Consider the following 72,089-nt stretch of genomic DNA (forward strand, 5'->3'; position numbering starts at 1 on the left):
GAATTATGTTGCAGGGCAGCACTGCCTCTACGCCGTATACCATAAAAAATGGTGTGAATCCGGTAGTGCGATTCGGCGTGGTCCGCAGCCCCCAGAGTACGGAGTCGAGCTCCTCTACCCAGTGCGTGTTAGATTCCTTGAGGGATCGCACTAATCTGGGTTTGATGCCTCTCATGATTAGACCGTTGGCTCGCTTGACTTGACCGTTAGTTTGTGGGTGATAGACTGAAGCGTAATCGAGCTTAATGCCCATGTTTTTGCACCAGAGTTTAACTTCACGGCCGTAAAGTTTGTGCCGTTGTCAGTAATGATGCTGTGAGGGACGCCGTAACGGTGTACAACCCCAGATATGAAGTCTATCACCGGTCCGGATTCGGCCGTCTTAACAGGCTTGGCCTCTATCCATTTGGTGAATTTGTCCACCATGACCAGTAGATATTTTTGCATGTGGGTTCCTCCTTTGAGGGGTCCAGCCATGTCAAGCCCCCAGACCGCAAAAGGCCAGGTAATGGGTATGGTTTGGAGGGCGGTAGGCGGCATGTGGCTTTGATTAGCGAATAATTGGCAACCGACGCATCGCTGGACTAAGTCCTGAGCGTCTGCGCGGGCCGTCGTCCAATAAAATCTGGTATGGAAGGCCTTGCTTACAAGGGCTCGGGCTGCGGCATGGTGCCCGCCGAGTCCGGCGTGAATTTCAGCCAGAAGGTTTCGCCCTTCCTCTTCGGAGATACACCTTTGAAGGACTCCGGTGGTGCTTTTCTTATAAAGCTCTCCTTCGTGGACTTTATAGGCTTTAGATCGCCGCACTATGCAGCATGCCTCATTTTGGTCCTCGGGAAGTTCCTGCCTAGTTAAGTAGGCTAAGAATGGTTCTGTCCACGGGGCAATTACTGCCATTATTACGTGGGCTGAGGGTGTGACTTCATTGACGGAGTCTTCAGTTGTGTCAGGGTGTTCGGGGTCAGGTGGTGCGGCCAGGTTCGGATTGTTATTTCCGGATTCCCCTTCCCACTGTACGGATGGCTTGAATAGCCTTTCTAGGAAAATGTTGGGGGGGACTGCATCGCGCTTTGCGTCGATGCGTGCCAGGACGTCTGTTGTCTGATTATTTTCCCGGGCTATATGCTGGAATTCCAGCCCTTCGAACCGAGCTGACATATTTAGGACGGCGTTGCGATAAGCTGCCATTTTCGGATCTTTGGCATCATAGTCCCCGTTTATTTGGGATATCGCGAGGTTCGAATCCCCACGCACCTCTAGGCGTTGAATGCCCATGGAGACTGCCATCCGGAGGCCATGTAGCAGGGCCTCGTATTCGGCTGCATTGTTGGAGTCTGTATACATTATCTGGAGTACATATTGGACTGTATCTCCTGTTGAGGACGTCAGGACGATGCCAGCCCCCAGACCCGCCAGCATTTTGGAGCCGTCGAAGTGCATGGTCCAGTTGGAATATGTGCCGTACTCTTTAGGAAGTTCAGCTTCAGTCCATTCAGCGACAGAGTCGGCCAAGGCTTGCGACTTGATGGCTCGTCATGGCTTATATGTTATGTCAAACGGGAGGAGCTCAATGGCCCATTTGGCAATCCGGCCCGTTGCGTCGCGGTTGTTTAAGATATCATTAAGAGGTACTTCGGAGGCTACTGTTATCGAACACTCTTGAAAGTAGTGTTGTAGCTTCCGGGATGCCATGAACACTGCGTATGCTATCTTTTGGTAATGCGGGTACCGGGACTTGCATGGAGTGAGGACAGTGGAAACGTAGTACACTGGTTTCTAGACAGGGCATTTGTGTCCGTCCATTTCTCGTTCGACGACGAGGACTGCGCTTACAACTTGGTAAGTTGCCGCGATGTATAACAACATTGGTTCGCCGATGTTAGGCGCGGCCAGGACAGGGTTTGTTGCTAGTATGGCTTTTATTTCTTTGAGTCCGGTCATGGCGGCATCCGTCCACTCGAAGTGTTCGGTGCGCCGGAGGAGGCGGTAGAGGGGTAATGCCTTTTCCCCCAAGCGGGAGATGAAGCGGCTTAGAGCCGCCATGCATCCAGTCAATTTTTGTATTTGCTTGAGATCCTTTGGAATATCCAATTGTGACAGAGCTCGGATCTTGGCTGGGTTTGCTTCAATTCCTCTACTGGATACGAGGAAGCCCAAGAGCATTCCAGCTGGTACGCTAAAAATGCATTTTTCCGGGTTAAGCCTAATGTCATATGTTCGGAGGTTATCGAACGTGAGCCTCAAGTCGTCTATTAGAGTTTCGACGTGTTTGGTTTTGACGACCACGTCATCCACGTACGTTTCAACCGTTTTGCCGATCTGGTTGGCCAGACATGTCTGAATCATGCGCTGATATGTTGCGCCGGCGTTTCTGAGCCCGAAGGGCATTGTGTTGAAGCAGAATGGGCCGTATGGGGTGATGAATGCCGTTGCGGCTTGGTCTGACTCTGCCATCTTGATTTGGTGGTAGCCAGAGTACGCATCGAGGAAACACAATGAGTCATGTCCTGCAGTGGTGTCGATGATTTGATCAATATGTGGGAGGGGGAAGGGATTCTTTGGGCAGGCCTTATTTAGGTCTTTCAAATCGACGCATAGGCGCCAGGATTTGTCCTTCTTTGGTACCATTACCAGGTTTGCTAGCCAGTCTGGATGTTTTATATCTCTGATGAATCCGGCTTCCAGTAGTTTGGCTAGATCCTCTCCCATGGATTGTCTCTTAGGTTCGGAGAAATGCCGAAGAGCCTGCTTAACGGGCTTGAATCCTTTTAGGATGTTCAGGCTGTCCTCGGCCAGCCTGCGTGGGATTCCTGGCATGTCTGAAGGGTGCCAGGGAAAAATGTCCCAATTTTCGCGTAGGAATTCTCTTAGTGCGGTGTCTACATCAGAGCTTAGTTGTGCCCCGATGGAGGCCGTTTTTGTAGTGTCCGTTGGATGGACTTGGAACTTGACTATTTCGTCTGCCGGCTTGAAGGAGGTGGACTTGGATCTTTTGTCGAGTATCACGTCGTCCCTGTCCACCATGGAGCGCAACACAGTTAGTTCCTCTGCTGCTAGGGCTTCGGATAATGCCTCGAGGGCCAGTGCGGCTATCTTGTTTTCGGCGCGGAGCGCTGTGTCCGGATCACTAGCAAGAGTGGTGATTCTGTTGGGTCCGGGCATTTTGAGCATCATGTACCCGTAATGGGGTATATCTTGAAAAATTGTGAATGCTTCTCGCCCTAACAGAGCGTGGTATCCGCTGCTGAACAGGGCCACTTGAAATGTGACCTCCTCGGATCTGTAATTATCCGGCGTGCCGAAGACCACATCCAGTGTGATTTTTCCTGAACAGCACGCTTCCCGACTGGGGATTATTCCTCTAAAGGTTGTGTTGCTTCGCTCAATGCGGCTCCAGTCTATTTCCATTTTGCGTAGGGTTTCCTCATAGATGAGGTTCAATCCGCTGCCACCGTCCATGAGTACCTTTGTAAGCTGAAAGCCGTCCACTATCGGACTGAGGACCAATGCGGCTGGTGCTCGGGCTGTCCGGAATTTAGGTTCGTCACTACAATTAAAGGTAATAGCTGTGTCACTCCATGGGTTTATTGTCGCTACTTGGTAGACTTCGGTAAGGCTACGGAGCATTCGTTTCCTCGCATTGTTTGATGCGAAAGTCTCGAAGACTGTTGACACCGTACTGGTGTTTCTGGGGTGGTGCTCTGCGGATTCTGGAGTTAGAAGCTCCTTGCCACTTCCGGCCACCTGCCGGAGTATCCAACATGCTCTAAGGCTATGAGTTGGTGTGACGCCCTCTGTACTATGAATTTTACAGGGTCCATTGAGCCATCCCTCCAGTACGGTTCCATACCCTATAGAGGGTTTTTGTTTTTTGCTGTTTGGCCCAGGTGCCTGGCGATAATGCGCCCTTTTGTTTCGGACTGGGATTATATTCAGGGTCGGATTGTCCTAGAATTTTGTTTCGGTTTTCCGAACGCTTTCTGTCGCACAGTACTTTCGTACTATGGATGTCAAGTCGGTGGAGCGTGTAATTTCGTGGCGACATATGGCGTTGAGGATTCCGATGTCCGTGCAGTTATTGCAGAAGAATGAAATTGCATCCCCCTCGCGGCAGTCCTTTATCCTGTTCATAACCAGGAGGAATCTGGCCTAGTAATGGTGTACTGATTCCCTGGGCTCTTGCCGAATTTGGGATAGATCCCTTATATTTGGGTGGGCGGGTGGATTTAAATCCGGAACCTCGCCCGATCTAAGACTCAGGGGCCAAAAAAATTCCGAACTCGGAAGCTTGTTTTCTTGGATGTTATCCAATGGATCAGGCCCGCTGCTTGGCTTTAGGTTCAGGGCTTGGGTGACGTCCTCCCCTCCACGGATGTCCGGCTTGGGGGGATCAGGAATCCGGACACATCTGGTCCTTAGGATGGGTGAAGATTCGCCGCATTGTTCCTCCACCACTTCAACTTGGTGGGTGACCTGGTGTAACGCCCCGGACCCGATGCGCTAGTTGTCAGCCAGTTATTCGCCGTCGTTGCCACGTCATTTGCTTGCGTGTTGAATTTCATCATGTCATCATGTGCATTTCATTTTGCATACGTGTTCGTCTCATGCATCCGAGCATTTTCCCCGTTGTCCGTTTTGCAATCCGGCGCTCCTATGCTCTCCCGCGTCCCCCTCTTCTCTCTCTTCGTGTGCGGGTTTTAAACGTTCTCGGGATGGACCGAGGCTTGCCAAGTGGCCATGGTATAGCACCGCTAGACCGCCTGTCAAGTTTCGTGCCATTTGGAGGTCGTTTGGTACTCCAACGGTTAACCGGGTGACCGTAAAGCCCCTCTCTCTTTACAGCCCAACACCCCTTCCAAACTGGCCCAAAACCCATCTAACTCCCCTCCATGCTCTCGGTCGTTCGATGACGATCGTGTGTGCGAAAACCGCTCCTCACTTGGACTCTCCTAGCTCCCTCTACCTATAAAACTAGCCCCTCCCCCGAAATTCGCGGTGCAACCCTAGCTTCTTCCTCCTCCCGCCGACGGACACGTCCACCCGCCGTCCGTACATGTCCGCCCCGTTCCCCCCGTCCAACCACAGCGCGACACATCGCCACCGCCGGCCCCCTCTCTCTCCTCCGTCGCCAGGGCCCGCGCGGCCCAGATCCGGCCCGCGGGGCCCGCGCCGCCGCCCGCCGCCACCCGTCCGAACCCGCTCGTCGCCGCCGCCCCGCCCGGCCGGCGCTGCCGCGCGCCCGCCTGGCCTTCCCTTCCTCTGCCGGCGCCGCCATCCGCCGCCGCCCGGATGCACGCCTCGCCCTCCTCCCGTCCGGCCCCGTCTCGCCGGACCGCGCCGCCTCGCCTCGCCTCCATGGTCGCCGCCGCGGGAGCTCCAGCCCCGGCCGCCCGTGCCCAGCGCCGCCTCGGCCTCCTCCGGCCAGATCCGGGCCGGCACCGCCCGGATCCGCCCCCCCCCCCCCTCGAGCATCCCGGCCTCCCTCCGGCGAGGTTCCGGCGAAACCCGGCCCTGCCTCGTTTTCCACGCCCGCAGGTTGACTTTCCTCCCCCCTCTGAAAAATTGCCAAGTCCCTGATTTCCAGTAGAAATCATGCCATGTTCTTTGTGCTGTAACTCTGCATCCGTAGCTCCGTTTTGCGCGTATAATATGTTGAATTGTTCGCCTCGAAGAGTACGTCATTTCATTCCATTGCATCATATTCATTTAAGGTCATCTAGATGCCTGAATCATCGTTGCAAGAGTGCTTCATTTTGTTTTCTGCTGTCTGTTTACAGAACGAGCTCTTTTGTCATTTTTGCCATGATTGATGTGTGCATCCTATGAGGTTGATTCCTACATGTGTTTTGAACTAGGCTATGTCTTCTTTACAGTGGTGCTTACCATGTATTTTTGTGATCAACGTGGTGACTAGCACAAGCATGCAAACTAGGCTTCGTGTTAATGCTGATTTTAGTCCCTGTTCTGCTGTAAATTTGATGCCATGTAAACATGTTGTTACAGAGAGATCCATGCATAATTTGAGATACTTCAGTAAGGGTGGTTTGAACAATAGGTTATTGTCCATCCATCCATGGTCCTGGTTGCAATTATGGAGTAGTCTAGCATGCCATTTTCGAGCTCTACTTTTGCTTCATTCTGTTTCCTGGCAGATTGTTTACATGTTATTCAATTTGGCCAAGGTCGCTATAGTTGATCCTTGCATGCTATGGACTTGTTCTTGCCTTGGTTTGCTTCACAAACATGCCTTCTTACTGTTGGGTGCCTTTCCATGCCATGTATTGCTCTGTAGTGAGTTGCACAAGCTCATTTAGGTGCCTTCATTTTTATTCCAATGTCATGCTTTGTTTGCTGAAATCTGTTAACGAAACTTGCTATGTTTACGTGGGTGCCATCATATTTTCTGATCCTTTTTGGCTTATGGTCAGTAAGGGTCTCTTTTCCTATGCAATTAGTAGATTCATGCCATGCCTTTGTTTGCCATGATAGGTTCCTGTAACATGTTGTTTGATAGCTCTAAACATTGCATCGTGCTGTTATTTTCTGCAAAGTCTGAAATTGTTAAAACTTGCAATCTTACCATGTGTGTTTGAGCATGTTCTATCGATTTCTAGATTTAGCTCAGTGTTCATGTTTTGTAATGCTTTACCTGTACTTCATGTCCATGCCTTTTGTTATTATGTTGGGGTGCTGTAGCATGTTGTTTTGATGCTTGCAATATGCCTAGTCACTGTTTTGGACAGCTTGTCCTTTAAACATGCATAGTGTGCATGTGTTGAACCGTTGCTCCGTTTTGAGTGCGCTCTATATGATACTTGCTTAGAATTGCATGTAGTTTCATATTATCATGTTGCATCCTTGTTTTGAGGTGTTTTCTTGATGTTTGGGTGCATTTTGCATCAATGCCATGTTTAACTCGTGTTGCTCATATCTCCTAGACCGTAGCTCCGAACTAAATGAACTTTATATGTAACTTGACTAGAATCTCGTGTAGATCATCTTGGTGCATCTTAACTTGCTGTTTAACAACTTGAACATAAGGTTTATTCAGATCTGGACCAGCTTCAAAATATGCATATGAGGACTTACCGGAATTGTTATGTGTTATTCCCGGCCTCATTTAAACTTGCCTTGATGTGTGCTCTTGTTTGCATCGTCTCTTGCCATGAGTAGCTTCATGTAGTCTTGTCTTGCATCATGCTTGGTTGTGCATCATGCCTTGTTCATGTGTGGTGTGTTACTATGTTGTGTGCTTCTTTTCGATAGTTCCTGTTTCGTTGCGATCGTGAGGATTCATTCGTCTACGCTTGGTTCGTCTTCTTCATGGACTCGTTCTTCTTCCTTGCGGGATTTCAGGCAAGATGACCGCTACCCTGGATCTCACTACTATCATTGCTATGCTAGTTGCGTCATTCTATCGCTTTGCTGCGCTACCTATCACCTGTTTATCAAGCCATCCCATATTGCCATGAACCTCTAACCTTTGACACCGTTCCTATGCAAACCATTGTTTGGCTATGTTATCGCTTTTGCTCAGCCCTCTTATAGCATTGCTAGTTGCAGGTGAAGTTGAAGATTTCTCCATGGCGGACAGGATTTTGGTTGGGATATCACAATATCTCTTATATTATTAATGCATCTATATATTTGGTAAAGGGTGGAAGACTCGGCCTTTTGCCTAGTGTTTTGTTCCACTCTTGCCGCCCTAGTTTCCGTCATACCGGTGTTATGTTCCCGGATTTTGCGTTCTTTACGCGGTCGGGTGATTTATGGAACCCCCTTGACAGTTCGCTTTGAATAAAACTCCTCCAGCAAGGCCCAACCTTGGTTTTACCATTTGCCTACCTAAGCCTTTTTCCCTTGGGTTCTGCAGACTCAAGGGTCATCTTTATTTATCCCCCCGGGCCAGTGCTCGTTGTGAGTGTTGGTCCAACCTGTCAACCGTCGGTGGCCACCAGGGGCAACTCTGGGCTGGCCTACCGGAAGTTTGGACAATCCGGTGTGCCCTAAGAACGAGATATGTGCAGCTCCTATCAGGATTTGTCGGCACAGCGGGAGGCTTTGCTGGTCTTGTTTTACCATTGTCGAAATGTCTTGTAAACCGGGATTCCGAGGCTGATCGGGTCTTCCTGGGAGAAGGTCTATTCCTTCGTTGATCGTGAGAGCTTGTCATGGGCTAAGTTGGGACACCCCTGCAGGGTATAATCTTTCGAAAGTCGTGCCTGCGGTTATAGGCAGATGGGAATTTGTTAATGTCCGATTGTAGACAACTTGACACCAGATCCGATTTAAAACGCATCAACCGTGTGTGTAGCCGTGATGGTCTCTTCTCGGTGGAGTCCGGGAAGTGAAGACGGTTTCGGGGTTATGTTTGACGTAAGTAGGAGTTCAGGATCACTTCTAGATCATTACTAGTTGACAACAGATCCTTTGCTTCTCTTCTCGCTCTTATTTGCGTATGATAGCCACCATATATGCTTAGTCGCTGCTGCAGCCTCACCACTTTACCACTTCCTTTCCTATTAAGCTTTGCTAGTCTTGATACCCATGGTAATGGGATTGCTGAGTCCTCGTGGCTCACAGATTACTACAACACCAGTTGCAGGTACAGGTTTCACGATGATCATGACGCGAGAGCGATGCCTGCTTGCGTTGAGTTCTTCTTCTGCTTCTTCTTCGATCAGGGATAGGTTCCAGGTCGGCAGCCTGGGCTAGCAGGGTGGATGTCGTTTGAGTTTCCGTTTGTGTTTCATCCGTAGTCGGATGATGATCTTTGTATAATGTATTGTTGTATTCATGTGGCATTGTATGCCTTATGTATGTATCCCCATCTATTATGTAATGTTGATGTAATGATATCCACCTTGCAAAAGCGTTTCAATATGCGGGTCTATCCTTGGTGGGACCTTCGAGTTCCTTTTGGATAGGGTCGCATATTGGGCGTGACAAGTTGGTATCAGAGCCTCGACCGACCCTAGTAGCCCCCTTGATTGTTGGCCGTTGTTGATTCTAGAAGAAAACTATTTTGAGTCTTAGGATTATATATATCGGAGAGTAGGGTTCTTTTTACTCCTCAGTCCCTTCGTCGCTCTGGTGAGGTCTCCTGACGTAGATGTTTTGACTTTCCTCTCCTCAAATTTCACTAAATTTTTTTTTAGGATCACGCGGGTATCTTGGAATCGTTCCGATGGTTTTGTGACGAGAACATTGTTCTTGGTGCCTCCTATCTATTTATGTGGCTTTGACCCGGGGAGTTGAGCTCTGAGGTGTTGTCGTCACAATTTTATCATTGCAGTTCTGGAATACCTGAGATTTGCCGACATCGAAAATCTCTTTTATGCAGTTGTTGGTGAGATAACCTCGACGTCACCCAGTACTGGGGAGTTTGGGAGTATTGCCATAGCTCGTATAACGGATGCTTTTCGAAGGTTGAGGTACACGATTTCCGAAGGTTTCTCGGTTATGTGTTGACGGATGGATACAGCTGGATGTAGGTATTGTTAGTCTGCGTGAGATATATTGCTTCCCCTGTATCCCCAACACCAGATTGCATAACCAGAAAGTTTCGGGAGTTTTATAGGTGGGAATTCAAGTAGCTCTAGTTTTATCTTTCCAACAGACACATGATACGATATGGGATCTATCATATGTTTATTTCCAGCTTATCCTACAAGCCAAATACTTTGTTTTGTTTTGAGTTGTGGTATTCGAGTTGCTTCAATGTCAAGTGTTGATTCCATACCTTTCCTAAACGGTGTTCTCATATTGCTATGTGAGTACTAATCTTTCTTGATCATCGAGGTCGTCATGTTAATTCTTTTTCAACCGGTGTTCTTCTCTTCAAGTGGATCCAATCATTTCAATTTTTGCAAGATCAATTTTCTCAACGGTGCTTGTTTCATCCGTCCCAAGTTGTCTTTGTTTTTTCCCTGCCCTCCCACACTTTTTCTTCAAGGACCCAGATTTCTTAATCAAGTATCCATTTATTCATGTGAAGTCTCTTCATTCTTTTCTTTCAATGTTCTTATCCGGTGATTTCCCATGAAGATGCTCAACAGTTGCAAGTTCATCATTCTTCATTCTCGTATTCTTCTCCAGTGGATCCAATTCAAGCTTTCAGTGTTGATCATATTCCTTTCCTCGTGTCAAATGCTTTCTCATACCGGTGCACCTCTTAATCTTTCATTTCTCGCTATTCATTTGTTTTGGAGTGCGGAAGATATCTCAGAAGATTCGTTTGTGTTCCAATTAATTCGAGGTCATCACCTCATTCAAATATTTCAATTATTCCGGTGCATCATCTATCTTTCCATCAATCATTTCCTACGGTGTTTTCTTTTGAGTGGGTCCTAACCCACAGGTCTTTTCCCAGGATCTTACCTGACTCTTCTAATTATTCCGGAGCTATTCCAAATTATTTTAAGAGTTTGATGTAAGAATGAATTATCATCAATCATACGTCTTTCTCCAAGATCTTTCAAATTCTTTTCATTATTGCCTCAACCCCCCTTCGCTTGTCATTCTTCCGGAGTATCTAAGTAATTTTGGTGGTGTTTCTCGTCGTCATTTCAAGATCGAAGAAGAATTTTCCCTCTCAATCTTGTCCGTTCTCTTGAATATTCGTGATTCTAGCTTCATGCCATCCTCTCGAATCATTTCAGTTTGTCAGATATTCTTTCTTAACTATCCGGAGCATTTCAGAAGTTGCTTTCTCTCTCGATCATCCGGAGTGTGCCAGAAGTTGTTTTTCCCGTTTCTTTTCACCGGAGGCCATCATTTCAGCTACCGTTATCCATTTATCCCGGTGCCTCGTTCAAGTGTTCTTTAATCATCTCATGATCTCCTTGTCCTTTTGCATCTGAATCCCCTCTAGCTTATTCGTCTTATAATTCTTCCCGGTGATTCATTCTCTTTCGTCATTCAATTTTCGAATTTTAACGGTGGTTCGTTCAAGATTTCTCTTCATTTGCTACCGTATCATTTCATCCGTTGTATCAATCCTACCGGTGGTTCCTTGAAGACCTTCACAAGTTTGCGCTATATCCCTCTTAATCCTTTCTACGAGAATAAGTAGTAAGCCAAATCCATTGCTTGTCATCAATTTAATTTGATGAAGGATAAGCACACAATAAATCTTATTCTTATTTCCTCGAGGTGATTCAATTCTTTTCTTCTGGAGATTGTTCATGATGAAGTAATTCTTGGTTCTAGTGATCATCTTTTCTTTTCCGGAGTTCAGTTTCCTCGGCTATTTTGTCGGAAGCTCCATCTAAATCATCGCAAGGCTTCACCTTGTGTTTTCAACTTCTCTTTCTTTCTATCATCCTTTCATTACCGGAGTTCTTCACGGTGGTTCTTCATGATTTAATTCATTCTCCCAAGTGTTCATCAAGATTCTTGTCGGTGGAGTTCAAGTATCTTTTTTCTCGCGTCTCGAAGTGCAATTAAGTCTCTGTATTCATCTGAAGTGGAGTTTTGGATTTCTTCGTTCTTCTCAGCTATCCAATCATTTCCGTTTGTGGCCGGTTGTCACCTCCTAATTTTGAGATGTTTGCCATAAGCCCACTACAAGCTTATTCGTTTCGTTGTTAGTTTCCAACAACTCCGCTATAACCTTTTTGGAAGGGTGCTTTCCAAGCTCATTTGGGGCAAAAGTTGGTATTTTCCTTCTCCATTCTGTTATTCCAATGATCTATCTTCTATTCTTTCTTTCGGAGGCAGTGTGATGTTGCTCTCTTCACTCATCATCTCGATTGTGAGGATCATGTTCTTTTCTTGCTTATCCATTTAACCGGCATGTTGTGTTTTCATTCGAGTTCTCTCATCTTATCAAGTTTTGCCTCCTTCCTCAACCGGACAGCTGTCTGAAATCCTTCTTACCCATTGTGCCATTCTTTCAATAGTTCCGAAGGCAGTGTGTTGTTGATTTCATCAAGTATCATCCCATCTTCTCAAGTTCATGTTCAATTCCTTCCTTTTATAGTCGGAGTGCTATCAAAAATTATATCATTCTTATTCATTCTTATCTCGTTTCAACCAGAGTGGTTTCAATTCCTTCTTGTCCATTGTACTCGCCATTCATAGCTTTGCAACATCCAAGGTTCACATGGTGTTCCTTGTTTCTATTTTCTACCGCAGTGCTCTCAATTGTGTTCAACTCCGTTGTGTTCTTTCTTTCAACTTTTCAAACTCTCAAGGTTCGTGGTTTCACTCATTCGTCAAAGAAGCAACTTGGTTTTACCGCTTCTCTTCCTCTTCCTTTCCCTCCGGCGCCATCCTATATCTCGGGACGTGATCCTCTCGTAGTGGTGGAGTGTTGTAACGCCTCGGACCCGATGCGCCAGTTGTCAGCCAGTTATTCGCCGTCGTTGCCACGTCATTTGCTTGTGTGCTGCATTTTATCATGCCATCATGTGCATTTCATTTTGCATACGTGTTCGTCTCATGCATCCGAGCATTTTCCCCGTTGTCCGTTTTGCAATCCGGCGCTCCTATGCTCTCCGGCGTCCCCCTCATCTCTCTCTTCGTGTGCGGGTTTTAAACGTTCTCGGAATGGAGCGAGGCTTGCCAAGTGGCCTTGGTATAGCACCGCTAGACCGCCTGTCAAGTTTCGTGCCATTTGGAGGTCGTTTGGTACTCCAACGGTTAACCGGGTAACCATAAAGCCCCTCTCTCTTTACAGCCCAACACCCCTTCCACACTGGCCCAAAACCCATCTAACTCCCCTCCATGCTCTCGGTCGTTCGATCACGATCGTGTGGGTGAAAACTGCTCCTCATTTGGACTCTCCTAGCTCCCTCTACCTATAAAACTAGCCCCTCCCCCGAAATTCGCGGTGCAACCCTAGCTTCTTCCTCCTCCCGCCGACGGACACGTCCTCCCGCCGCCCGGACATGTCTGCCCCGCTCCCCCCCGTCCAACCGCAGCGCGACACATCGCCACCGCCGGCCCCCTCTCTCTCCTCCGCTGCCAGGGCCCGTGCGGCCCAGATCCGGCCCGCGGGGCCCGCGCCGCCGCCCGCCGCCACCCGTCCGAACCCGCTCATCGCCGCCACCCAGCCCGACCGGCGCCGCCGCGCGCCCGCCTGGCCTTCCCTTCCTCCGCCGGCGCCGCCATCCGCCGCCGCCCGGATGCACGCCTCGCCCTCCTCCCGGCCGGCCCGTCTCGCCGGACCGCGCCGCCTCGCCTCGCCTCCATGGTCGCCGCCGCGGGAGCTCCGGCCCCAGCCGCCCGTGCCCAGCGCCGCCTCGGCCTCCTCCGGCCAGATCCGGGCCGGCGCCGCCCGGATCCGCCCCCCCTCGAGCATCCCGGCCTCCCTCCGGCGAGGTTCCGGCGAAACATGGCCCTGCCTCGTTTTCCGCGCCCGCAGGTTGACTTTCCTCCCCCCTCTGAAAAATTACCAAGTCCCTGATTTCCAGTAGAAATCATGCCATGTTCTTTGTGCTGTAACTCTGCATCTGTAGCTCCGTTTTGCGCGTATAATATGTCGAATTGTTCGCCTCGAAGAGTACATCATTTCATTCCATTGCATCATATTCATTTAAGGTCATCTAGATGCCTGAATCATCGTTGCAAGAGTGCTTCATTTTGTTTTCTGCTGTCTGTTTACAGAACGAGCTCTTTTGTCATTTTTGCCATGATTGATGTGTGCATCCTATGAGGTTGATTCCTACATGTGTTTTGAACTAGGCTATGTCTTCTTTATAGTGGTGCTTACCATGTATTTTTGTGATCAACGTGGTGACTAGCACAAGCATGCAAACTAGGCTTCGTGTTAATGCTGATTTTAGTCCCTGTTCTGCTGTAAATTTGATGCCATGTAAACATGTTGTTACAGAGAGATCCATGCATAATTTGAGATACTTCAGTAAGGGTGGTTTGAACAATAGGATATTGTCCATCCATCCATGGTCCTGGTTGCAATTATGGAGTAGTCTAGCATGCCATTTTCGAGCTCTACTTTTGCTTCATTCTGTTTCCTGGCAGATTGTTTACGTGTTATTCAATTTGGCCAAGGTCGCTATAGTTGATCTTTGCATGCTATGGACTTGTTCTTGCCTTGGTTTGCTTCACAAACATGCCTTCTTATTGTTGGGTGCCTTTCCATGCCATGTATTGCTCTATAGTGAGTTGCACAAGCTCATTTAGGTGCCTTCATTTTTATTCCAATGTCATGCTTTGTTTGCTGAAATCTGTTAACGAAACTTGCTATGTTTACGTGGGTGCCATCATATTTTCTGATCCTTTTTGGCTTATGGTCAGTAAGGGACTCTTTTCCTATGCAATTAGTAGATTCATGCCATGCCTTTGTTTGCCATGATAGGTTCTTGTAACATGTTGTTTGATAGCTCTAAACATTGCATCGTGCTGTTATTTTCTGCAAAGTCTGAAATTGTTAAAACTTGCAATCTTACCATGTGTGTTTGAGCATGTTCTATCGATTTCTAGATTTAGCTCAGTGTTCATGTTTTGTAATGCTTTACCTGTACTTCATGTCCATGCATTTATTTATTATGTTGGGGTGCTGTAGCATGTTGTTTTGATGCTTGCAATATGCCTAGTCGCTGTTTTGGATAGCTTGTCCTTTAAACTTGCATAGTGTGCATGTGTTGAACCGTTGCTCCGTTTTGAGTGCGCTCTATATGATACTTGCTTAGAATTGCATGTAGTTTCATATTATCATGTTGCATCCTTGTTTTGAGGTGTTTGCTTGATGTTTGGGTGCATTTTGCATCAATGCCATGTTTAACTCGTGTTGCTCATATCTCATAGACCGTAGCTCCGAACTAAATGAACTTTATATGTAACTTGACTAGAATCTCGTGTAGATCATCTTGGTGCATCTTAACTTGCTGTTTAACAACTTGAACATAAGGTTTATTCAGATCTGGACCAACTTCAAAATATGCATATGAGGACTTACCGGAATTGTTATATGTTGTTCCCGGCCTCATTTAAACTTGACTTGATGTGTGCTCTTGTTTGCATCATCTCTTGCCATGAGTAGCTTCATGTAGTCTTGTCTTGCATCATGCTTGGTTGTGCATCATGCCTTGTTCATGTGTGGTGTGTTTACTATGTTGTGTGCTTCTTTTCGATAGTTCCTGTTTCGTTGCGATCGTGAGGATTCGTTCGTCTACGCTTGGTTCGTCTTCTTCATGGACTCGTTCTTCTTCCTTGCGGGATTTCAGGCAAGATGACCGCTACCCTGGATCTCACTACTATCATTGCTATGCTAGTTGCTTCATTCTATCGCTTTGCTGCGCTACCTATCACCTGTTTATCAAGCCATCCCATATTGCCATGAACCTCTAACCTTTGACACCGTTCCTATGCAAACCATTGTTTGGCTATGTTACCACTTTTGCTCAGCCCTCTTATAGCGTTGCTAGTTGCAGGTGAAGTTGAAGATTTCTCCATGGCGGACAGGATTTTGGTAGGGATATCACAATATCTCTTATATTATTAATGCATATATATATTTGGTAAAGGGTGGAAGACTCGGCCTTTTTCCTAGTGTTTTGTTCCACTCTTGCCGCCCAAGTTTCCGTCATACCGGTGTTATGTTCCCGGATTTTGCGTTCCTTACGCGGTCGGGTGATTTATGGGACCCCCTTGACAGTTCGCTTTGAATAAAACTCCTCCAGCAAGGCCCAACCTTGGTTTTACCATTTTCCTACCTAAGCCTTTTTCCCTTGGGTTCTGCAGACTCAAGGGTCATCTTTATTTATCCCCCCCGGGCCAGTGCTCGTTGTGAGTGTTGGTCCAACCTGTCAACTGCCGGTGGCCACCAGGGACAACTCTCGGCTGGCCTACCGGAAGTTTGGAAAATCCGGTGTGCCCTGAGAACGAGATATGTGCAGCTCCTATCGGGATTTGTCGGCACAGCGGGAGGCTTTGCTGGTCTTGTTTTACCATTGCCGAAATGTCTTGTAAACCGGGATTCCGAGGCTGATCAGGTCTTCCTGGGAGAAGGTCTATTCCATCGTTGATCGCGAGAGCTTGTCATGGGCTAAGTTGGGACACCCCTGCAGGGTATAATCTTTCGAAAGTCGTGCCTGCGGTTATAGGCAGATGGGAATTTGTTAATGTCCGGTTGTAGACAACTTGACACCAGATCCGATTTAAAACGCATCAACCGTGTGTGTAGCCGTGATGGTCTCTTCTCGGTGGAGTCTGGGAAGTGAACACGGTTTCGGGGTTATGTTTGACGTAAGTAGGAGTTCAGGATCACTTCTTGATCATTACTAGTTGACGACCGTTCCTTTGCTTCTCTTCTCGCTCTTATTTGCGTATGATAGCCACCATATATGCTTAGTCGCTGCTGCAGCCTCACCACTTTACCCCTTCCTTTCCTATTAAGCTTTGCTAGTCTTGATACCCATGGTAATGGGATTGCTGAGTCCTCGTGGCTCACAGATTACTACAACACCAGTTGCAGGTACAGGTTTCACGATGATCATGACGCGAGAGCGATGCCTGCTTGCGTTGAGTTCTTCTTCTGCTTCTTCTTCGATCAGGGATAGGTTCCAGGTCGGCAGCCTGGGCTAGCAGGGTGGATGTCGTTTGAGTTTCTGTTTGTGTTTCATCCGTAGTCGGATGATGATCTTTGTATAATGTATTGTTGTATTCATGTGGCATCGTATGCCTTATGTATGTATCCCCATCTATTATGTAATGTTGATGTAATGATATCCACCTTGCAAAAGCGTTTCAATATTCGGGTCTATCCTTGGTGGGACCTTCGAGTTCCTTTTGGATAGGGTCGCATATTGGGCGTGACACCTGGGGAGAGTCAATCTCTCTCAGATCGGGTTTAAGCCCAATCTGGCCATAATCTGTAGCGACTCCCAGGGCAGCGATGCAATCCAAGAGTTCATTTAAGGAAGAGAGCTCCATTGGATCTAACTGCTAGGCAAGTTCCGAGCTGATGTGGAGATTGCTTTCGATGACCCGAGAGGTCATCGTCGCCGCGGCGGTCGAACAGGCGGTCATTAAAAAACTGCCTAGACGGAGAGTTTGGCCGACAGCCAAAGCTCCTTTAGCAATAGCACCGTCTTTAAAGACGGGGTGCGGCATCCTTCCTGACGGTGACGACACAGAGGAACTCTCAATGAAAGCACCAATGTAGGTATCAAAACCGGCGGATCTCGGGTAGGGGGTCCCGAACTGTGCGTCTAGGCAGATGGCAACAAGAGACAAGGGACACGATGTTTTTACCCAGGTTCGGGCCCTCTCGATGGAGGTAAAACCCTACTCCTGCTTGATTAATATTGATGATATGGGTAGTACAAGATTTGATCTACCACGAGATCAGAGAGGCTAAACCCTAGAAGCTAGCCTATGGTATGATTGTAATTCGTCCTATGGACTAAAACTCTCCGGTTAATATAGACATCGGAGAGGGCTAGGGTTACACAGAGTCGGTTACAATGGGAGGAGATCTTCATATCGAATAGCCAAGCTTGCCTTCCATGCCAAGGAAAGTCCTATCCGGACACGGGACGAAGTCTTCAATCTTGTATCTTCATAGAACGGGAGTCCGGCCAAAGGTCATAGTCCGGCCATCCGGACACCCCCTAATCCAGGACTCCTTCACCTAAGGTATTTTAAGTGTGTAATTATGTACGCGTGGCACGAATTTCACCGCTTGACTAGGACTAGGACGGAGGACGGATTGCTAGGCAAGCTCTGTACGTGCTGTACGATCCTGTTGCAAAGAACTTCAGACCCGCTTAACGGTGTCCGGAGGCTTTATAGACAAATTGGAGGTCTGCCTAAGAAGGCTGCTCTGTACTTCTACTGCGAGGGCCATAGTGTGCTCTTCCGTACAGAGGGAGCGCTCTGTGTTTCCATTGACTGTTATAACCCCGTGAGGTCCGGGCATCTTGAGTTTGAGGTAAGCATAGTGCGGCACTGCATTGAACCTAGCGAATGCGGTTCGTCCGAGCAGTGCATGGTAGCCACTACGGAAGGGGATGTTGTCGAAGATTAATTCCTCACTTCGGAAGTTGTCCGGAGATCCGAAGACCACTTCCAGTGTGATTGAGCCCGTGCAAAAGGTCTCTACACCTGGTATCACACCTTTAAAGGTGGTTTTAGTGGGTTTGATCCTTGAGGGATCGATGCCCGTTTTGCACACTGTATCCTGATAGAGCAGGTTCAGGCTGCTGCCACCGTCCATAAGGACTCATGTGAGGTGGAATCCGTCAATGATGGGGTCGAGGACCAGTGCGGCCGAACCGCCATGACGGATGCTGGTCGGATGGTCCCGACGATCAAAGGTGATCGAACAAGAAGACCATGGGTTGAACTTTGGGGCGACTGGCTCCATCGCGTAGACGTCCCTTAGTGCGCACTTCCTCTCCCGCTTGGGAATGGGTTGCGTATATCATATTTACCGTTTTTACTTGGGGAGGAAATTTCTTCTGTCCTCCTGTGCTCGGCAGTCGGGGCTCCTCGTCGTCATCACTATGCGGCCCCTTTTCCTTGTTTTCGGCGTTCAACTTGCCGGCCTGTTTGAACACCCAACATTCTCTGTTGGTGTGGTTGGCTGGTTTATCAGGGGTGCCGTGAATTTGACATGAACAATCGAGTATGCGGTCCAGACTGGATGGGCCCGGGTTGTTTCTTTTAAATGGCTTTTTTCGCTGACCGGGCTTAGAGCCACTGAATCCGGCATTGATGGCCATGTCTTCGGCATTATTGCCATTATTGCGACGCTTGTGTCCGTTGCGTCAGGTCTTGCCGTTGCTATCTCTGGCATCTGAGGTGCCAGGATTTCTTGATGAGCTGTTGCTACGAGCCAGCCAGCTATCCTCGCCCGCACAAAAGCGGGTCATGAGTGTTGTGAGGGCTGCCATGGACTTCGGCTTATCCTGGCCGAGGTGTCGGGCAAGCCACTCGTCGCAGATGTTATGCTTAAAGGCCGCTAGGGCTTCGGCATCCGGACAGTCGACAATTTGGTTCTTTTTAGTTAGGAACCGAGTCCAGAATTTCCTGGCTGACTCTCCGGGCTGCTGGGTTATGTGACTTAAGTCATCAGCATCCGGTGGTTGCACATAAGTGCCCTGGAAGTTATCCAGGAATGCGTCTTCCAGGTTCTCCCAACTTCCAATGGAGTTTGCCGGCAAACTATTCAGCCAATGCGAGCCGGTCCCTTGAGTTTTAGTGGGAGGTACTTGATGGCATGCAGATCATCGCCGCGGGCCATGTGAATGTGGAGAAGGAAATCTTCAATCCATACTGCAGGGTCTGTTGTTCCATCATATGATTCGATGTTCACGGGTTTAAACCCTTCTGGGAACTCATGCTCCATTACTTCGTCAGTGAAGCATAGGGGGTGTGCGGCGCCTCTGTGCAAGGCTACATCACGACAAAGTTCAAATGAGTCTGGTCTGTTGTATTCGGCCCGGCGGATTTGTATTTAGTGTATCCGGCATGGCAGTCATCGTCACGTGTTGGGGCACGCCCCCGTGATCCGTAGATCAATCTTGACTGTCCTTCTTTGTTTTCTAGTTCGTTTCACAGGTCTTGCATGTAGCCCCTGGCCTTCGTCTTTTTATTTGTTTGGCGACGGGGTGCGAGCTCATGTTCGGGCTGATACGCCACCTTATCTCAGCCACGAGGCGGCCGGTCGACCGCATCCTGCGCTGGTAGTGTAGGCTCTAGTGCCTCCTCCTCGAATTGAGGTAACAACCCGCGCTTTGGGTAGCTTTTGGTTGGGCGCTCGAGTCCGTATTCCTTGGCTGGTAGGACCTCAGTTCATCTATCAGTTAGCAGATCTTGATCAGCTTGAAGCTACTGCTGCTTTTTCTTCAGGCTTGTTGCAGTGGATCTAAGCCGGCGCTTGAAGCGCTCCTGCTCGACGGGATACTCAGGCACGATAAATTCTTCATCACCGAGGCTCACCTCGTCTTCAGAGAGGGGCATGTAATTTTCATCCTCCAAGTCTCCATTCATTGCCTGTTTATTAGGGCTAGCTTGCCCATCCTCCTGTCCAGCTTGCTCGAAGCTTGGCTGGGCAGGATTGTTTTTGTCTTGGGCATTATCTGGAGTGCTATTGTCTCTTGTGCTGGTATGGCTGCTTTTGCTATGGCGGGGCTTAGAGCGGCGCCGCTGACGCCGGCACTTAGATTGCTTCTCAGGGGGTTATCCTCCGTTGCCTCATCGTCATTGCTTTCTTTGGGTGTGTCCACCATATATATATATATATATATATATATATATCATATGATGAGGTGGCTATCCAGCGCCCTGTGGGCGGTGGTTCCTGTTCTTCTCCGGCATCGTCGTCCATACCGTCGATGTCTTCGGAGTCGAAATCAAGCATGTCGGTTAAATTGTCGATAGTGGCTATAAAGTGGGTGGTGGGTGGGTAACGAATTTCTTCATCGTCTGCTTCCCACTTAAGCCGGACATAGTTCGGCCAAGAGTATCCTGACAGGGTGAGAGATTTTAAAGAGTTTAGCACGTCGCCCAAGGGCGAGTGCTGAATACATCCGCGGAGGTAAATTCCATGATCGGTGCCCAATCAGGTTCGATAGGCACGGATGCGCGCGGTTCGGAGCCTATGGCCGGAGACGAGTCCGAGGGTCTGATGACACATACCTCATTGGAGGCGAAGTCTGTGTTTGGCTCTATCGCTGATGAGTGTGCGGCCTCTGTGGCGGGGTCCTTCCTTGGATGGCATGACCTACTCCAGATCTAAGGCCAGGGCAGCTGCGGGTGCGTTCTCCTGAATACCGTCCGATGGCGGATCTAAGTCATGCTCATCGCGACTGTACGGCGCACCTGTCATGGGCTCGAATCCGTTGAAGATCAAGTCTCCGCGGATGTAGGCAGTGTAGTTCAGGCCTATCGATCTGCTCCATATGGCCAAGCGAGTTGGCCCGCAATGCGAAGCCGCCAATACAAAGATCTGTCCGGGGAGGAAAACCTCACCCTGGATCGCATCATTGTGGATGATTGAAGGAGCCAATAAGCCTTATGGTGATGATACAGTGGAACTCTCAATGAAAGCACCAATGTCGGTGTCAAAACTGGCAGATCTCGGGTAGGGGGTCCCGAACTGTGCATCTAAGGCTAATGGTAACAGGAGGCGGGGGACACAATGTTTACCCAGGTTCGGGCCCTCTCTATGGAGGTAATACCCTACTTCCTGCTTGATTGATCTTGATGATATGAGTATTACAAGAGTTGATCTACCACGATATCGTAAAGGCTAAACCCTAGAAGCTAGCCTATGATTATGATTGTTGTTGTCCTACGGACTAAACCCTCCGGTTTATATAGACACTAGAGGGGGCTAGGGTTACACAGAGTCGGTTACAGAGAAGGAAATCTACATATCCGAATTGACGAGCTTGCCTTCCACGCAAAGGAGAGTCCCACCCGGACACATGACAAAGTCTTGAATCTTGTATCTTCATAGTCCAACAGTCCGGCACAAGTACATAGTCCGGCTGTCCGAGGACCCCCTAATCCAGGACTCCCTCAACTGGAACCTCGGATCCGTCTCCGGTCATAGGTTCCGAACCGTGTGCTTCCGCGCGCATCTAACCTGATATGGCGCCAAGCGTTGAGTTCAGCTTCACGGACATCTTCCGGCACTCACCATTAGGCGATGTGCTAAACTCATTAAAAGCCCTCTCCTTGTCAAGGGACTTTCAGCCGAACTATATCCGGTTTGGATTAGAAGCTGATGACAGAGAATTCCGCTTCCCACCCACCACCCACTTCATAGCCACTGTCGAAGACTTAACCGACATGCTCGATTACGGCTCCGAAGACATCGACGGTATGGACGACGATGCCGGAGAGGAGCAGGCACAAAAACCACCGCTTACAGGGCGCTGGACGACCACCTCCTCGTATGACATATACATTTTGGATACACCCAAAGAGAACAACATCAACAATGAGAAGGATCCAGTCGAGGGTAAGCCTCCTGAGGTACAGCCAAAGCACCAACGTCAGCGGCGTCGCTCTAAACCACGCCGTGGAAAATATAGCAATACCGGCACAGGAGAAAATAATACTCCGGGCGATGCCGAAGACAACGAAGACCACGTTGAGACAACTTCCGAACATGATGAACGGGAGGATGGGCGAGTCAGCCCTAATGAACTGGCCATTAATGAAGACTCGGAGGATAGTAATTATCTTCCACTCTACGAGGATGAGGCGAGCCTCGGCGATGAAGACTTTATCGTGCCTGAGGAGCCCATCGATCAGGAGCGCTTTAAGCGCCGGCTAATAGCCACTGCAAGGATCCTGAAAAAGAAGCAGGAGCAGCTTCAAGCTGATCAAGATCTACTCAATGACAGATGGACTAATGTCCTGGCATCCGAGGAATACGGCCTCGAGCGCCCAATCAAAAGTTACCCAAAGTGCAAATTTTTACCCCAATTCGATGATGAGGCGCTGGAGCCCGTCCTACCAGCGCGCAATGCGGCTAACCGACCACCACATGGCTGGGACATAGCGGCAACTCAAGCCGAACACTAGCCTGCACTACCTTGCCGTAAAAACAGAGACACAACAGCTCGGGGATACACATATAACCTGTGGCATGACCTGGAAAACAGAGCAGGTCAGACCAGATCGATCTATGGATCGCACGGGCGTACCCCGATGCGCGATGATAACCATCCAGCCAGATGTAACAAACATAACCACGCCTGGACTGAAGACCGCAGACGAACTCCATCCGAGCTACATCGCAACTTGGCCCGATATAGAGGCACCGCACACCCCCTTTGCTTCACTGATGAAGTAATGGAACATGAATTCCCGGAAGGGTTCAAACCCGTGAACATCGAATCATATGATGGGATAACAGACCCCACGGTATGGATTGAGGGTTTTCTCCTCCATATCCATATGGCCTGCGCTGATGATCTTCACGCCATCAAGTACCTCCCTCTAAAACTCAAGGGACCTGCTCGGCACTGGTTGAACAGTTTGCCCGAAAACTCAACTGGCAGTTGGGAAAACATGGAAGACGCCTTCCTCGACAACTTCCAGGGTACATATGTCCGACCTCCAGATGCCGACGACTTAAGTCACATAGTTCAACAGCCCGGAGAGTCAGCCAGGAAATTTTGGACTAGGTTCTTAACTAAAAAGAATTAGATCATCGACTGTTCGGATGCCGAAGCCCTAGCAGCCTTTAAACATAGCATCTGTGACGAATGGTTCGCCCAACATCTCGGCCAAGAAAAGTCAAAGTCCATGGCAGCCCTCACGATGCTTATGACCTGCTTCTGCGCATGCGAGGATAGTTGGCTAGCCTGTAGCAATAACAATACAAGCGAACCTGGCAATTCTGAAGCCAGAAATAACAACGGCAAGCCCCGACGCAACAGACACAAGCATCGAAGCAACAGTGATAACACCGAGGACACGGCAGTCAACGCCAGATTCAGTGGCTCTAAGTCCGGCCAGCGGAAGAATCCATATAAAAGAAACAATTCGGGCTCGTCCAGCTTGGACCACATACTCGATCGTCCATGTCAAATCAACGACACTCCTGATAAACCAGCCAATCATACCAACAGAGGCTGTTGGGTTTTTAAACAGGCCGGCAAGTTAAATGCCGAGAACAAGGAGAAGGGGTTGCAAAGCAAGGACGATGATGTGGAGCCCTGGCCACGGAACACAGGGGGACAGAAGAACCCCCCCCCAAGTTAAAATGGTGAACACGATATACGCCACTCATATCCCCAAGAGGGAGCGCAAGCGCGCTCTCAGGGACATCTACGCGATGGAGACAGTCACCACAAAGTTCAACCCATGGTCGTCCTAACCGATCACCTTCGATCACAGGTACCATACGACCAGTATCCATCATGGCGGTTCAGCCACACTGGTCCTCGACGCAATCATTGATGGATTCCATCTTACGCGAGTCCTCATGGATGGTAGCAGCAGCCTGAACCTGCTCTATCAGGATACAATGGGCAAAATGGGTATTGATCCTTCAAGGATCAAGCCCACAAAAACCACCTTTAAAGGTGTCATACCAGGTGTAGAGGCCCGCTGTACGGGCTCAATCACACTGGAGGTAGTCTTCGGATCCCCGAGCAACTTTCGAAGTGAAGAGTTGATCTTTGATATCGTCCTCTTCTGTAGTGGCTATCACGCACTGCTCGGACGAACCACATTTGCTCGATTCAACATGGTGCCACACTATGCTTATCTCAAGCTCAAGATGCCTGGACCACGCGTTGTCATAATAGTCAATTGAAACACGGAACGGTTCCTGTGTACCGAGGAGCACACCGCTGCCCTCGCAGCAGAAGCACAGAGCGGCCTTTTCAGGAAGAACCTTAATTCGGCGGCCAAGCCCCCGGACACTGTTAAACGAGTCTGAACTAGTCTGTAGCAGGACAGTCCAGCTCTTCAAGAGCTTGACTAGCAATTCGGCCCTCGTCCCAGTCCCGACCAAATGGCGTACATAACTATGCACTCCAAATACCATGGGCATAGACGGAGGAACATCTAGATCATGGTCCATAATACGGCTCAACCTCTCCTGGACCCACATACTTTCACTTTTTCTTTTTCTTTCCAGGTTTCTTTTTATCCAGGCCTTTCCTAATGGCCTGATTGTCGGCCTATCAATGGACGGATACACCAAGACGAAAAGAAGCATTGACGTAAAAGGGAATTTCCAGGTGGTCTCTTTAAACGATCGTTATGCCTATTTTAAAGACCCACACGCAACTCTCCCTTGGTCATGGAATGTTAAACAGCCCTGTTGCTTATCGCACTACTTGTACAAAATACGCTTTGACCTATTAATCAAACTACAATGGAAAATGGTTTGCGGCCCAATTTCTGCGGCATTTACCTATTACTACATTTTTCTTTTTCTTGATATTCTTATCAATTGCACCCGTACACTCTGGTACGCCGTAATCCGCCAGGCGCTTCATTACGCCCCATAATATGGCAACAAAGTCCTAACACTTTTTACAGTATAGTTCGGCACCCCGAACTTTAGCATTATATGCATCGGCTCCGAATCATGTCTTTGGTCAATAGTTGGGTTTCCCGGCTCATGTGCTTACTACCTTACGTTCCGCTATATCGGCTAGGGTAGTAAAGGGAGAACTACTGCGATTGTGTCCTGGTTCATCCGGATGAGCACCTCAATAGAGAAAGCCGAAAACTGACTGTCATGATGCGGCATGAGCCGGTCAGCTGTTCGAGAGGTTTCAAATCTTTAGCGATTTTTTCCGCATTATGCGATGAATCAGTTTTTATCCGATCAGGTGTTTATAGCACCCCAAGTTCGGACTTACGAATACTAGGGGCCGCGCCTTAATTTCTATTGTCAAACTCCTATGGCTAAGTGAGGGTGATAAAGCCACATAGTCCGATTGCCTGGTTCGTTGTGCTAAACACCTCCTTTAAGGACCAAACATTGGGATAAAGAGTGTTTAGATTCATCCCGAACACCCCCGTACTACCTACGTGGGGGCCGAAGCCGACGACTGGCTAACTCTCAGATTCAACAAAACGGCCGCACACGAGGTAAAATTTTAAATAACAAACATTATATTACATAACGGCTCTATTTCATAATATAGCAAGGATCAATATGAATGACTTCATTTAAAGATAATACATTTTGAACACTACCCCTCTACAATGCTGGATCCCTCCAGGACATCTTCAAATTACCGCTCGGGCATGCAGTGTGTAGGGGAACGCAATGGAAAACGAAAAATTTCGGTATAGTGAGCACGCCCAGGACCACTATGAAGACTGCATACAAGGTTTGATCTGATCCGTACCAACTTGACGCGCAGCGGAAGAAGAGTCGGTGTAGATCGTCGGTGTAGATCCCCGCAGCTAGGATTTACAACCTCACAACCGCAAGAATGTACTCCCTCTCCGGACAGCCCTTCGGGAGGCGGTCGGACAGTCCCCCGGACGATGTCGCGGACAGCCCTTCGGGAGGACCCTCGAAACTCGGACGGAGACTCGGACAGCCCTTCGGGAGGACACTCGAACAGCCCCTCGGGCAAAAGATCGAAAACTACAATCTCTCTACGGGGTTGCACACATACGGTGTCAGCTATCCGGCAGGGCTTCGCCGTCCAGAACTAGTTCCTGCCGGAACCCAGACAGCCTTACGGCTCTACGAAACTCTTTTCGTGGGAGGGAGAGAAGAAGCCAGATAATGCATGGCATGTGTATGAGAGCAAGGGATGAAGAGATGGCAGCCCTCACCTCCTCTATTTATAGGAAAGCCAAGGGGTAGTGTGCCTCCATATTTTTACCAAAAAAACCCCATGCATTAGGTCACACATGAGGGTGTTAAGGTAAAATGGGATGCCATGTGGAGCCCCAAGGAGCTCCACCACCCATGGCCGGCCACCCCTAGGGCCCCCCCAAATGGGGTTCCTTCCCTTGTAAGCCACTACCTTCTAGAACTTTGACCAAGTCCAAAAAGGTGGCTCTACATAAATATCCCAAAAAGCACTTTCACTATTCACGACGACATTTTTCAGCGTCCGTTCGAACTGAAAATATTTATGTGGGCTTAGAACATTTCTAGTACCCACCATAATAATTTTCAATGCGTTCCGAAACAATTCCGGTTTTAGTGATTTTCATCCGCGAAACGCATCTGAAGTGGCTCTGGCAGCTCCGGAACATTTCCGGTTTTTATCTCAGAAAATTCCAAAAAGCTTCCAGAATGATTCTGGCACCCTCCAAGAATTATCAGGCATTTGCCGAAACCAATTTGACTTAATGGTATATCCCGAAACAACTTTTCGGTATCATCGAAACTCATCCGATGACCTCTCTCTGCGGTACGATTCCGCTGTCCGAAACTTTTCCGGTGTCCGAAACTTTTTCGGTGATTTTCTCTCAGACTCCCTGTCTAGTATTCAACAGATAGATGACCCTTAAGCGTGTGACCCTATAGGTTCGGTGAAGTATAGACATGACCCGGAACCCCTTCCGATCAATGATCAACATCGGAGCCGTGGACACCCATATTGACCCCTATACCCACACGAATGAATATTCGAGTGAACCTCCCGTTGCAGTGAGCTATTCCTTTTGTTTCGCGATATGTCACAAACACCCGAGGTGAGATTTATTGCATTCCTATGGATCAACAATTTGTCCACCATGCAAGTTACCTCGTTACCGGTTTTGTTCTCTTTTCTCGTTTCCGTGTTCCGGCATCCCAGTGATCAAATCACAATGTGTCTGGCCAGACGATGATGGATACCGTTACACCGAGAGGGCCCGAGTATATCTCACCATCGTTGGAGGAGCAAATCCCAATCTTGAGCTATCTTGTTACTTGCCATACTTTTCCGTGAACCCATAAGCCGCCGTAATAGCCACCCAGTTATGGATGACGTTTAACAAACCCCAAAGTTCATGAAGCAAGTATGAAGGAACTCGATACTCTCATGATCTAAGGCATTATGCAAACATTAAGTTCTCTGTGTTATTAACCATTAACTTGTGACGATTGTATCTCATAGCATAACATCAAAATGGGTCGATTCAACACAAATGTTCTACCAACATCGTGCCCTCATAATTGCCAGCATAGACATGCCCATGATCAGGAAAACATGATCATCATGCAATACATGAGCCAGTCTTAGAGGCAAGACTAGGAATACATTTTACCGTTTAGTATACCACACGTGCACATGAGTTTTGCTCTGAGCCTCATGGATATTGCAGACTCGAGAATCATTGCAGTTATAGCATGGAAGCTAAACATTCATTACAAACTTTGGAGATACAAAATAACTGATATTACTGCCTCTAGGGCATATCTCCTACAGACTCCCACTTGCACTAGAGTCATAATCCAGTTACATGGCTTCCCTAACACCAATGGCTATCCGGTGTTGCTCATGCTTTGCTCGTGGTAGAGGCTTCATCATCGGGTCTGACACATTCAGATCCGTGTGAACTTTGCGTACTTTCACTAAACCCTCTTCGACATGATGTCGAATGAGTTTATATTTGCGTTGAATATGTCTTGTCTTATGGTGCGAACTTGGCTCCCTTGCCTGAGCCACGGCGCCACTATTATCACAATAGATCTCCACCGGGTCCTGGGCACTAGGAACCACACCAAGGTCTTCAAGAAATTGCTTGATCCATACCGCCTCCTTGGAGGCTTCTGAAGCAGCAACATATTCTGCCTCCGTCGTAGAATCCGCCACAGTCTTTTGTTTGGAACTTTTCCAATCAACTGCGCCGCCGTTCAATATGAAAACATAGCCTGATTGAGATTTGAAGTCATCTGGGTCAGTCATGAAGCCTGCATCAGTGTAACCACTTACAATGAGCTCTTCATCACCTCCATACACAAGGAGTAAATCCTTGGTTCTTCTGATGTTCCAACCCTGGATCACTTTGGTACCGGCTGCTAACACTTAGCGCATAGGAAACGTCCGGTCTTGTACATAGCATGGCATACATAATAGAACCAACTGCCGAGGCATATGGAACATCATTCATTTGCACTCGCTCATCGAGAGTCCGAGGACTCTGATTCTTGCAAAGCACTGTGCCAGGTGACATGGGGAGTAGGCCTTTCTTGGAGTTCTCCATGTTGAACCTTTTCAACACCTTGTCAATGTACGTGCTTTGGCTAAGCGCTATCAGGCGTTTTGATCTATCTCTATAGATTCTGATGCCCAATACATATGCCGCTTCACCTAAGTCTTTCATTGAAAACCTCTTTTTCAACGAGTCTTTTATTTCGCTAAGAAAATTCACGTCATTTCCAATCAACAATATGTCATCCACATACAAGATTAGAAATGCTTTTGCGCTCCCACTAAACTTCTTGTAAACACAAGATTCTTCGTCATTCCTGATGAAGCCAAATTCTTTGACCACTTCATCAAAACGAATGTTCCAGCTCCTTGACGCTTGCTTCAGACCATAAATGGCTTTCTGAAGTTTGCATACCTTTCCAGCATCCTCATGAATGACAAAACCTTCTGGCTGTATCATGTATACATCCTCTTTGAGGTTTCCATTTAGGAAAGCCGTTTTGACATCCATCTGCCATATTTCATAGTCGAAATAAGCAGCAATTGCTAGCAATATCCGAACAGACCTAAGCATAGCTACGGGCGATAAAGTCTCGTCGTAGTCCACTCCTGGAACTTGCGTGAACCCTTTCGCAACAAGTCTAGCTTTGTGGATAGTAATGTTACCATCCGCGTCCGTCTTTCTTTTGAAAATCCATTTACAACCAATCGGCTTTACGCCTTCTGGAAGTTCTTCCAAGTTCCAAACTTAGTTTTCGTACATGGATTCCATTTCGGATCTCATGGCTTTGTGACATTCTTTTGAGCTGGGCCCCGCCATCGCTTCCTTGTAGTGCGCAGGTTCATCGTCTTCAAGAATGAAGATTTCGTTATGAAACTATTCAGGTGGTTGGATAGCCCTACCTAATTTGCGTGGTTCAGTTACAACATTGTCTGAAGTCTCTGCATCATATGCGACAACTTCCGGCTCAGTTGCAGGGATAATTAGCAGAATTTCTTTCGGTTCCTTAGCCATATCAACAGTTGCCGAAGAATCACTAATCTCATCAAGTTGTACTGTCCTCCCACTTAATTCTTTGGCGAGAAATTCTTTCTCAAGAAAGACTCCGCTTTTAGCGACAAACACTTTGTGCTCAAAGGGTAGGTAGAAGGAATACCCAATTGTTTCTTTTGGATAACCTAAAAAGTTACACTTGTCTGATCTGGGATCGAGTTTGGTAGGTTGTAAACGTTTTACATGTACCTCACATCCCCAAATTTTAAGATGCGACAAACTGGGTTTCTTCCCATTCCACATCTCATGTGGTGTCGTCTTAACAGACTTAGACGGTGCTCTGTTTAGTGTGTGAGCGGCAGTTTCTAGTGCATGACCCCAAAAAGATATCGGCAGATCTGTAAGAGACATCATCGACCTTACCATGTCCAACAGGGTTCGGTTACGTCTTTCCGATACTCCGTTTCTCTGTGGAGTTCCGGGAGGCGTAAGCTGTGAAACGATTCCACGGTCACTCAGATGTTGGCCAAACTCATGACTAAGATATTCGCCTCCGCGATCAGACCGCAGAAACTTAATCTTTTTGTTACGATGATTTTCTACCTCATTCTGAAATTCTTTGAACTTTTCAAAGGTTTCCGACTTATGCTTCATTAAGTAGATATAGCCATACCGACTTAAATCATCAGTAAAAGTCACGAAGTAGAAATACCCACCCCGTGCGGCTGTGCTCATTGGACCACATACATCACTATGTATTATTTCCAATAATTCACCCGCCCGTTCAGGATGACCCGTGAACGGCGTCTTGGTCATTTTCCCCATCAGACAAGCTTCACATGTGTCAAATGATTCAAAATCAAAGGACGGTAAAACTCCATCTCTCTGGAGTCTTTGCATGCGTTTCTTTCCGATGTGGCCAAGCCGACAGTGCCACAAGTAAGTGGTGGTGGTATCAGCCTTCTTAAGGCGTTTGGCATTCACGTTAAAGACATCATTTTCACATTCAAGATTTAGTATGAAAAGGCCCCCAACAATGGGTGCAAATCCATAAAACATATCCTTACAATAAAGTGAACAACCATTGTTCTCAGACTTGTACGAATACCCATCGTGTACTAAACATGATCCGGAGATAATGTTTCTACACAACAGTGGAACAAAATAACAGTTACTTAGTTCTAAGATAAATCCTGAAGGGAGACGTAGAGGCATAATGCCGACGGCTTGAGCGGCGATCCCAGTGCCGTTCCCGACGCGCATTACGACTTCATTCTTTGCCAGCTTGCGCACCTTCTGAAGCCCCTGTATCGAGTTGCAAATGTGAGCAACCGATCCGGTATCAAATACCCAAGACTTAGAATTTTCGCTAGCAAGCAAAACGTCAATGACATTAACCTGTATAACAATTATACCTTTTCGGTTTTCCCGGTCTTCTTATCTTCCAGATACTTCTTGCAGTTTCTCTTCCAGTGTCCTGTGCCCTTGCAGTAGAAGCACTCAGTTTCATTCTTGGCTCCACCCTTAGAGTTGCTTTGGGAGCCGGTCTTACCGGTGCCCTTGCCCTTCTTTGGCTTGCCTTTCTTCTTTTTGAAATTGGCGGTTTTATTCACAAGCAACACTTGCTTGCGATTTTTCCGCAGTCCTCCCTCTATACTTTTCAGCATGGCGAGCACCTCATCCGGTGTCTTCTCCATCCCTATCATGTTGTAGTTCATGACAAAACCGTCGTAAGACGGGGGGAGTGAAGAAAGCAAGATGTCCATCATATGGCCAGGTGGAAGTGGAAATTCCAGGGCTTTAAGCCTTTCAGAATAGCTAATCATTTTGACCACGTGTTCGCCAACTGAACTACCCTCAGCCATCTTGCAATCCATCAAAGCCTTCATGATATCAATATCGTTCAGACTTTGCGGTTTCCTTGTATAGATCATCCAATTCCCAGATCATATTACGGGGTTTATGGAATTCAAAACGTTTTTGAAGCCCTGTACTCATGCAAGCTAGCATGAGGCACTACACTAAGTTGTGATCATAATCCTTAGTGGCCCAGACATTTTGTTCATCTTCCGGGGCCTCTGCCGCCGGTTTAGCTGGAAGAGCAGTTTCAAGCACGTACAATTTCTTAGCGCTCCTGAGGACAATCCTTAGGTTACGGACCCAGTCCGCATAGTTGTTTCCAGTCGTAGCTAACTTCTCTTTCTCTAACATCGGGCCTAAGTTGAACGCGGTGTTGCGAGCCATTTGATCTACAACGGAAAACACAAGTTTCACTTAGACTTTGTTTATAATGAAATTTGCACTAGTGAATAAACATTTTTATTCTAAAGTGTGCTCCCACTCAAATCAATATCTCTCAAAATTGATTTTGAGTGATTCAAGATCCAAATATCAATTCAACGTCATAGAATCATCATCTCATGACGAGGATTTCAATTGGTAGGCCAACTTGCCGATCACATCTCCATGTGACTCTTGTTCATCTTTCGATGCGTGTGTTCCGAGCTCAGGACGATCCTGCCATGAACGTCAAGACAACCAAGTGATCTTGCTGCGAGGTCTGACCTCACCCGCCTTACATTTCTCCAATCATTCGTACCCATGCATCCATGGCGCACCCCGAAAGGATAGATGTTGTGACGGTGCTGCACTTGGGAGAACACTAACTACTTGATATTTTAAGTGAGAGATCACCCTAATAAAAGCGACTACCGCGCAATCAAGAAGGGTGCATCAAGAGGGATAAACATCTCATGCATTTCATAATAGCATGATATGGTATAACCTCTTCTGACGGAGAAGTCAAGTATTTCTTCGTCTCCGGCATTCGCGTCGGTGTTCACCTTTCTGAAGATTGCCACCACCTTGTCGATGCACCAGATAATATTGCTATCTCCATAGCTAATAAAATAAGTGCATTACTTAAGGTTGACACGCAGGTCATTAAAGTGCAATCATATGGCTCCAGTCTTCATGCCGAATCATGACACGCAGGTCATGTTAATTACATCATATAGTTATCTCATACATAATCAAATTGAATATGAGCATTGTTATACCACATCACATGCACATCCTGCAAAACCAAGTTAGATGCCTCTACTCGGTTTTCGCAAAATTTTATTTTACGTGGCTTCTAAGGTTTTGACTTAAACCGCAGCTACCAACGTTTTATCATCAAGTATGATTATTCAAGTTGCTAGATTAACATCTCAGGGTGTATGAAACACGAGATAATTAAATCTCGAGCCCCATACTAAACTTCGTCAAACGCATGACCCCCGTGCAGATCATATCTGCAATGCCCTTTTATCTGCGAATTTCATCTTTCTTTTGACTATGGCAGAACCCAAAGAACTGATAGCACTTCCATGATCAATCAGGATCATGGATTGCCAGAACTTTGTCGAATTCCAGCATGCTGTCTCGAGATTGAGCAAACGCAAATTCTAGGGAAACGACAAGAACGTCAGGTAACAGATTTCATCTGTCACCCGCATAAATAATTTTCAGCAATAGATCTCATCTACTCCAAAATTATATTATGCAATACCCATACATGTCCATGTATTCTAGATCGTAACTTGCATCTACGCATAGCACGGCTCTTTATGCCACTGTAGGGGAACGCAATGGAAAATGAAAAATTTCGGTATAGCGAGCACACCCAGGACCACTATGGAGACTGCATAAAAGGTTTGATCTGATCCGTACTGAATCAAAGCGCAGCGGATGAAGAGTCGGTGTAGATCGTCGGTGCAGATCCCCGCATCTAGGATTTACAACCTACCAACCGCAAGGATGTACTCCCTCTCCGTACAGCCCTTCGAGAGGCGGTCGGACAGTCCCCCGGACAATGTCACGGACAGCCCTTCGGGAGGACTCTCGAAACTCGGACGGAGACTTGGACAGCCCTTCGGGAGGACACTCGAACAGCCCCTCGGGCAAAATATCGAAAACTACTATCTCTCTACGGGGTTGCACACATAAGGTGTCAGCTATCCGGCAGGGCTTCGCCATCCAGAACTAGTTCCTGCCGGAACCCAGACAGCCTTACGGCTCTACGAAACTCTTTTCGTGGGAGGGAGAGAAGAAGCCAGATAATGCATGGCATGTGTATGAGAGCAAGGGATCAAGAGATGGCAGCCCTCACCTCCTCTATTTATAGGAGAGCCAAGGGGTAGTGTGCCTCCATATTTTTACCAAAAAACCCCATGCATTAGGTCACACATGAGGGTGTTAAGGTAAAATGGGATGCCATGTGGAGCTCCAAGGAGCTCCACCACCCATGGCCGGCCACCCCTAGCCCCCCCCCCCAAATGGGGTTCCTTCCCTTGTAAGCCACAACCTTCTAGAACTTTGACCAAGTCCAACAAGGTCGCTCTACATAAATATCCCAAAAAGCACTTTCACTATTCACGACGACATTTTTCAGCGTCCGTTGGAACTGAAAATATTTATGTGGGATTAGAAAATTTCCAGTACCGACCATAATAATTTTCAACGCATTCCAAAACAATTCCGGTTTTAGTGATCTTCATCCGCGAAACGCATTTGAAGTGGCTCCGGCAGCTCCGGAACATTTCCGGTTTTTATCTCATAAAATTCCAAAAAACTTCCAGAATGATTCTGGCACCCTCCAAGAATTATCAGGCATTTGCCAAAACCAATTTTACTTAATGGTATATCCTGAAACAACTTTTCGGTATCTTTGAAACTCATCCGATGACCTCTCTCTGCGGTACGATTCCTCTATCCGAAACTTTTTCGGTGTCCGAAACTTTTCTGGTGATTTTCTCTCAGACTCCCTGTCTAGTATTCAGTGAAGTATAGACATGACCCGGAACCCCTTCCGATCAATGATCAACATCGGAGCCGTGGACACCCATATTGACCCCTATACCCACACGAATGAATATTCGAGTGAACCTCCCATTGCAGTGAGCTATTCCTTTTGTTTCGCGATATGTCACAAACACCCGAGGTGAGATTTATTGCATTCCTGTGGATCAACAATTTGTCCACCATGGAAGTTACCTCGTTACCGGTTTTGTTCTCTTTTCTCGTTTCCGTGTTCCGACATCCCAGTGATCAAATCACAATGTGTCTGGCCAGACGATGATGGATACTATTACATCGAGAGGGCCCGAGTATATCTCACCATCGTCGGAGGAGAAAATCCCAATCTTGAGCTATCTGGTTACTTTCCATACTTTTTCGTGAACCCGTAAGCCGCCGTAATAGCCTCACAGTTATGGATGACATTTAACAAACCCCAAATTTCACGAAGCAAGTATGAAGGAACTCGATACTCTCATGGTCTAAGGAATTATGCAAACACTAACTTCTCTATGTTATTAACCATTAACTTGTGACGAATGTATCTCATAGCATAACATCAAAATGGGTCAATTCAACACAAATGTTCTACCAACATCGTGCCCTCATAATTGCCAGCATAGACATGCCCATGATCAGGAAAACATGATCATCATGCAATACATGAGCCAGTCTTAGAGGCAAGACTAGGAATACATTTTACAGTTTAGTATACCACACATGCACATGAGTTTTCCTTCGAGCCTCGTGGATATTGCAGACTCGAGAATCATTGCAGTTATAGCATGGAAGCTAAACATTCATTACAAACTTTGGAGATACAAAATAACTGATATTACTGCCTCTAGGGCATATCTCCTACACGGTGCTCCTGCCCGCTGGCGGTCCCTCGGTCGCAACCCTCATGGCGTCCATCTTCACCCACTGCATCTTGACTCGGGCGAAGGCCATTTGCGCCCTTCGATGCAGACCGACCGCTTGATGTCATCAAGCCGAGGGCAGGCATTGACCAGCTTCATCACGAGCCCAAATTAGTTGTTGGGTATGGCTTTGGCAGGCCTTAGCCGGATTATTAAATCCTTCATGGCCAATTCAGCCACCCTATATAGTTCGACCAACTGTTTTAGTTGATCCCTAAAGGGCACCGGATGTTCTGGCGCAAGGTATTGTGACCAAAACAGCTTCTCCGTGGAGCTCCCCTCTTCGGTTCGGAAGAATTCTGCAACGTCTAAAATGCTGCGCGGCAGATCCACAAACACCCCTGGAGAACTCCAAATCCGGGTTAGTAAGAGGAACCTTTTCTTCACATATGTGCTCTGCATACTAAAGGACTTACCCGCTGCGATTTTTTTGGCCTCCTGGAGTTCCTGGAGGGCGCCCTGGGATTCAACCCGGGAATCGTGTGCGCTTTGGCGGGCCTTGGCAAGTTCAGACTCTTGATCCGCCAGGTTGCGCTCACTACAAAAAAAAAGACACATCCGTGACATTTTGGGCCGAACGAAAAAAAATTATGTCATACATATGACACTTCTATGACGATAATTGTGACAAAACCCGTATCATCATAGATGTGGTGGGCTCCTACTTCTATGACAAAAAATCATGACAGAAAATGGGCTTTTCGTCTTGGGCGGGCCGGAGACGCAGCTGCATGAGATTCTTTGGGCCGTCCATGACGGAAAAAATCATGGTAGAAGCGAGGGCGAGTAAAATTTCGGGGAGTTCCCGGTTACGGTGGGTGGTCGGGGGCCGACCGATGCGCGTTTCTCTCATACACGTACGAACGTGTGTGCGAGGTGTTGGCTCTAACTGAAGCCGAGCGAGGCATTGGGCTCTAACTGAACCTGAGCGATTGCACTGCAGGCTACGCGTTACTCAACCTGAGCGATCGATCGATGGTTGTTAACTGAACCCGATCGAGCGATTCCTTCGCTACTGCTGCTAATTGAAGTCGATCGATTGGATGAACAGTGAGCATTGCGGGGGGGTTTTGATGAACAGTGAGCGGTGGCGTTGCCTCTGGATGAACATGACCCCATGGTGTGGAGGGCTGGATGAACAGTAGATGGTGGAGGGGTGCCCATGGAGGGGTGGATGAACAGGACCCCGTGGTGTGGAGGGCTGGATGAACAGTAGATGATGGAGGGGTGCCCGTGGAGGGGTGGTTGAACAGTAGTCGGTGGAGTAGCGCGCGGTGGAGGCTGGATGAACAGGAGCCCATGGAGGCTGGAGGAGGTCGACGGTTGTCGATGTCAAAACCGATGGATCTCGGGTAGGGGGTCCCGAACTGTGCGTCTAAGGCTAATGGTAACAGGAGGCTGGGGACACGATGTTTACCTCGGTTCGGGCCCTCTCAATGGAGGTAATACCCTACTTCCTGCTTGATTGAACTTGATGATATGAGTATTACAAGAGTTGATCTACCACGAGATCAGAGAGGCTAAACTCTAGAAGCTAGCCTATGGTATGATTGTTGATGATAATGATGATTAGTCCTACGGACTAAACCCTCCGGTTTATATAGACACCGAGGGGGCTAGGGTTACACAGAGTCGGTTTACAGAGGAGGAGATCTACATTCCAATCGCCAAGCTTGCCTTCCACGCCAAGGAGAGTCCCATCCGAACACGGGACGAAGTCTTCTATCTTGTATCTTCATAGTCCAACAGTACGGCTAAAGTATATAGTCCGGCAGTCCGGATACCCCCTTATCCAGGACTCCCCCAGTAGCCCCTAAACCAGGCTTCAATGATGATGAGTCCGGCACGTAGATTGTCTTCGGCATTGCGAGGCGGGTTCCTTCTCTGAATACTCGAAGATAAATTCCGAACACAAGGATCGTGTCCGACTCTGCAAGATAACATTCCATATTCCACCGTAGAGAGAATAATAATAATCCACGAATCTAATCTGCTAACAATTCTTCGAAAAGTGACATCACGCCACAGTCTGGTTTTTATTCGAACCGTTTTCTTCAACCTGCTTCCGCACACATTGCGAGGCGGTTCCTTTGGCACGTCTTGTCAAAGCAGAGATCATGTCCCCTTATCGCGGGATTCTCTTGAATACGGGTGTGGATAGCCTAACCGTACCATCAATTACGGTAAGTGGGGAACGAGCAGGATCCATTAGGCAAGCGGGGAGGCGTAAAGTTTTATCGCCTTTATAAAGGGAAAAAGCCTCCTCCTTTGTACCCACACCTTCTTCTGCTTCTGCTCGCCCCTTTCCTTCCGTCTGAGCCCTAGCGCCCAAACATTCATCACCAAAAAAAAGTTCCTCCGAAAATGTCCGGATCCGGAGCAGGAGGCAAGTGGATGGCCTCTTCCGTCCAGGAGAAGGATATTAAAAGCTGCGGGCGGCCGAATATCTGGCCAAGAAAATCGGCCACCGTCTTCCAACGGCAGGACAGATTGTCCCTACTCCGGAGCCCGACGAAAGAGTTGTTTTCCTCCCCCCTTTCGTCCGCGGGCTCGGGTTTCCTCTCCACCCTTTTGTTCGCGGCATCATGTATTACTACAGGATTGATTTCCACGATCTATCCCCCAATTCTTTCCCCAACATCTCGACATTTATTGTCGTGTGTGAGGCGTTTCTCCGTATCTCGCCACACTTTGGGCTATGGCTCAAGATCTTCAACGTGAAGCCCAAAGTGGTGAGTGGCTAACACGCCGAGTGCGGAGGCGCCATGCTGAGCAGGATGCCCAAGGTCACATGTCCGACGGGTACTTTCACCGACTCCGTCAAGGAGTGGCAGCAACAGTGGTTCTATATCACTGAGCCGCGCGGCAAAAAGTGGGCCGCTGCTCCTGAGTTTCGATCTGGAGCCCCTTTGTGGCTCACATCCTGGCCCAAGAAGGGCATAAAGTGGTCGTCGTCCGACGAACTGTCAGTGATCCAGGCGCGCGTCAAAGGTATGGAGGACAAGGCCATCAGGCTCATTGACGTGGGCCAGGTGATGCTGGTCCGCCTGATCCTTCCTTGCCAGCACAGAGGTTGTGATTTGTGGGAGTACAACCCGGACGAGCACCAAAACCCGCGGGAGCTTTTCGGCTCCATGCACAAGGACATCTGGAAGGTGCTCTTTAAGTCCGGCAAACCATAGCCGGACTCTGCCGCAGACTGCGGGTACCAGTTGTCCCACCCCGCCAGTCCGGTAAGTCGTCATCATAGCTTGGTTATTCGCATGTGCCATTTCTATGTCTTGAAGGAGATGTTTTCTAACGTGTCTTTCCATGGTTGCCCCAGGAATGGATGAAGGTGGCGGGGCGGATTCATTGCCCGGCCCCGCTGCCGGAAGAACCGGCGGGACCTCTTCTGACGAAGATGCTGGACCCACCGCCCTACAAGGCGCCGAAGAAAGAGGCCAACAAAAAGGCCAAGGAGATCAGGAGCGGTCTCCGTCGTCGGGGCGCTCCGGACACGAAGTCCGAAGACTACAGCGACCCTCCCTCCTCCAGAGAGAATGAGGAGGAGGAAGAGGAGGAGGAGGAAGAAGAGCCCGAGTCCCTTATGAGGGGGAGGAAGAAGAGCCCGAGTCCCTTACGAGGGGGAGGAAGAAAAGGGCAGCCTCCTCATCCTTAGAGGCAGATTCGCCTAAGAGGGGAAGAACGTCCATCCCCGAGGCATCCACCACGGCTATCGACAGCAGCCGGGAGTGGGATCCCAGGACCCAGCCCCTGGTAAAATCGTAAGTGCATGAAATCTGGACACATCCATGCATCTAGAATTTACTAGAATGCAGTATTTTGATTCACACCATACTCATTACAGTCCGGCGAGGTCTCAGTCCCAACAGAACTCATCAAAGGACTCGTTGAGTTCCGATGCCTTGCAGAGTGAGACTCCTCTTAGGGTCCCTTCCCCAAAGCCTGGCTGTGACACCGAGGTGTCGTCGAAAAAGGACCTGAGCCAGGGGGCGCACCTTGGAGGCCGGACGCGCGGGAGCGGCGCTTCCCATGAATATCAACGGTGGGGGCGATCGTGGATCCGACCTACAGCCGGACACGGTCCCGTAGACCCTGATGGCTCCGAGATCAGGCAAGCAGCCCCCTTTGACTGGAGGGGGCGATCCTACTCCGCCTGCGACCTCCGTCCAACCAAAGGCATCAGGTGGCCTATCGACAGCACTAGAGAGTGCGTCCATTATTGATGAACAACGCGCCCTTGTAGGCGTGGTGATAGAAAAGATTTATGTCACCGAGAGCGGACTGAATGAATCCTTTGTCAGCCTTATAAAAGGCTTGGAGGTATGTATAGAAGACTGTCATAGTATAGATAGTAGCCCCTGATACACTGTTCGGAGAGGACAGGAACCGGATAGGGGATCAACTTCCCATCCGCAGGAGACTTAGCTAATGACATATATATATATATATATTTGTGAATCGGATGTCGGCAACAACTGCCTCCTCTCATAATGTGGAAGTGTCCGGACTCAAGCAGAGTCTGGTGCAGGCCGAAGGAGAACTCGGCCGAGTGAAGAAGAGGCTGGAGGAGAAACAAGGTATGTTTGGAAAACTTTTAGTAAGTTTTGCCACAAGTAAGTAGTTGTGACTATCTTAAAGTATATATATTGCATGCTCCAGGGGCGGATGCCGAAATTGAGGCGCTCAAGAAGGCTGTTGCCTTGGCCGAAAAGAATGCTGCCGCGGAGCGGACTCTCCGTGAGAAGCATGAGGCAAGGGTCGTGGAAGCTGAACGAGAGCTTCAGGAGGCCGTAGGGAGAAACGAGAGCTTGGAGCAGAGTCTATCATTGAAAGAATCTGAACTTGCCCAAGCTCTCCGGACCGCGAGCGAGGCTCGAGAGGAAGCCCAGGCCGCGCTGAAGGATATTCATGAGGCGCAGAAGATTGCGGCTGGTAAGGGGGGTTTTTGTTTTCTCAAGGTGTCTTACGCTTTCGCAGGGAAGATTCATGGTGACCCATTGAATCCTAATTTTTTCAGGAGCATTCGCGGATTTGTCGTGCAGCATATCTGATGCTGCCCAATTTTGCCGAGATGAAAAGAAGGAAACTACAGAGAAGCTCTTCTGGTCGCAGTATTTGGCGCCGAACTATCTGGTGCCGTTTGTCGACCATCTAAAACAGTTGATCGAGCTGCATTAGGCGGCCGAACTAGCCATGAAGGATTTGGTTATCCGGCTGTGGCCCGCCAAGCCCATATCGAGCAGTTTCTTTGCACTCGTGAAGCGGATTGGGAGGGCCTGCCCTCGGCTGGACGCCATTAAGCGGTCAGTTTGCATAGAAGGGGCACGAATGGCATTTGCCCGTGCAAAAGTGCACTGGGGGAAGCTTGATGCTGAGAAGCTGATGACCGAGGGGCCGCTGAAGGGGAAGGAGCACCGCAAGCCCGAACTATATTATGATGGCGTCTTGAAAGGCGCCCGCCTCGTGGCCGAGGAATGTACGAAAGACATTATTTTTCCCTGAAAGCGATTGTGCTATGCTTTGTAAGGCAAAACAGAGTCACGTATATGTAAGTGCCTGTTATGTGTAAATTTATTCCCGCGCGGCCGTTTAATATGTTAGTCTTGAGAGTTGGCCAATCGTCGGCTTCTGCCCCCACGTAGGAACTATGGGGTTGTTTGGGATACACCTGAACACTCTTTATCCCATTCTTGGGTCCATGAAGGAGGTGTTCAGCACAGTGAACCAGGCAATCAGTATATGGCTTTATTATTCTCACTTAGCCATAGGATTTCAAGTATGGGTAGCATAGCCACTAGTGTTCGGAAGACCGCACGGGGGGCTCTAATAGCGCCTGATCGGTGGACCGATCCTTCGCACGCTACATTTTATTATGGCATTATGCGGAATAAATCCTTCAAGATTTGACAACCTCTCGAATAGCTGACCAGCTCTCGCCTTATCATGACAGTCGGTTTTCGGCTTTCTCTACTGAGGTGTTCGTCCGGCAGAACCGGGACACAATCGCAGTATTTCTCCCAGAGCTACCTTAGCCGATATTGTGGAACATAAGGTACCAAAACATGGGAGCGGGGCAAACCCAACCAATGACCCAAGACATGATTCGGAGTTGATGCATATAATGCTATAAGTTCAGGGCGCCGAACGACCGAGAAGGTGTTCGGACGTTAGACGCCGTAGTACGGGTGCGAGGAAGCCCCTGACGTTTGAAGGCGTAACAAGATGTTCGGATGCCGTTATGACAAAATGTCATTGAAAAATATCAGATAAGCGTCAAATGACTCCACATGCTGTATTTAAGTAATACGTTTGTGCGTATGGGTACGGTGCATGTTATAAAAGAGAGGCATGACGGCAGAACCTGTTGGGGCCGGGCGGTGGTTGGCTGTGCGCGGGTCTGGAGGAATATCCGGATTGTGTTCAGGTGGGGTGGACATCCCCCCTGTATGCGTCCGAGCTGATTCCAAGCTGCCGGTCTGGTTGTGCGTGAGGGTGAACCTGCAAATAGTGCTTAAGAGGCGTGTGTGAGCAGTGGCTGAGCCATGGATGTGATCCATCCAACTTATGGTGAAGGGTTTGTATAAGCTATGATTAGGTTGGGGTATCCTGAAGTAGTTCAGACTCCCTTGTCGGTGTCCGGGAGTTCGGCTGTCGAATTTAGGTTCGATTCAAGAAACCGTGAGTCGCTGCTTCAGTGAATAAAGTAGCCGAATATTCTTCGGCGTCGAGGCGAAGCTCGGTCTGGACCGCAATTGTGACGTCATCACATGGGTCTTGGGTGATAATGCATTGAGTCTCAGTGTGCCCTGGCGGTGCTGAATAGCTACTGCCTAGAAGTATAAGACCAAAAGTTGGTATGACATTTTTGTCTATCCGGAGACCATCTCTGGGGTGGCGGGGCCTGGGTGACCCTTACGCATATGTGTGACACTCTAAAATGAGTTGTTTGGTGGGGCCTGATCCTCGAGTGGTTAGTCCCTGGACCTGATAATCTGGGCTGCTTGCCTTGGCACCTCTTCATGCTCCTTCTGGCGCTGGCTTGCCGATTTGTTTAAAGACTTAGCATTCTCTATTTGTATGATTGGCTGCTACTCCTGGGGTACCATGGATTTGACATGGTCGGTCAAGTATGCGGTTCAAGCTGGAGGGGCCCGGATTAAGATGTTGAAGTCTCTTCTCCCTCTCAACGGTTTGAGGATTACGGGCTCCTGTGTTGATCGCCGTTCCCCGGGCGCCATTCTTTGTCTTGGGACGCTTATATTTGTTGCACCAAGGTTTGTAGACTCTGTTTCTGTCCGCTGATGCATTCGGGGTACTTTATATGTTGTTGTTTTGTATGTAACACTGGACTTGTGCGCAGCCCCTTGCCGCAGTGTGCTATCGGCAGGGTGTAGGCCTGCTTTTGATTTTCAGTGCCGCATCCTCGAACTGAGGTAGTAACCTGCGCTTTGGGTAGTATTTTGTTCGGCACTTGAGTCCGTATTCTTCGGCTGCCTGGGCCTTAGTCCGTTTGTCTGCGAGCAGATCTTGGTTAGCTTGGAGCTGCTGCTGCTTCTCTATCAGGCTTCTTGCAATGGCTATAAGCCTGCGCTTGAAGCGCTCCTGCTCTATGGGATCCTCTGGCATGCCGAATTCATCATCACCGAGGATCACCTCGACTTCGGAGGGAGGCATATAGTTATCGTCCTCCAGGTGTCCGTCCGTCGCCTGTTCGTCTGGGCTAGCAAGCTCGTGTTCCTGTTCAGCTTGCTCGATGGTGGGTTGATTAGGATTGTATTCCCCTTTGGCACCATCTAGATTATCTTCTCCAGTGCCGGTATTGTTGTGGCGAGTCCTGGAGCGGCGCCGATGATGCCCGTGTTTTGCTTTCTTCCCCGAGGGGTTATCTTCCATTGCCTCATTGCCAGCGGTAGTTCCTGTTCTTCTCCTGCATCGTCGTCTATATCGTCGATGTCTTCGGAGTCGAAGTTAAGCACGTCGGTCAAGTCATCGACCGTGGCTATTAAGTGGGTGGTGGCTGGGAAACGAATTTCTTCGTCGCCAGCTTCCCACTCGAGCCAAACATAGCTCGGCCGGGAGTCTCCGAACAAAGAGAGAGACCTTAAAGAATCTAGCATGTCTCCGAAGGGTGAGTGCTGAAAGGTATCCGCGGTGGTGAACTCCATGACTGGAGCCCAGTTAGATTCAATGGGCATGGATACGCGCGGTCTGGAACACATGGCCGGAGATGAGTCCAGGGATCCAGAGACACAGATCCCTTTAGGAGAGGAGCCTGTGTTCGGCTCCAATGTTGAGGAGTGTGCGGCCTCCGGGGCGGGGTCCATTCACCCGTCCTTGGAAGGCACGACCCGCCCTGGAGCGAAGTCCGGAGCGGTAGCAGGTGCGATGTTCCGAATACTATCCGACTGCCGGTCTAGGTCATGCACGTCGTGATTGTTCGGCGCTCCTGACAAGAGCCCGAATCTGTCGAAGATCAAGTCTCCGCGGATGTCGGCGGTGTAATTTAGGTTTTCAAACCTGACCTGATGGCCGGGGGCGTAGCTATCGATCTGCTCCAGATAGCCAAGCGAATTGGCACGCAGTGCGAAGCCGCCGAACACGAAGATCTGTCCCGGGAGAAAAGCCCAGGACAGCGTGGTTGAAGGTCGGAGAAGCCATCTAACCTTGCAGTGACGACACAGAGGAACTCTCAATGAAAGCACCAATGTCGATGTCAAAACCGGCGGATCTCGGGTAGGGGGTCCCGAACTGTGTGTCTAAGGCTAATGGTAACAGGAGGCCAGGGACACGATGTTTACCCAGGTTTGGGCCCTCTCGATGGAGGTAATACCCTACTTCCTGCTTGATTGATATTGATGATATGAGTATTACAAGAATTGATCTACCACAAGATCAGAGAGGCTAAACCCAAGAAGCTAGCCAATGGTATGATTGTTGATGATAATGATGATTAGTCCTACGGACTAAACGCTCCGGTTTATATAGACACTGGAGGGGGCTAGGGTTACACAGAGTCGGTTTATAGAGAAGGAGATCTACATTCGAATCGCCAAGCTTGCCTTCCACGCCAAGGAGAGTCCCATCCGGACACGGGACGAAGTCTTCTATCTTGTATCTTCATAGTCCAACAGTCCGGCCAAAGTATATAGTCCGGCAGTTCGGATACCCCCTTATCCAGGACTCCCTCAACGGTAGCCTGTGGAGGCTGGAGGAGGTCGACGGTGGAGATGAACAGTATCCCGTGGAGTCCCGTTTTGCGGTACGCCACACCCCTCCTGATGAACAAGACCCCCGTTTCGACCGTAGCGCTCCAACACAAGTCCGTTCCGTCCGTTTTGCGGTACGCCACACCCTTCCCGATCAACAGGACCCCCGTTTCGACCTTAGGAGGTCCTTTTCCCCCATTTTGCGGGACGCCACACCTCTCGTGATCAACATGACCCCCATTTCGACCATAGGAGGTCCGTTTCCTCCGTTTTGCGGTACGCCAGACCCCTCCCGATCAACAGGATCCCGTTCCGAACATAGGAGGTCCGTTTCCTCCATTCTGCGGTACGCCAGGCCTCTATTCCATTGCCTGTTCCATCCAAGCCCTCCCGATGAACACGACCACGCATTCCATTCCGACCAAGCCGGTGGGCTCCCATGTGTTCCGTTGCCTCCCGATGAACACGACGCATTCCGTTGCCTCCCCATGAACACGACGTATTTCGTTGCCTCCCCATGAACATGAGCCCTGGCCGTATGTATGCGCGAGTAGGCTTTCGAGACCCTGCCTGTATGTACGTACGTGACCGTATTTTCTTTTTTGCACCCTGGCTGCTGTACATACGTGTACATGGTACGTGCGCGCCTCTACTACGACACCTGCGCGCCTCTACATCCACCAGTATATATGTACGTACACGTTCGCGACCAGAATGACAATGCTACGTACGCTTCGACCAGGTGGGTCCCGACTGTCAGGCACTTCCTTTCCTGTGAAGATGTAGCTGGTGGGTCCCAGCAGTCAGGGGGGCGAATCTTTTTTTTGCCCGGATGCACTTCCTTGCGTGCGAAGATGTAGCTGGTGGGTCCCAGCAATGAGGGGGCGAATCATTTTTTTCCCGGACGCATTTCCTTGCATGCGAAGGTGTAGGTGGTGGGTCCCAGCAGTCAGGGGGGAAACATTTTTTTCGCGAAATACGGTGGCCCGTCCGGTGGGTCCCTACTGTTAGGTGGAGGAATCATTATTTTCCGCGTCATAAGGAGGCACTTCCTTGCTGCGGCCGTGGACCCAGCTGTCAGCCTCTCCACGTATAGTCCACGTCCGATGGAATTTGTTCCTTGACCACGTTGACCACGCTGCGCCGAGAGCACCAGGGCGGTGGACGACGGCGATGCCTAGGAAGGGGACGACGCGGAGCAGGTGAAGACGCGGCAGTGGATGCCTACGCGGAGAGGAGTATGAGGGTTCACTCGTTCGGCTGCGGTGTGAGGCTGCCGTCGCCGCAGGGCCAGGCCAGCGGTGGGAATAGTAGGGGGCGGTGAGGCCTCCATGGCAGCACAGCCGGCCACGGGAGGCAGGAGCAGGCGGCACGACCAGCGCTGCTTTGGGCGGCTGGAGCAAGAAGACCAGAGGTTGAAGAAGTACTACGGCCGTTGGATGGACATCGTATGGTCACTAGAGCTAGAATCATTCATATTGACTAAGTTGACAAAGCCCTCCGCCCCGTCAACTTAATAGGCCCACAAGTCATCCTCCCACCAAGGTGGGTCCCAGCTAGCAGGGGAGTATTCATTTTTTGTGCGTAATAAGTAGGCACTTCCGGTGGGTCCGAGCTGACAGCGGGGGGAACGTTTTTTTGCAAAATATGGTGGCCCGTCCGGTGGGTCCCAGCAGTCAGGGGGAAACATTTTTTCGCGAAATAAGGTGGCCCGTCCGGTGGGTCCCTGCTATCAGGTGCAGGAATAATTATTTTGCGCGTAATAAGGAGGCACTTCCTTGCGGCCACCATGGACCCAGCTGTCAGCCTCTCCACGTACAGTACTCTTCCGATGGAAGTCGGTCATTGACCACGTTGACCACGTCGCACCGAGAGCACCAGGGCGGTGGACGACAGCGAGGCCTAGGAAGGGGACGATGCGGAGCTGGGGAAGAAGCAGTAGTGGAAGCCCGCGCGGTTAGTACAAGGGTTTACTGGTTCGGCTGCGGTGTGAGGCTGCCGTTGCCGCAGAATAGTAGGCGGTGTGGGTGAGTGGAGGGATGGTCTGGCAAGCGGTGGGAGTAGTATGGGGGCGGTGAGGCCTCCGCGGCAGCACAACCGGCCATGGGAGGCAGGAGCAGGCGACACGACCGGCGCTGCTTTGGGCAGCTGGACCAAGAAGACCAGAGGTTGAAGAAGCACTACGGCCGTTGGATGGACATCGTACGGTCACTGAAGCTAGAATCATTTATTATTGAGTAAGTTGACAACGCCCTTGGTACGCTCCAACTTAGTAGGCCCACAAGTGAGCCTCCGAAACGGTGCGCCCCAGATGTCAGGGGAGGAATCATTTTTTGGGCGGCCGAAGCTAAGAATATCCAAGATTGAAGAAGAAGCACGACATCCATTGGATAGACATCCAACGGCCATTGCTACTAGAACTGTGTGTTGACTATAATAAGTTGACAAAGCCTTGCGTATGCGTCAACTAATTTTCTTAGGGGACGCATCACTTAGTAGGCCCACAAGTGTGTGGCAGAGAACTTATAGCCCATTTGCGTTTTCTAAGAATGTACAACCCATTTTTGGATTCTAATGGAATTTACAACAGCCCATTTACAGTTTGTTAAAAGTACAGCCCATTTTCTAGCTAGGACAATGATTAATAATTTCAACCAACCGTTGAAGACAGAATTCAAAAAAAATTCCCACATTTTGATGGGATCCAAAATATTTTTATCCCGAAATTTCTAGTTAGGTTAAATATAAATTTGTATTACGTAAAAATCCAACGAAACATTGCGCGGGAAACAATGAAAATTTAAGATTTTCAAAATCCATAAATAATATTTTATAAATGAATTTCGTGTTTGGTGCATTTTTTTATAGTTACTACCCAGTTTTTATAATTACATCACATTTATTATTTTTAAAGCCCATTTTCCTGTTAAGCCTAATGCATCCCTCCTAGGAAAGATTTGTAGCCCAGCGGGGCGGAGAATAACAAGTTGACCCTGGGTATTCCTCAAAAAGACGTATAGCTGGGCTAGCCATTTTCATCTTGAAAAAATTCATATCTGGGCTGGATATCTGTCCTGGGCTAGACAGGCCACAGCCCGCCCAGTTAATACCCTGCTCTCCTCTGAACAACAACAAAATCATCACCAAGAAAAATTTTGCACTGCTCACGCCTCAAAAACACAAATACTGCTCGAGCTGCTTGGTCCCAGCTGTCAGCCACACCTTGTGCAATTCTCTCGTTTATATTGACTACATATGTTGACAATGGTGTGGGACCGTGATGTCAGGAAACCAGGAGAAAGCAAAAAAAATATAGTTGTACATAATAAGGAGGCACTTGCGTACGTACGGCTATGGCGCTAGTGGGTCCCTAGTGTCATCCCATCAAAATAAAGACATCTCCTGAATCCTCATGTTCATTGACGATGTTAACAATGCTCGGCGCTACGGCAAGCGCAACAACTCGAAGGACAACGGAGAGGGCCTCGCGGGCCCTACGGATGGTCTGATACAGCGCCCGTTGCTCATTCAGAAGCCAAGATCATCGGACACCTATGAGCACCTTCGAGAAACTGAGACGGCATGAAACGGTAAGACCGCGCTTGGGAGCTCTGGTTTATTTCAAACCTGTATTAACATACACAAGTGTAATTTACTCATCATTGGGAACAACGCATAAAATACAGGCGTAATGAAACTGAGGGCCCGAGGTCTGTAAGTAAAACCGGCGGGTTACGCCTGTAATTTGAGAGACCAGTGTATATTTTACGAGCACTACTATATGGACGACATTACCAGACAATACATGCATGACGTGCGTATCATGCTATCCATAGGCAAGGCTGAAACAGCAGCTAACGGCTGGATTAGCAATCGTTCGAGCGTCATTCAGCGTTTTTACTAGTCAAAATCGACCAACAAAGCGCCTTCACCCAAGACCATCTGCTTTAATTTACAAGCGTCAGTTTTACAAGTGCTTTTTGGTTGGAAAACGACGATCCAATCACGGCCTAATATCATGAGTTTGTCGGAAGATCAAATGGTTCCATGTCTAACCTACCCGACTTGTCGTATAGGCTATGAATGAAACATCAGACGATGAACTTCTTAAGCACGGAAACAACAGAAGAGGATGATCTTCTTAACAAGCAAATCACTGGCATTAGATCGACATGCAAAACAATACGAAGCATTATTCTCAGGAGGCATGGTGAACAACTCGTGATGCTGCATGCCACAACATTCCAAGCTCAACTTTGCAATCAAACACAAGGCCTGCATTACATAGACAATATTCAGAACAAACTCTTAACACAGGAATATCTCAGCAGAGTAACTATTTACTTCTAAACTGAACACAAGAATAGGAAAAAACACTCGACGCTACTCACAGCAAGGGCGTCCCACTCAAAAATATCAAATGCATGTCTTCTGGCTAACATCAATGATCAAATTTTGACAAGGTTTTCCAATTCCAATATATTAAACTAACGTCTTCTTGCTAACATCAATGATTAAACTTTTACAAGATTTTCCCATTCAAAATATGTAATGCCTATGATCATGGAGCCCTGTCGTAGCTTCTTAAATTGCCAATGGTCTCTGGAGACTAGTCACGTCACCGGTGTCTAGTAATACTTTGTAAAGCTTCTCGGTCATTCCTTCTGTAATGTAGTGCAAACAGTGACTGCTTCTTTCTGCAAAGTGGAACGACCAACTGGACCCAGTAATGCAGCAGTTTGCCTTGGACACATTGGCTCCTTTTGTGCAGTTCAACTATAATCAAAGTCGGAAACAAACCGAGCTTTAATTTTGATATCCCTATAAGCAACAATAGGTACAAGGGAAAAAATTACTGAGAAATAACGGTTGATGACTTGTACTCCCACAAGAAAAGCATCTACTGATCTACTTTATCTTAATGGGAAACAAAGCAGGAGAGTAGCAATTCTCCGTCAGTGTGATTCATTCATATTAACTGAGACATTTTCAACAATGCCTTGTTTCAACATGTATAAAGAATGACAAAGCAGAAAAGTACCATTCCTAAAACAATGCAACTGATTCATTTTAACAGAGACATTATCTTAACAATACCTTGATTAAACATGTAGAAAGAACTACAAAGCAGGATAGTACCATTCCTAACAAGTGTTGCAGTTTTGAACTAAGATTTAGTAGTCAATTAATTCTGAGAGTGGCATTGCTTAATTTTACCAGTGGCATTAAATTAACGAAAAGCATAAACAGTTCCAGGGGAGAGTGGGCGCAACAATAATATGTGCTTCCAACTACTTATAAAGAGGGTGATGCAGAGTTTGTTGTAACAAAGCAACACGCATCATGTCTGGGTTGGTACCATTTTTGTTCACTACTTAATGGGAAAAGATAGCAATACAATAGCTTCAATTCAACATTTATTTAAAACAGTACCAATACAAGTAGCACAACATCTCAAAGCACACTGCACAATCATGTGGATGAAGGCCTGTACTGACCTTTCATGAGACGACCATTATAAAATATGAATCTACCAAAGCGAATAGGAAATCCAATCTCGTTTTGTGCAGTTGCACTGAAATCAAGCAAAGTGTTTCGCGTAGCGAAGCAAAATGTTGCAATAGCAACAAGTTGAATAGATATCCCTGTTTAAACACAGGCAAAAAAGGAATCAATTACTGGCTAATAAAGGAGGATGAAACATGCGGCCACAAAAATGGTAATCCCGCCAATCCCTAACAAGTGTTGCAGTTTTGAAATAAGATTCAGTAGTTAATTCTGAGAGTGGCATCAATTACTGGCTTATAAAGGGGTGATGCTGAATTTGTTGTAACAAAGCAACAAGCATCATGTCTGGGTTGGTCCCATTTTTGTTCACTACTTAATGGGAAAAGACAGCAATACAATAGCTTCAATTCAACATTTATTTAAAACAGTACCAAAACAAGTAGCACAACATCTCAAAGCAAACTGCACATCATGTGGATGAGACCAAGATTTGAAACAACTCACCATGAAGACTGGAAACAAATCTTGATCTCCTTTTGTGCAGTTCCACCAAAATTAAGCAAAGTCACCGGTGTGCCATTCAAGTTGAACTGCACAAAACAGTATCAAAACATAAGTGTTTCGAGTAGCGAAGCAAAATGTCACAATAGCAACAAGTTGAATCGATACCCCTGTTTTAACAGAGGCAAAAAAGGAAACAATTACTTGCCGATAAAGGAGGATGAAAAAAACGGTGACCAAAAGAAGCATCTAACTTAAATTGGATGGAAAACAAAGTAGGATAGTAGCATTTATAAAACGGTTGCATTGATTCATATTAACAGAGACATTCTCTTGAAACAACATTCGTTAAAAAATGTAATTTACTTTTAACAGTCACTACAAAAAAAGACACATCCATGACATTTTGGGCCGAACGAATTTTTTTCTGTCATACATATCACACTTGTATGACGATAATTGTGACAAAACCCGGTATCATCATAGATGTGGTGGGCTCCTACTTCTATGAAAAAAAATCATGACAAAAAATGGGCTTTTCGTCCAGGGCGGGCCGGAGACGCAGCTGCATGACATTCTTTGGGCCATCCATGACGGAAAAAAACGTGGAAGAAGCGAGGGGAGGAAAATTTCGGGGAGTTCCCGGTTACGGTGGGAGGTCGGGGGCCGAGCGATGCACGTTTCTCTCGTACACGTACGCGCGTGTGTGCGAGGTGTTGGCTCTAATTGAACCCGAGCGAGGCGTTGGGCTCTAACTAAACCTGAGCGATTGCACTGCAGGCTACGCGTTACTGAACCCGAGCGATTGATCGATGGTTGTTAACTCAACCTGATTGAGCGATTCCTTCGGTACTGCTGCTAACTGAAGCCGGTCGATTGGATGAATAGTGAGCATTGCGGGGGGTGGGGGTTTGGATGAACAGTGAGCGGTGGCGTTGCCTCTGGATGAACATGACCCCATAGTGTGGTGGAGGGCTGGATGAATAGTAGACGGTGGAGGGGTGCCCGTGGAGGGGTGGTTCAATAGGACCCCGTGGTGTGGAGGGCTGGATGAATAGTAGACGGTGGAGGGGAGCCCGTGGAGGGGTGGATGAACAGGACCCCGTGGTGTGGAGGGCTGGATGAACAGTAGAAGGTGGAGGGGTGCCCGTGAAGGGGTGGTTGAACAGTAGCCGGTGGAGTAGCGCGCGGTGGAGGCTGGATGAACAGGAGCCCGTGGAGGCTGGAGGAGGTCGACGGTAGCCCGTGGAGGCTGGAGGAGGTCGATGGTGGAGATGAACAGTATCTCGTGGAGTCCCGTTTTGCGGCACACCACACACCTCCCGATGAACAGGACCCCCGTTTCGACTGTAGCGCTCCAACACAAGTCTGTATCGTCCGTTTTGCGGTACGCCACACCCCTCCCGATCAACAGCACCCCCGTTTCGACCGTAGGAGGTCTGTTTCCTCTGTTTTGCGGTATGCCACACCCCTCCTGATCAACAGGACCCCCGTTTCGACCGTAGGAGGTCCATTTCCTCCGTTTTGCGGTACACCACACCCCTCCTGATGAACAGGATCCTGTTTCGAACGTGGCCGGTCGAACACAAGGCCGTTTCCTCCATTCTGCGGTATGCTGTCGGTGTCAAAATCGGCGGATCTCGGGTAGGGGGTCCTGATCTGTGCATCTTAGGCTGATGGTAACAGGAAGCAAGGGACACAATGTTTACCCAGGTTCGGGCCCTCTCGATGGAGGTAAAACCCTACTTCCTGCTTGATTTATATTGAAGATGTGAGTAGTGCAAGAGTAGATCTACCACGAGATCGTAGAGGCTAAACCCTAAGAGCTAGCCTATGATGGTATGATTGTAATTGTGATCGGCCTTCTAAGGATCATCCTCTCTGGTTTATATAGACATCGGAGAGGGCTAGGGTTTACATGGAGTCGGTTACAAGGAAGGAAACATAATATCCGGATCGCCAAGCTTGTCTTCCACGCAAAGGAGAGTCCCATCCGGACATGGGCCGAAGTCTTGAGTCTCGTATCTTCACGCTTCAATAGTACGGACGATGTATACAGTGTGGCTGTCCGGATACCCCCTAATCCAGGACTCCCTCAGTAGCCCCTGAACCAGGCTTCAATGACGATGAGTCCGGCACGCAGTCTTGTCTTCAGTATTGCAAGCCGGGTTCCTCCTTCCGAATACTCCAAGGTTTTTATCGAACACGTAGGCTGTGTCCAGATCTGCAAAATGCTCTTCACATACCACCATAGAGAGTATGATACTTCAGCTGACGATTGTTTAGACGATGTGATATATCATTACGTTCAGGTCATTGTTCGAACCGTTTTCCACAACCAGCCACAACGCATATCGTGAGGCGGTTTCCTTGACACGTCTTGTCAAAGCAGAGATCGTGTCCCTTCATCACGGGATTCTCATCAATACGGGTGTGGATAATCCAACCGCACCACTAATTGCGGCGAGTGGGAGGTGAGCGGGTTCAACCAGGCAAGTGGGGAGGCGCAAAAAGTTTGTACCACCTCTTATAAATATATAAGGTCTCTTCCTCTTTACCCACGCCTTCTCCTTCCGCTAACTCATTCCCCTCCGCTCGAGCCCTAACGCCAAAGCACTCTCCCTTTCCATTGAAGAGAGGTTTTCCAAAGATGTCTGGATCTGGAGCAGGAGGCAGATGGATGGCCTCTCCCGTCCGGGAGAAGGATATCAAGAAGCTCCGGAAAGCCGGGTATCTGGCCAAGAAGATTGGCCACCGTCTCCCACCGGCGGGACAGGTTGTCCCTACTCCAGAGCCTCACGAGAGAGTCGTGTTCCTTCCCCATTTTGTCCGCGGGCTCGGGTTTCCCCTTCACCCATTTGTACGTGGAGTCATGTATTACTATGGGATTGATTTTCATGATCTTTCCCCCAACTCTTTTCTCAATATCTCGATGTCCATCGTCGTATGCGAGGCATTTCTTCGGATTCCGCCTCACTTCGGCCTATGGCTGAAGATTTTCAATGTGAAGCCCAAGGTGGTGAGCGGCGAACACGCCGAGTGCGGCGGTGCCATGGTGAGCAAGATGCCCAAGGTCGTTTGGCCGAAGGGCACTTTCAACGACTCCGTCAAGGAGTGGCAGCAGAAGTGGTTTTATATCCCCGAACCACGGTGCAAAAAGTTGGACGCAGCTCCTAAGTTCAGATCTGGAGCACCACTGTGGCTCATGTCCTGGCCCAAGAAGGGCCCGAACTAGTCTTCGTCCGATGAGCTATCACTGCTCCAGACGCGCGTTCGGAGCGCAGTTGACAAGGATGTCAAACTCGTCGACGTAGTCCAGGTGATGCTATTTCGCCTCATTCTCCCTTGTCAGCGTCGAGCCTGCACTTTGTGGGAGTTCGACCCAACCGAGCACTAGACCCTTCGGGAGCTGTATGACTCCTCCCACGAGGATATCTGGAAGGTACTCTTCAAGTCCGGCAAATCATGGCAGAACTTCGCCGAGGATCGGGGGTATCAATTATCCCATTCTCCATCCATGCTTCAGTTGGCATGTTATGGGGGAGACATTTTAATCGTGTTTCATCGTGACCTCAGGGATGGATTAAGAAGGTGGAGCGGACGCAATGTCCGGCCCCACTACCGGAGGAATCGGTCGGACCTCTTCTAACGAATATGGTGGTCCCCGCACCTTATGAGGCACCAAAGAAGGAGGACTCCAGGAGGGTCAAGAAGATCTGGAGTGGCCTCCATCGCCGCGAGGCTTCGGATGCCAAATCCGAAGACTCCAGCGACACTCCTTTTTCCGAAGACGAAGAGGAGGAAGCAGAGGAGGACGAGCCTCGCTCTGAAGGCGGGAAGAAGCATGCGGCTTCCCCGTCCCAGGAGGCCGAATTGCCCAAGAGGGGGAGAGGTTCCCATTTAGAGGCATCCCCCCGGCTGCCGATAACAGCTTCGAGTGGGATCCCGAGGCCCAACCCCTGGGAAAATTGTAAGTAAGCGAAATCCGAATACGCCTACGTATCCAGGTTGTCTGGGTACAGTAGTTTTGACTGTCGCCACATCTCGTACAGCCCGGCGAGGTCTCCTGCCGGACAGTCCTCATCGGAGGATTCGCTGAACTCGAATGTTGTGGCGAGCGACACGCCTCTAGGGACTCCTTTTCCGAAGTCTAGGCGCGACACCTAGGTGTCGTCTCAAGGAGACTCAGAGCCGGATAAGGTTCTGGAGGCCTCTAAGGCTCCAGGATCGGGCGAGCGGCCACCTTCCACGGGGGGAGGTTTGACTACTCCGCCGGCAATACGCAGAGCTGCCGGGCGGTCTATCGACAGCGTTAAAGAACGCGTCTGTCGTTGATGAACGCGTCTATCGACAGCGGACCCTTATGGGTATGGTGGTTGGAAAGATTTAGGCTGCTGAAAGCGGGCTGAATGAGTCCTGTCTTGGCCTTATAAAGGCTATTGAGGTATGGTTTGTAAGGAACCTTTGAAGAATCATCATGATATGAGGAGTAGCCCCTGATACACTGTCCAGCAAAAGAGAGTTGGGCAGGGAATCAAACCCTCTATTGTAGTGGGAACCTTTGTTTAATGATGTATACCCATTTGTTTGAAAACAGGCGTCTGCGGAGAGGACGATCGCTCATGATGCGGAAGTGTCCGAACTGAAGCAGATCCTGGAACGGGCCGAAGAAGAACTTGGCCGTGTGAAGAAGCAATTAAAGGAGAAGCAAGGTATGTTTAAACATTGTCCTGCATTGGGCACCAATGAATAAGTGTGCCTATTGAAAAGTATTTATGGTATATGCCCTAGGAGCGAGTGCTGAATATGAGGCGCTGAAGAAGGCAGTGGCTGATGCCCACAAGAAAGCACCAATGAAAAACACGAGGCCAGGGTCGTCACAGCTGAGCGGAAGCTCCAGGAGGCTGTGACGAAAAGCGAGAGCTTGGAGCAGAGTCTAGTAGGGAAAGAATACAAACTCGCCCAAGCTCTCCAAGCCGCGGAAGATGCTCGGGAAGAAGCCCGAGGTGCTGTACTGGACATTCAGGAGGCCCGGAAAGTTGCGGCTGGTAAGGCCTGTTGTATCTATGGCCATTATTACGTGATAGTGGGGGGAACTCTAAGCGGCAAGCTGAATTCTTGTTTTTACAGGGGCGTTTGCGGATATGCCTCGCATCATATCAGATGCTGCCCAATTTTACCTGACCGAGGAAAGGGAGTCTGCGGAGAGGAACTTCTGGTCGTAGTATTTGGCGCCGAACTATCTGGTGCCTTTTATCGATCAGCTGAAGCTGTCGGATTTCGGGTTCCGGCAGACCCTCAAGGTTCGAACTCTGGGGTGCGCTCGGAGATCACACCTCCTACCTACTCACGTCTCGTCGCCTCGCAAAGGATCTAAACTACACAAAGAACAACACAAGGGACACGAGGTTTATACTAGTTCGGGCCACCATTGTGGTGTAATAACCTACTCTGGTTTGTGGTGTGGTGGATTGCCTCAGGGGCTGATCATGAACAATACAAAGGAAGAACTGCCTCGCGAGGGGAGGAGTTCTTGTGGAGGTGATGCCTCTTGGGAATGATTGAATCCGGATCCCTTTCTACTGTGGTGGCTAGCCTATTTATAGAGCGAGGCCCTGGTCCTCTTCCCAAATATAGAGCGGGAAGGGCGCCAACAATTGGCAATTTTGAAGGGGAACATCTAGTGCACTTATCCTGACTAAAGTTGGTCCTCGCCTGCCAAAGACTCTGACGATGACGCCGGCTTGGGATCCACGATGACCTCCATCCTGCCGCTCTGTTGGTCTTGGTCTTGTTGCACCAAAATGGTTGCCTTTGCTTGATACCCTTGCCCGCGCTTTCCCCCTTTGCACCAAAGTGGAAACAAGGACTCTGCACAGGCCGGCGCTCGCCTGGCTTCGGTCGTCATGGCTTGCGTCACGGGCACCTCGTGAGGTGCCCCGCCTTGATCTCTCTGCCTCCTCGTGAGCCAGCCTGACGAGGCTGTGCCCGAGGAAGGTTCCTGTCGTCCACCCTGCGAGGCTCGGCCCCTCGCGAGGGTCTTGAGCTTGTGTTGATGAAGATGGGCTATACTGGGCGACTCCTTGATCCACGCCGCAGGCCGCAGGCAGGCAAGTCTGGGTACCCCCGTTCCCAGAACGCCGACAGTAGCCCCCAGGCCCAAGGCACGCCCGGACTTGGCTTAGCAGAGAAGCGAATGGGAAAGTGCGACGCGCCGCGGGCCTCAACAGCCTGCGGCCTTGGGCGCCGCGTGGCGGTTGATTGGATGTGGGCGTCCCTGCTTCCCCACGACGCCTCGGCAACTGCTCGACTTGACAAGAGGGCGGCACCGGGCCAGGCTTACCCTCTTTTCCTTCTCTAGTCATCGCCTAGATCCCCTTTCTCGCTCTACTCCTTCTTGCTCCCGAAATCCCCAGATCTACTCCAACCCTGCATCTTAGCAAGACATGGCGCCTCGCCAGACCCCGGCCGGAGCCTGGTACTTGCCAGCTCTGGATCCTCCGAACGTGTCGGAGAAGAACCTTGCCCGGACGCGCCAGATGATGGCGGCGCAAGGCAACGATGGGGCGGCTGCGCTCAAGGTTGGCTCCGCCCTTCCCGAGGACAAAGGAAGCACCTTCTACCATCTATTCGTGAGCGTCATCGCCGCCGGTCTGGTGCCTCCCTTTTCCGAGTTCTTCCTTTCTGTTCTCCGCTATTACAACCTGCAAGCTCTGCACCTCCATCCCAACTTTGTTCTTCTCCTGGCGATTTTCGCCTATTACTGCGAGGCTCATGTTGGGGTAAGGCCCTCGGTGGCCTTGCTGCACCATTACTTTTACCTCAGGGTTTCTCGCGGCCCCATCACTGCGTGCACGAGCTTTATTGCGTACTCCATCTCCAATGCTATCTCGAAGCCCGGGAAGAGGATCAAAGGCTTCTGGAGCAAGTGGGTCATGGTGGATGTTGGGCGCATCCACCCCCGGCTGATCCTGCCTATGAGGCAGCCCGAGACGTCGACGCTTGGTCCCACGTGGAGCTCATCGATCCCCGCGCGAAGCCAGTGCTGGAGAGGATGGACGCGGACCTGTGGCCAGGCAACATGGCAACGACGAAGCTGACCGGGGCGTCGCTCCTAAGGGAGTTCCTGGAGCACCGGGTGGCTCCGCTTCGGGAACACTCGCTCCCGCTGTGGAGGCTCGGGGAGGCCGATGCCGCCCTTCGCCCGAGCTCCGTAGTCTTGGCCAACAGAGATATGGCTGCGGTCCTCCAATCCTTGGTTGGGGGAGACGTGGCGAGATTGGAGGGTGCTCCTGTACCCCTGTTCCTTCAGGATGATTGGGAGCAGGTGGTGAATTCCAAGCCCGCCTTCAACGGGGATGGGCGTGTGCCCGCGGAGGTTCCTGAGGACCTGGCAGCCCTGGCGACGGTGAATGTATCTTCCAGCGACTCCGGCAGAGAGGAGAAAGAAGATGGGGAGGAAGAGGAGCCCGACTCCAAGGCGACTGACGGGGAGTCGAGAGAGCCCCTCCCTCGGCGCAGGTCCCGCGCTCTCCGCCTCATGCCGGACGACGACGAGGAAGGCGATGAGCGAGGCGGGGAGCGTTCGCCCCTGATCCCGTAGAAGGATAGGACGGGGCTGATTCTCCATGGGCCTGCTTCGGCTTCGAAGCGATCTGCAGACGTGCCTCCTGCTCCCGAGTCCTCTGAGGATGACCCCAGTAGCCGGCTCTCAGGCTTCAAGTTCGGCCGGAGGCTGCTTGAGTCCGCGGGCGATGACCAGTAATTGCTTGATTTTCGTTTTGCTTCTTGCTTTTGTTGCTGAGGCTTGACGTCCATACTCCTTGGCTAGGCCGGTGCCTACAACGAAAAGGGTGAAGGGGGCCCCTGAGGCTTCATCTGGGGCAGTACTTCCACCCACAGGAGAAGGAGGCGGCAAAGCTTGGGCCTCTCCTGCCCGGTCATCCTCACGAGGCTAGGCGGGGCGTGCTGGGGTGAGCTCAGCCCCCGTGTCCCAAGCGACTCCGGAGGCATCCTTGCCTAATGCCATTGCCGCAGTCATCGGGGCTCAGAAGGTCCCAACTCATGGTGCTGTGATCATGCTGTCGTCTTCTCCTCCTACTCCTCTAACTGCCATTTCACCGACTCCTTCTACTGTCCTGGATCGTGCTGCTGCTGAGCTGGACCGACTGCGAGAAGATCTTTAGGGCGCCGACCCTTGCTTGGTGGCCAGGCGCCTGGAGCTGGCCTCCGGCTGGGTCCGCTCTGATGCTTCAGTTCGAGCGGCGCTGGTTTAGGCTGCGATGGCCTGCGACGAGGAGAAGCAGGCCATTCTTCAAGCCAAGGCCGGTCGCGATGCTGCCTTGGGTGAGGTTGCGGATGTCCGGGGCCGCTACAAGGTGCTGGAGAGCGAGCTGCAAGGCCTGTGCGACCAGCTCGCCAAGGAGGCCCGTCACCGCTAGGAGAAGGAGGAGGAGATGAAGACTCATGAGGCTGCCTCCAAGGACCGGGACGCCGAGCTTGATGAAAGCCATGGCCGCTTAGATGCGCTGGAGCAGGCGTTGGAGGCGAAGGGGGTCGAGCTGGACGGCAAGGTGAGTGTCCTGGCCGAGGACCGCGTGGCCTTCACGAAGCTGGAGGAGAGGGCTCGCGCCTCGCTGAAGACGCTTTATGATGGCAGCCTGGAAAAGCCGCTGGCCGGCACCGAGGACGGCCCCGCCAAGTTACTTCCCTTCCTGGTCCACGCACTTGAAGATGTCGCCATCGGCCTTGGCCCCACGGCTGAGGCAGAGGCACATGTCCTTTCTTCTGCAGCGCTGACGCGCATCTTCACCCACGTCTACCTTCGCGACCCCAACGTTCACCTTGACAGCCTGCTGGAGCCTGCAAGCGGTGAGCTTGCCGCTGCCGCTGCTGAGGTTGTGAATGGTCGAGCGGAAGCTCTGCTGCTGAAGTTCCGCGCCTTCAGCACCAAGCCAAGGCGAGACGCTGCCGACCCTGGGGCTCCGCAAGGCTACGCCGCCCAGCGCAACTCTGCCACTAGCGGTGGCACTGCCGGAAAGTGAACCCCTTCGCGGCTCCTGTCCTGTTTTAGCTCCTGCAACATGCATCATGCCTCGTGGAGGCGTTTAAACTTGTGTTTGGCGTTGTGAAAACAACCCATGGACTGTAATATTTGCTTTTGAATTCCTTGAGATTTGCGTTTTTCCATCCTACTTGCTTGTGTTCTACATCGGCAGAGCCCGGCCCCGCGCATACCTCAGCCGCCGTTAGCCCCGACCGGAAACCAGGATGGGACCAAGGAGTGAGGGGCTACGTGACCAGTTAGGCTCCTGAGTCGTGATGCTCAGGAGTCCCCCGTGACGCGCGAATAGCAAGTAGGGAGGGGAGATGTAGGAGTGGATCTACCGTTCTAGGTCGGCAGGGCCCGGCCCCGCGCATACCTCAACCGCCGTTAGCCTCTTGGAACTAAGGGGTGAGGGGCTACATGACCAGTTTGGCTCCTGAGTCGCGATGCTCAGGAGTCCCCCTTGACGTTCAAATGGCCTTCGTACCTTGGCTCCGCTCGGGGAGAGATGTGCAACGAACCAGGCCCGAGGGGCCTGGCTGGGTGGCGTGCGCCTAGGCGTGACCAAGGCGTAGCCCCCGTGCCCAGCCCCCTCGCGTGGCACTCCCGAGGGGAGGCATTACGATGGGGCCGGACACTGAGCTCTGGGCTCCCTGAGGTTGATGCGTCCGGGGGGCACCCTCAGTTGTTTATCACCAGCGCGGAGCTTAGCGATTTCCTATGTATACGGGCATAGCCGCTCCTCAGCAGTGTCGTCAGCCAGCACGGAGCATGGTGCTTCCACTGGTGCGTGGGAGGGGGCTCCCCTCCGGGAGGATCCCCCGAGGCGTGCACAGCCCCGCCCTGACACGTGGCTGGCACGGTAGGGCCTAACGAGGTGTATCTGGGCACCCGTGAGCCAGCGTGGGACTCACGGGGCCCTACCTCAAGGCGGGTTGTGCCTGGCTCTAGGCCTTTACTTGTAATGTGCTCCTGCAAATTTGGTTAGATGCCGACACTCTACGTCCTCAGGTCCCGGCCCTCGAGCGAGCTCAGCCGTCGCTGGTATGCCAGGTCGCGATGCCGTGGAAAAGGGCATGAGGTGAGGGCTGGAGAGCCAGTAAGAGTCCATGAGTCGCGATGCTCAATTACCCCCCTTTTAACGTGCAAGCGGCCGGCATGAGGGAAGAAGGGTGCCGCCACAGGCATCAAGTAATGATCATGGCGGGTCAAACGCACAACCTTAATAAATGCGAGAGAGATACATGCCGCTGGGTCAGGCCCGAGTGGCTTAGGGATAATGCAGCCCGAGGGGCGCCCCCAACAAAGTAAGCTAAAAACATGAACAAAATGGATACATGCCGCAGGGACGGACCCACGCGGCCTGGGAATGATGCAGCCCCGGGGGCGTCCCAGCTGAAAATGAAACTCGAAGGATGTCACCGGATGATGCTGCAGATGAAGGGATGCTGAAGTAGCGGACGACGTGCGCTGCGGTAGCCGATCTTCACGATCCCCCAGGCCCAGGAGCCTCGGGAGGCTCCGGAGGCGCTGGCGGCTCCTCGCGGACCATCTCCATCTCCGCCAGGACTGTGGAATGCCTGACCTCTTGATCCTCCAGGATGCTCCTCATGAGGCGTTGACGCGCGGCAGCCGCATTCGGAAGGCCGAAAGGCATGCGAACATAGCTGTGGGGTGGACCTTTACAGCGTCCCACGCGTGAGGGCTAGAGGCGCTCCTGAGAGGCGGCTCGGTTGAGTCCTGGTATGTCGATGCAGACGCGCAGCCCACCATCCTCGCCCGGATGGGGAGCTACGGCGGGTAAGCGGCGGCTTCCACTCATGACTCTTGACTCCTGCAGCTCCTGAATGATCTCGCTGATGAACTCCTGAGGGTTTGGCCCTCCTTGCCTTGCTCCTTCCCGAGGGAAACCTGCTTCGAAACACGCCTCCAAGTGGTGCCTGAGCGCCACCCTCATGATCTTGGCAAAGTCGATGGCCCTCCATGTATCACCCCGGATTCGATGCGCCAGGTGTCTGCCAGTTATTCGCCGTAGTTGCCATGTCATTTGCTTGCGTGTTGCATTTTGCCATGTCATCATCTGCATTTCATCTGCATGTTTTTCAAAACTTGCATCCGTTCGGGTTCTCCCGGTTCTCTCCGTTGTCCGTTCGGAGTCCGGACCTCTCGCGCGCGTCCGTTGACCCTCTCAGACCTCGTTTTATGAGTGGCCGAAAAATGTTCTCGGAATGGGATGCAACGTGGCATGCGGTCTTATTATAGTGTAGACAGAGCACCTGTCAAGTTTCGTCGCATTCGGAGCTCGTTTGATAGCCCAACCCTTAAATATATAGCGGCACCGTTGCCAGTATTTTCGCGGACGTTTCGGTCTCCGGAACTGTCGCCGGGCCTGGCCTCTCTCTCTCTCTCTTCTCTCTGGCAGCCCAACTCCTCTTCACAGCCCACTATCCACTCACCTAAACCCCTCTGATCCGGAGCCGTCCGATGGTGATCCGAGGCTCTGAAACGCCCCCAAACCCCCGAACCCTAGCCTACCTGCTATATATGGACACCCTCATGCCATTTTGGGCATCTTCTAGCCCTTCCCCTACCTCCTAGCCCCTCCTTCTCAGATTCCACGCCGACCGAACCCAGCCCCGCCACTTGGCGCCGCTGCCGCTTCGCCCCAGCGCCTCGCCGGCCCGCCGCCCTCCGGCGACCGCCTCCATCTCCATCGCCGACCATTTAGCTCCTCCGCCCGCCGCGGCTACCCCGAGCGCTCGCCCCGAGCCCCGCCGTTGTCTCGCGCCACCGGCCGCCGCCGGCTGCCTCCCGATCAGCGCCGCCCTCCGCCGCCGCACCGGATCCGGCCGGACCAGCCCATCCGCACCGCCTCCCCTCGCCCCGCCGGTCCTCCTTCGACCTCCGGTGATCCCCGGTGCCCCCAGCTCGCCGGAGCCGCCGCCCCGCTCGCCGGATTTCGGCTCCGGCAGGATCGGGACAAGATCGACCCATCCCCGGAACCAAACGCGGCATCCCCGTATCCCGGATCCCTGCTATATACCTGCTATATCCCCGTATCCCGGATCCCCATATCTGTAACATTATCATGCCATGTTCATCGCATCATAACTCCACTCATATTGCTCCGTTTTGTGCGTGTAATATGTCAAATTGTTCGTCTCAACGAGTACTTTATTTCATTCCATTGCATCATGTTCATTTGAGCTCATCTTCATTCCTGAATCATCGTTGCAAGAGTGCTTCATGATGTTGTCTGCTGTCTGTTAACAGAACACGCTCTTTTGTCATTTTTGCCATGTTTGATGTGTGCATCCTATGAGGTTGATTTCTACATGTGTTTTGAACTATGCCATGCCATCTTTACAGGGGTGTATGCCATGTATTTTTGTGATCAATGTGGTGACTAGCACAAGCATGCAAACTAGGCATCGCGATGTTGCTGATTTTTGTCCCTATTCTGTTGTTATTTTGATGCCATGTAAACTTGATACTACAGAGAGATCCATGCATATTTTGAGATACTTCAGTAAGGATGTTTTGAACATATGGTTCTTCTCTATCCATCCATGACTCTGGTTGCAATTATGGAGTAGTCTAGCATGTCATTTTCGTGCTCTACTTTTGCTTCAAAATGTTTCCTGGCAGATTGTTTACATGTTATTCAATTTTGCCAAGGTTGTTGTAGTTTATCCTTGCATGCTATGAACTTGTTATTGCCTTGGTTTGTTTCACAAACATGCCTTCTTGATGATGCTATGCTTATCTTGTCATGCAATGACTTGTGGTGAGTGAATCAAGCTTGTTAATTAGGGTACTTGCTGTTGCTGTTTTGCTAGGCTGAATCTGTTATTTCGTGATGCTATGTAAACCTGCTGCTACAAGTCATTCTATGCATAATCTGGAGATGTTCACTAAGGGTGTTTTTTTCTACATGTTATTCTCTATCCATCCATGCCCCTGGTTGCAATTATAGCCTGTTGTAGCTTGTTGTAATCTTGCTCCAAATTTGCTAAATAATGTTGATGTCAGCCTGTTCACATTAAGTTCAGTTGTTGCCATGATTGTTGTTAGTGATCCATGTACCCTATGAACTTGCTCTTGCCATGCTTCGCTTCACAAACATGTCTTCTTACTGATGGTTGCCTTGCCATGCCATGTAATGCTCTGTAGTGAGTTGCACAAGCTCATCTGCATGCCTTCATAATTCTGTTCTTGCCATGTATGAATCTGTAATATAACTTGCCATGTTTACATGGGTGCCATCATATTTTCTGATCCTTTTTGGCTTATGGTCAGTAAGGGACTTTTGTTCTATGCATTTAGTAGATTCATGCCATGCCTTTGTTTGCCATGATAAGTTCCTGTAACATGTTGTTTGATAGCTCTGAACACTGCAACCTGATGTTATTTCTGCAAAGTCTGAAACTATTATCATTTGCAATCTTGCCATGTGTGTTTGAGCATGTTCTAGTGATTTCTGGAGATAGCTCAGTGTTCATGTTTTGTTATGTTTTACCTGTACATCATGTCCATGCCTTTTGTTCTCTTGTTGAGGTTTTGTAGCATGTTGTTTTGATGCTTACAATATCCCTAGTTGCTGTTTTGGACAGCTTGTCCTTTAAACTTGTATAGAGTGCATGTGTTGAACCGTTGCTCCGTTTTGAGAGTGCTCTATAGGAAACTTGCTTGGTTTTGCATGTAGTTTCATATTATCATGTTGCATCCATGTTTTGAAGTGTTTGCTTGATGTTTGTATGCATTTTGCATCAATGCCATGTTTGACTTGTTTTGCTCATATCTTCTACGTCGTAACTCCGAATTAAATGAACTTTATATGTAACTTGACTAGAATCTCGTGTAGATCATCTTTGTGCATCTTAACTTGTTGCTTAACAACTTGAACATAAGGTTTATTCAGATCTGGACCAACTTCGAAATTTGCATATGAGGACTTAGCGGATTTGTTATATGTTGTTCCCGGCCTCATTTAAACTTGCCTTGATGTGTTGCTCTTGTTTGCATCATCTCTTGCCATGAGTAGCTTCATGTAGCTTTGTCATGCATCGTGCTTGGTTGTGCATCATATCTTGTACATGTGTGGTGTGTTTACGATGTTGTGTGCTTCTTCTCGATAGTTCCCGTTTCGTTGCGATCGTGAGGATCCGTTCGTCTACGCTTGGTTGGTCTTCGTGGCTTCATCTTCTTCATGGACTCGTTCTTCTTCCTAGCGGGATTTCAGACAAGATGACCGCTACCCTGGATCTCACTACTATCATTGCTATGCTAGTTGCTTCGTTCTATCGCTTTGCTGCGCTACCTAAAACCTGTTTATTCACGCCTCCCATATTGCCGTGAACCTCTAACCTTTGACACCTTTCCTATGCAAACCGTTCTTTGGCTATGTTACCGCTTTGCTCAGCCCTCTTATAGCGTTGCTAGTTGCAGGTGAAGTTGAAGATTGCTCCATGACGGACAGGATTATGTTGGGATATCACAATATCTCTTATATTATTATTAATGCATCTATATACTTGGTAAAGGGTGGAAGGCTCAGCCTTATGCCTGGTGTTTTGTTCCGCTCTTGCCGCCCTAGTTTCCGCAATACCGGTGTTATGTTCCCGAATTTTGTGTTCCTTACGCGGTCGGGTGATTTATGCGACCCCCTTGACAGTTCGCTTTGAATAAAACTCCTCCAGCAAGGCCCAACATTGGTTTTACCATTTGCCTCACCACCACCTATATTTCCCTTGGGAGTAATTAACCCAAGGGTCATCTTTATTACAGCCCCCCCGGGCCAATGCTTGTCTAAGTGTTGGTCCAAACTAGAGCACCGTGCGGGACCATCCCTTGGCAACTTGGGTTACGTCGGTACCTGTACGCTTAGCTTATCCGGTGTTGCCTTAAGAACGAGATATGTGCAGCTCCTATCGGGATTGTCGGCGCATCGGGCGGTCTTGCTGGTCTTGTTTTACCATTGTCGAAATGTCTTGTAAACCGGGATTCCGAGTCTGATCGGGTCTTCCTGGGAGAAGGTATATCCTTCGTTGATCGCGAGAGCTTGTCATGGGCTAAGTTGGGACACCCCTGCAGGGTATAATCTTTCAAAAGCCGTGCCTGCGGTTACAGGCAGTTGGGAATTTGTTAATGTCCAGTTGTAGATAACTTGACACCAGATCCGAATTAAAATGCATCAACCGCGTGTGTAGCCGTGATGGTCTCTTTTCGGTGGAGTCTGGGAAGTGAACACGGTTTTTGGGTTATGTTTGACGTAAGTAGGAGTTCAGGATCACTTCTTGATCATTGCTAGTTGACGACCATTCCATTTTCTCTTCTCGCTCTTATTTGCATTTGTTAGCCACCATATATGCTTAGTCGCTGCTGCAGCCTCACCACTTTACCCCTTCCTTTCCCTTTAAGATTTGCTAGTCTTGATACCCATGGTAATGGGATTGCTGAGTCCTCGTGGCTCACAGATTACTACAAGAACAGTTGCAGGTACAGGTTATGCGATGATCATGATGCGAGAGCGATGCTTGCTTGTCTTGAGTTCTTCTTCTGCTTCTTCGTCGATCAGGGGATAGGTTCCAGGTCGGCAGCCTGGGCTAGCAGGGTGGATCTCGTTTGAGTTTCTGTTTGTGTTTCATCCGTAGTCGGATGATGTTCTTATGTATTATGATGTTGTATTCGTGTGGCATTGTAAGCCTTTTGTATGTATCCCCATCTATTATGTAATGTTGATGTAATGATATCCACCTTGCAAAAGTGTTTCAATATGCGGGCCTATCCTTGGTGGGACCTTTCAGTTCCTTTTGGATAGGGTCGCATATTGGGCGTGACAAGTTGGTATCAAAGCCTCGACCGACCTTAGGAGCCACCCTTGATTGATCGTGTAGTATAGCCGTTGTCGAGTCTAGAAGAAAACTGTTTTCGGAGTCTAGTTATATCGGAGAGTAGGAATTCTTTTTACTCCTCAGCCCCCTTCGTCGCTCTGGTGAGAAATCTTGACGTAGGTGTTTTGAACTACTCCTCTTCCCCTTCAAATTTTTCTTTAGGATCACGCAGTTGGTTTTTTCCGATCGTTGTTCCTCAGCTCTTTTCACCCGGTGCATTTCTCGTCAAGTTGACTCGAGCCTCTTTTTCTTTGCCAAGTTCAATCCTCAGTTGTTTTCTTTTCCCACCCACCCACCCCTTTTCTTCTTGGAGCCGGAGTCTGTATTCGAGTATCCATCCTACTCGTGCGAAGTCTTTGCTTTCTTTCCTTAATTATTTCAACAGGTGCTTTCTCTTCAAGATATTCGTTGATTTCCCCTTCCAAGTTGCCTTGTTTTTCCCGCCCTCCCACCCCTTTTATTCCGGAGTCTGAGCCTCTATTCAAGTATCAATTTCATTCGTGCGTATCTTCAGTCTTTCCTCAATTATTTCAACCGGTGAATTCTCATTTTGTTCGACATTCTTCATCTCTTTTCCGGTGGATTCTATTCCAATTTTCGGTAGTGATTATATTCTTTCCATCGATCAAGTGTTTTCCCTGCTCGTTCGTCTCTTGCCAGTTTATCATTCTGGAGCTCAAGACATCTCAGGAGATTTGTTTGTCTTACAATTAATTCGAGGTTGTCACCTTAGTCAAATATTTCAATCATTCTGGTGCATCATCTACCTCTTCAACATCCCTGTCCAACGGTGTTTTCTCTTCAGTGGGCCCTAACCCACAGGTCTTTTCCCAGGATCTTACCTGACTCTTCTAATTTCCCTGGAGCTATTCTCGAATTCTTTCAAGTGTGATGTAAGAATGGATCCCATCAGTCAGATGCTTTTCCAAGATCAATTCAAATCATTTTTATTGTTGCCTCAACGTCTTCACTTTTCATTCTCCCGGAGTACCTCAGTAATTTTGGTGGTGTTTCTCGTCGTCATTCGAAGATCGAAGAAGAGTCTTTCCTCTAAATCTTGTCTGTTCTCTCGAATATTCGTGATTCTAGCTTCATGCCATCCTCTCGAATTATTCCAATTGTCAGATATTCTTTTCTCACCCATCCAGAGTATTTCAGGAGTTGTTTTCTATTTCTTTTCATCGGAGGCCATCGTTCCAGAAGAATTCTTCGTCCTCACATTTCAGCTACCATTATCTAATTATCCCGGTGATTCAGTCTCTTTCATCAGTCATTTTCGAATTCTTACGGTGGTTCGTTCAAGATTATTTTTCTTTGATTATCATTTTTATTCATTCGTTCTTTTCAATCCTACCGGTGGTTCATGAAGACCTTCTCAAGTTTGTGTTATGTCACTTCTCAATCCTTTTCAAGAAGAATAAGTAGTATGATAAATCCATTGCTTGTCATCAATTTAATTTGATGAAGGATAAGCATACAATAAATCTTATTCTTATTTCATCCAAGTGAGTAATCCCTTCCTTCGGAGTTTGTTCTCGATGAATAAATTCTAGTTCCAAGTGTTTTTCATCTTTTCTTTTCCGGAGTTCAATTTCCTCGGTCATTTCGGCGGAACCTCCATCGAAATCATCGCAAGGCTCATCTTATTCTTTTCATCTTTCATTCTATCTCATCATCCTTGAGTCACCGGAGTTCATGGTGGTTCTTCATGATTTAATTCATTCTTCAACAGTTCATCAAGATTCTTGTCGGTGGAGTTCAAGTATCTTTTCTTCTCGCGTCTCGAAGTGCAATTAATTCTCCGTATTCTTTTGAAGTGGAGTTTTGCATTTCTTCATTCTTCTAAGCGATCCAATCATTTCCGTTTGTGGTCGGTTATCACCTCATAATTTTGAGATGTTTTCCATAAGTCCACAACAAGCTTATCCTTTCGTTGTTGATTTTCTCAACAACTCCGTTCAAACCTTCCTTCTAAGTTCCTTTCATTCCATTCTTTCAATTCTTCCGGAGGCATTGCATTGTTCATCTCGTCAAGTGTCATCCCATCTTGTGAAGCTCATGTTCTATTCCTCCATGTTTCAGTCGGAGTGCTGCCTAAATCCTTTCAGTCTTATTCGTTTCTTAACTCGTTCTAACCGGAGTGGTTTCATAGTCTATCTGATTCCGTGAGCTTTCGATTCTCATCATTCTCGTCGTTTCTCTCTTCTTCTCGAGTGCTCTCGATTCTTTGCTTCTTCTCTTGAGTTCTTGCTTCACCTCTTCTTCTTTATTTTCCGACTCGGTCCTAAGATCTCGTGACGAGATCTCTTGTTAGTGGAGGAGTGTTGTAACGCCCCGGATTCGATGCGCCAGGTGTCTGCCAGTTATTCGCCGTAGTTGCCATGTCATTTTCTTGCGTGTTGCATTTTGCCATGTCATCATCTGCATTTCATCTACATGTTTTTCAAAACTTGCATCCGTTCGGGTTCTCCCGGTTCTCTCCATTGTCCGTTCGGAGTCCGGACCTCTCGCGCGCGTCCGTTGACCCTCTCAGACCTCGTTTTATGAGTGGCTGAAAAATGTTCTCGGAATGGGATGCAACTTGGCGTGCGGTCTTATTATAGTGTAGACAGAGCGCCTGTCAAGTTTCGTCGCATTCGGAGCTCGTTTGATAGCCCAACCCTTAAATATATAGCGGCACCGTTGCTGGTATTTTCGCCGGACGTTTCGGTCTCCGGAACTGTCGCTGGGCCTCTCTCTCTTCTCTCTGGCAGACCAACTCCTCTTCCCAGCCCACTATCCACTCACCTAAACCCCTCCCATCCGGAGCCATCCGATGGCGACCCGAGGCTCTGAAACGCCCCCAAACCCTAGCCTACCTGCTATATATGGACACCCTCATGCCATTTTGGGCATCTTCTAGCCCTTCCCCTAGCTCCTAGCCCCTCCTTCTCAGATTCCGCGCAGACCAAACCTAGCGCCGCCACATGGCACCGCCGCCGCTTCGCCCCGGCGCCTCGCCGCCCCGCCGACCTCCGGCGACCGCCTCCATCTCCGCCGCCGACCACCCAGCTCCTCCACCCGCCGCGGCTACCCCGAGCGCTCGCCCCGAGCCCCGCCGTCGTCTCGCGCCTCCGGCCGCCGCCGGCTGCCTCCCGATTAGTGCCGCCCTCCGCCGCCGCACCGGATCCGGCCGGATCTAGCCGGACCAGCCCATCCGCACCGCCTCCCCTCGCCCCGCCGGTCCTCCTTCGACCTCCGGTGATCCCCGGTGCCCCCACCTCGCCGGAGCCGCCGCCCCGCTCGCCGGAGTTCGTCTCCGGCAGGATCGGGACGAGATCCACCCATCCCCGGAACCAAACGCGGCATCCCCGTATCCCGGACCCCTCCGTCCCGCGTTGACTTTCGCGGAGGTATAAATCGGCTAAGTCCCCAGATCTTTAACATTATCATGCCATGTTCATCGCATCATAACTCCATGCATACTGCTCCGTTTTGTGCGTGTAATAAGTCTAATTGTTCGTCTCAATGAGTACTTCATTTCATTCCATTGCATCATGTTCATTTGAGCTCATCTTGATGCCTGAATCATCGTTGCAAGAGTGCTTCATGATGTTGTCTGCTGTCTGTTAACAGAACATGCTCTTTTGTCATTTTTGCCATGTTTGATGTGTGCATCCTATGAGGTTGATGTCTACATGTGTTTTGAACTATGCCATGCCATCTTTACAGGCGCGTATGAGATGTATTTTTTTGATCAATGTGGTGACTAGCACAAGCATGCAAACTAGGCATCGTGATGTTGCTGATTTTAGTCCATGTTCTGCTGTTATCTTGATGCCATGTAAACTTGATGCTACAGAGAGATCCATGCATATTTTGAGATACTTCAGTAAGGATGTTTTGAACATATGGTTGTTCTCTATGCATCCATGCTCCTGGGTGCAATTATGGAGTAGTCTAGCATGTTATTTTCGTGCTCTACTTTTGCTTCAAAATGTTTCCTGGCAGATTGTTTACATGTTATTCAATTTTGCCAAGGTTGTTGTAGTTGATCCTTGCATGCTATGAACTTGTTCTTGCCTTGGTTTGTTTCACAAACATGCCTTCTTGATGATGCTATGCTTATCTTGTCAAGCAATGACTTGTGGCATGTGAATCAAGCTTGTTAAGTAGGGTACTTGTTGCTGCTATTTTGCTAGGTTGAATCTGTTATTTCCTGATGCTATGTAAACCTGCTGCTACAAGTCATTCTATGCATAATCTGGAGATGTTCACTAAGGGTGTTTTGTTCTACATGTTATGCTCTATCCATACATGCCCCTGGTTGCAATTATAGCCTGCTGTAGCTTGTTGTAATCTTGCTCCAAAGTTGCTAAATAATGTTGCTGTCAGCCTGTTAATATTAAGTTCAGTTGTTGCCATGATTGTTGTTAGTGATCCATGTACCCTATGAACTTGATCTTGCCATGCTTAGCTTCAAAAACATGTCTTTTTACTATTGGTTGCCTTGCCATGCCATGTAATGCTCTATAGTGAGTTGCACAAGCTCATCTACATGCCTTCATAATTCTGTTCCTGCCATGTATGAATCTGTAATATAACTTGCCATGTTTACATGGGTGCCATCATATTTTCTGATCCTTTTTGGCTTATGGTCAGTAAGGGACTTTTGTTCTATGCATTTAGTAGATTCATGCCATGCCTTTGTTTGCCATGATAAGTTCCTGTAACATGTTGTTTGATAGCTCTGAACACTGCAACCTGATGTTATTTCTGCAAAGTCTGAAACTATTATCATTTGCAATCTTGCCATGTGTGTTTGAGCATGTTCTAGTGATTTCTGGAGATAGCTCAGTGTTCATGTTTTGTTATGTTTTACCCGTACATCATGTCCATGCCTTTTGTTCTCTTGTTGAGGTGTTGTAGCATGTTGTTTTGATGCTTACAATATGCCTAGTTGCTGTTTTGGACAGCTTGTCCTTTAAACTTGTATAGAGTGCATGTGTTGAACCGTTGCTTCGTTTTGAGAGTGCTCTATAGGAAACTTGCTTGATTTTGCATGTAGTTTCATATTATCATGTTCCATCCATGTTTTGAAGTGTTTGCTTGATGTTTGTATGCATTTTGCATCAATGCCATGTTTGACTTGTTTTGCTCATATCTTCTAGGCCGTAACTCCGAATTAAATGAACATTATATGTAACTTGACTAGAATCTCGTGTAGATCATCTTTGTGCATCTTAACTTGTTGCTTAACAACTTGAACATAAGGTTTATTCAGATCTGGACCAACTTCGAAATTTGCATATGAGGACTTACCGGATTTGCTATATGTTGTTCCCGGCCTCATTTAAACTTGCCTTGATGTGTTGCTCTTGTTTGCATCATCTCTTTCCATGAGTAGCTTCATGTAGATTTGTCATGCATCGTGCTTGGTTGTGCATCATATCATGTACATGTGTGGTGTGTTTACGATGTTGTGTGCTTATTCTCGATAGTTCCCGTTTCGTTGCGATCGTGAGGATTCATTCATCTACGCTTGGTTCGTCTTCGTGACTTCATCTTCTTCATGGACTCGTTCTTCTTCCTAGCGGGATTTTAGGCAAGATGACCGCTACCCTGGATCTCACTACTA

The sequence above is a fragment of the Triticum aestivum genome, chromosome 7B (assembly GCF_018294505.1).
Source record: "Triticum aestivum cultivar Chinese Spring chromosome 7B, IWGSC CS RefSeq v2.1, whole genome shotgun sequence".
NCBI lineage: Eukaryota > Viridiplantae > Streptophyta > Magnoliopsida > Poales > Poaceae > Triticum > Triticum aestivum.